We start from the raw sequence: 72089 nt of genomic DNA on the forward strand, positions 1-72089 counted from the left end.
TAAAGAAAATACAAAAGAAAAGAAAAAAGGATGACAGAGAGATGTGCTATTTTCAGAGGCACTTTCAATTTACAAAAGAAGGGAAATCTTGTACTGATTGACTCGAGACAAAGCAGAAATTGTGCTTTTCTCAGTGGCAGCACTGACACAATCTGAACTGCCCTAGGATGTACATGCCAACCAAAGACAGCAATATTTGGGGCGTTAGGGGACTCAGTGAACCAAACCGTACCGTGATTTCGTCGGGACTTAAAAGCAGCTGATAAAATATGAAGACAAGTTGCCACAGACAGGAGGAAATGAAAGACCAAAAAATTAAGTCTCATTTAGTGAATGTGTTTCATCAGCAACTGATGGCAATTAAAACCTGCTGGTAAAGGCAGGATCGAGCGCGCAGCGTGGAGGACAGCAGGGTCACACTGCCAGCCCCAGCCTTGCAAGCAGCAGCTCTGCTGTGAACCTCTCCAGCTGTGTGCTTCACAGGCACACTGAGCACTGCTGAGGATGCACGGAAGGTCGTGGAGCCACCCACACTTCTGAGCATCTGCACTTCCACACTGGCATAGAGGTGAGTATCTGAAAACCAGGGCCTGGTTCTTTTAGGGTGTTGTGAACTGAGACAAAAACGGACAGGGAAACTCATTCTGCCTCCCAAGAGCTTTCTCCAGCCTTTAAAACTGACAACTGAATGATCTTTGGACAACCAAAGCTCTGCAGAGCCATGATTCCTTAATTTTTCTTCCACAAAACCTACCTGCATTTAGCTTTCAGACCTCTGGGAGAAGGCAGTCAAATCCTTGCTTCTTCTACACCACATCCAGGAGAAGGGAACTAATGCATCCCCTGAAGAGCACAGGTACATAAACTGCCACAAAATATTAACACAGATAAGGAGCTATTAGAACAAACCTCGCTGCCAAAACAACAGACCTTCAACACGGGTGACACCGAGATAACAAAACTAAAAGGCCGCATTAAAGCTGTATCCCTTCAAAAAATTAAACAAATCAGTTTTATAATGATAGGCACTTCAGAAAGCTTGTGTTTGAAAGTCTAAGGGCAAGTCAATAAGGCATAGCTAATTGGAGAACAAATTGACATTCATAAGCTGGTGTTTAACACAACGATGGTAAACAAGGTAATAGACAGTTAATGCAGCAGACAAGGGTGGTGAACAGAAGCAATTGAGGTCGAATAATGGAAAAGGACCAATTGAGCAAATTCGAAGGGCAAACATTCAGATTTCAGCCTGCTTAGCAGGACTCAGCCACAAGCTGACCGCCCTAATAGGCTCAGTGGGGTTGTTGTCTCTAAAGAACCAGTGTGTCAACCACAAAAAAGAAAAGAAATCTACATAATGGCAAATGAATCCGGGTTACTAAGTGCACGTAGTGATAACGTTCAGGTGGGTAAATACTAATGGCTGCTGAGCACTGATAGACATCTGAAATAACAGCGAGCAATCAACATCTTGGCCAGCACATTACTTAATGCTGCGTTATCTTAATATAAAAATTACAAGGAGTCACAAACCAAAGGAGTGCTGGGAGCTCAGTTCTCACTGACACAGTCCTCTGCCCTTACAAGGTGAGCTGTGCTGTGTGGTGTGCAGACAGCACTTTTGGGAGGACTACTGGGACCTCCTTCTCACACATAGACAGATCTTTGGTCCAACAGACGTTTCCTTGATTATGGGATTTCCTCCTGATTCTGAGTTCTAGACCTAAAATTCAAAGTGTCCGTAACAGATGCCAAGGAACTCTGCTGCTAAATGTAAACCATTTTTGATGCCTTTATGTTTCAGATACGTTAAGTCTGTTTTAGGATAGAATTACTCAGCTTTTTAATTATTTTAATAATTTATTTTTTTATTCAGAATTCACTGCAGTTTTCCCAGTTTCCATCAGAATGATCAGTTCTGGTCCAGATAGAGGTAAGAAACTCAAAACCTGGTTGTTTTGGTAGTTTCTTATATTTGTTTTTTAAACCCGAGAAGCATCCTTGTCATCCTCCCTGCTACAGATCTTACAAAGCCCTTTCCCCAAAGCCTTTGCTCTCCACAAGCTTGGATCCCATCCAACCCCATTTTAGCCCTTGAAGGCTCTTAAATACACACACACCAAAAAAAATGCTGTCAAAGAAATATTTGTGCTCAGACAGTACTCTAAATAGATCTGGGAAGATTTTCAGATGTCTGTATTAGGAATGAGGAGAGCAGAATGGCTGCAATAAGCAGCGCTGTTTGGAAGGGAGTCGATCCCCCCCCAAACAGTTGGCAGCTGGATTTGGGATGTGTGATGGGCAGTGTGCAAGTGGCAGGACTAACACCAACATCCATGCAGCACTGGAGGCTGTTAGATGCGTGGAAGAGGATAGGTGGGGAAGGAAACCCACAACTGCATGCTTCTAACAGACCCTGCTGTACATTAATGACAAGCCCATTTATTCGTGCTGGTTCACCATGTGCTGGTAAGGCTAATATTGATAGTTGCCGAGTCTCTTAAAGCCCACAAATTAACTAACTACACACACCTAAATGAGGGAAACACAGTTGTGGAGGATGCTTTCTCTAAAACATTGACTCGTGTAATTGATGACAACAGTTTCCTTTTTAACTGGTTCCTGCTAGATACAGTGGGAGGCAGCATGAATTGCATATCCTCTATTGCTAAGTGACAGCTAAGATTAAGCAGATGCTCACTGGGGTATTATCCCTTATGCAAACAAATGATAATTTCCCTTATAAGCGACCTGACTCATAAGGAATTATGTATGTGTGGGCTGTGTCGTTTACCCTGAATTTCTTCCCCCCAGACAGGACACGTGGGGACTCAGAGCACAGCTCAGCAACAACCTGCTGGAGTAATGAGATGCTGCTCATGGATGAGCTGCCACGGCCTCGGCCAGGCTGTCCCAGGAGGTGCTTGCAGAGGTTTCTATGGAGGCTTTCCTCCTTTCCTCCCATCCGAGCCCAAAGGAGCAGTTCCCAAGCAGCCAACCCTCAGCACGCAAGCAAAGCACGGGGCATCACAGACCCTGAGCCCACCTTCCATGCATCTCCTGCGTCAGAGCTGCCAAAGGAAGCTGCTCCGTGCCGGGCAGTCAGTGCTCATTTGTCGCCCATTTCTGTGTCTGTGGATCCCACTTTTTCACCTGGTTGCCCTCATTTCTAATGTCCTTCTCCCACAGCTACACACAGACACAGCAGCACACAAACCGCCATCCTATTAAAAACCTCATGCAGCTGATTCAGAGTCACTTGAGTAAAAAGAGACACAAAGCAAGACGTCTCCGGCTGTCAGGGTAAGCAAGCTGAGAACATGACACAGAACACACTTCTTGCAATTAGCTCTCTCTTCATCTCATTGCAACAGCTTGGAGCCAGCTGCCCAGGTGTGTCCCCAGCTCTTGGGATGTGACAAACCCAGCGGGCAGCACTCGGGTAAAAGCCAGACCTGGATGTCCAACCACTGCCACAGCACCAGCAGTGAGCAGAGGCTTTACCACGTGTAGAGGATAACACAGCACAGCAGACACTGCGCTTGATGAGGGGCTCAGGGGCAAGAGGAGAGCAGCAACCATCGGTAAAGCGGCGAGTAGAGTGGGATAGAAAAGATGTGGGGCTTATTTCAGGCAGGGTGAATGCAAAGACTGCATAGGGGCAGCTCATTGTTCTGTTTTCATAAAGTCATTTAAGTAGCAAATGGCCCCTGAAACTGATACTACGATTTGAGTCATGTTGGAAGACATATTGAATTAATGATGCAGGTGTGGGTTGTTGTTCCAAAAAACTTTTTTATAGCAACAGTGGGAGGGGAGAAAAGGGAGGGGGGGAACTTAAATGAAAAGATTTGGTCTATGTTATGTTTTTCTAATATTTGAATTTTAGCTAAGATTACTCTTTCTCCTCTCTTTAATATATTGTTTTAAATAAAAAATGCTAATAAATCTTGAGAGAAATATGTCATAGTGGAGTTTAAAAACTGTAGTGCAATATATAACAGTTCATAAAATATTCTATTCAAATAGCCAAAATTGTAGTGCGTTTGGACCAGAAGTAGTTAACTGCAGGAACAGCATTTTATTAGCTACTAAAATTAAGAAAGAGTACTGCTGTTTCACAGCCAGATAATTAAGTACCGTTTTCTCTTTTTTAATACTATAAAATTAAACTTCCTGTTTAAATGGCCTGGTGGGGACTGTAGGCAAAGGGTCGTCTGATGAGCCCTCCGGGCAAATCCAGAAACACAACATAGCACTTATTCACACAAGACTTTAACAGGGTGGAAAACACTGTGATTGAGTAAAAAAAAATGCTGCAGTAAGCGAAAAATTGCAGGTCATAAATCAGAGATCCATTTTTTCACATCATTTTGGCTAATCCATTAAATCTCAGCGCAAAGGAATCTATCAGAAACAGAAGCCACTGCCTTCACTTCTACGTCTCCCAACGTTATTAAAACTCTACAAGAAGCAAAAGGACTCGGTGGAGCCCAGCACACTGATGGGATGTCCTGGCCCCCCCAGCCCACCAGCTTCTCCTGGCTCCTCTTCCATCAGTGACAGCTTTGCTGGGTCTGTCTCCTGGCAGGGATTGTGCTCCAGCCCTTCAGCAGGGCAAAATCTCTCTCCACGTCACTTTGCAGTGTGGTTTGTTGCTTTTGTTTCTGCTTAATTTCTCAACGGCTGCCCCAAATTAATTGCTAGCAGCAAGATGATGCCTAGGCTATCAGCCAATAGAAGGTGCACTTGTTTAACCCATCAGTCTTGCCCTGTTATGTACCCGTATGCTGTGAGAGAAAGCAACTCCTGCTTTGACTGAGCAGCACAAACACTGCAGAGAGAATCAGCCCAACTTTGCAAATACGAACACAAATTCTGACAGCCTATAATTAAAAGGTGAATTTGCACTATGCAGCACCCTAATAAATGAGATACAGCTGTACAAAGCAGGCAAGAGGCTCGCCATTAACTGACCAGCTCTTGCACGTTGCAGGCTCAGTTCTGCTGGTTCAGGTCTCATGTGCAGAAGGCACAGCCTGCAGGCACTGCACCTCCCATCTCTGCAGGCCCAGCAGATGGGCTCTGTGGCTCAGAGGTGTTGTGCACAACGGAGGACCCAACCTGCTGCAATTCATCTCTCCAGTTGCAGTTTGCTTCCTATTAAAAATTGCAAAGATTAAAATCACCCACGAAGGCTTCCAAAGTAATACAAGACTGTCTTCATTTGATTTTCATGCTGTATCTCACTTGAGAGAAGCGAGCAGAGAAAAAGCTGCCTGGTGCTCTGTTCATTCCGCCAGCAGCACGGCAGAACAATGGCATTTCAAACACAAATCCACCCCAGCAGCTCCTGCTGCAAGGAATCAATTCTCACTTGCACAAATAAATAAAGAGACAAAACAAATAATCATTTTTCCATCGCCCCATCTCACAGCACAGAAGAAGGCAGAAGTGTGCCAGTGCTGAGGACACCGCGTGTCCCAGTGATGCTCTATCACTGTCAGTACTGGAGTATCTTGAGCCATTTTCACACTTATTTTCCTGGTTTAACCATAGGTGTGTGTTTCTGGCTGCTCCCAGAGCCCTGTTTTCCAGCCCCAACTGTCCATAGGACACAGTAGCTGTGAAATTTTATTGCAGGCTTTGCTTGCAAAAATCCTTTTGTGCATTAAGGTAACGTAACACCGCATTTTCATAACGAAATACATTTCGAACCTTAAAAGAGAAAATAAAGTCTTTTATGTTGCTATTAAGTTTGAGTAAAGCCCGGTTATCAGATTTCATCCCTCTGCTCCTCTGGGGCCGCTGCATCAGATCGCTCTCCTGATAACCACTGCAGGATGTGCTCCGTGCATCCTGAGCCCAGCACCGCCAGCTCTGCGAGGGACTGAACACTTGAGCTGCACTATGGAGAAGTGCTTTGCATTATAACAATAATAAACTGCTCCTAGAAGGAAAATCACACCATGTAATGTTTAGTCTCATTAAATCTAATATGGGTTGCTAATGGGCTCTGATGTTGCTTGTACACGACCAGAATTCATTCCAACTGCTCAAGTGCTGAGGTTCACTTTTGCATTTCGTTTGGAGCAGCCAGCACTCCATACCCACCCAGACCAACACGAGTGGCTTTTAAAGCCAAATATCGAGATCTGAAAACGCAGACGTTTTAAACTGATGCTCTAATCACTTTTTCTATTCATTTCCTACTAAGTTTGAACATTAGAGCAGGCATATTAAAAAGATGGACAGATGCTTTCAACATAGGGCAACTCTTTAGGAACAAACCCTTGTTTAAATCCTCCCGGAGTATTTTCTTTCCCAGAAAGTGTCAGAACACAGCAAAGTATAAACCTGCATTAAGGTCTGAGATAGAAGGCAACAAAACCTTTCAGACTTTGTTTTGCTGAACTGTGCTCTCATAGCCAAGATGAAAATGTGACTTGAGGAAAATAAATCATTTAGCTTCCTGTGTGAGCTACAGGTGACACAATTACTGTCACCTAAGAGCGCTTCCTACCATTACCAGTGACAACCTTACCACTGAATAACTGTCTCAGATTTTATGCCTCCACAATTTTTCCAAATATTCATTTCAATCAGAAAAGTGTTTCCCAGCTTGATTCACTTGGTTCTAAGATGCATTTCGCTTTGTCAAACTGCGATTGCAATGCTGTACAACCACTGAAACTTAAAGTTGGCACTAACTGCTTTTGGATATCATACATCACATGGCAGTATGCATGGCACTGGAAGCACCACATTACCAAAGTATGGTGATTTCAGCAATAGATGATAATCAGAACTATAACAGGAGTGAAATAAAGGAATTAAAAGAGATCAGGCTATCTATCAGACTCAATTTGATTTGGATTCTCTAGAATCTGAATTTAACAATTTAGCAGCAGAAGAAAATGCCTGAGACCATTATGAACTTCACAAACATCCCAGTGTGGTCTCTTTCCTATTCCTCCCCCTTTTTCCATAATTCTAGATAAAGTTATTCTGGTGAAGTTCTCTGAACACTGTTTTCTCAACCAGCACGTACAACAGGTAGCAAAGCGCCCTTAGGAACAAGAGGCAGAGCACCAAGGAGGGTTGGGTTCTCCCAGAAGGGCCAGGATGGAGCTGGGATGGGGCCTGGGGGCTCCTGCAGCCCCGCCAGCTCCCCAGCACAGCAGCCAGGCAGGCGTGCACTGAGCCAAGATGAACTGCAGCCCCAAACCACAGACACAGACACGTTGGCTGAGTGAGTTTTGGGGTGGAATTTTAGGGTTCGTGAGCACAGCAAGAGACCTATGATAAGGGAAATCCATGCAATGTCCTAGAGATCTGGGCTGGCCTCTCCCTGCCACTGATCACTGCTCCAGCCGCTCTGCTTTGTCTTTTACCTGCCGAGGTGAAACTTATTTTTCATCTTTGTAAGCCCCACTTTATGGCACAGCCCCACTCCGTCGCCGTGCTCTGTGAGTGCCAGGAGAGCAGAGCAGTAATCTCTGCATGAGACTCCCTAATTGGCAGCAGAGCACTGGCCAGCCAACATCTGCAGCTGGTTTCGGTGATAATAAATCAGGGGTGGGGGGTTTCAGCATGGCAAGCAGCCAAGGAGCTTTCCTTTCCCCATTTAGCCCAGAACTGGGAGGACAACAGAGAGGACTGGGGCAGCTCAGTGTGGAGGTGGCTGCAGGAAGGCAGGAACCAGCCAGAGCTGCTGGGGAGCCACAGAGATGCTGAGCTACAAGCTACAACTTCAATTTATTACAGGCATAACTATGCAGTCTGGATGCTTTTGAGAAGCATTATGGGATCTGAGCCTTCCTGAGAGAGGGCTGAGCTTGGGAGCACACATTTGCCCTTCCAAAAGCAGCAGGTGCTCCTGAAGACGTTGCCCAGCATCTTGCAAAATACATCTGCAGAGGCACAGAGAGAAACAGACAGAAGCAGCCACTTCTCTCCTGGTTTTACGCAAGGCCATGAGGAGAACCTCCTCATCTTCTAAAACAGCAATAAAGAAAACGTTGGAAAATTATTTCTGCCTGTAGTCTTCCTACCAACATTTCTAGTCCTGAAGCAAGTGGTGCTCCTCTGACTGCCCCCACCACCGCTGATTGCTGTGACATAGCCAGAACGGCCTGCTGCTGCTGGAGACCCTCTGGTACCAGCATGTAAATTAGAACCGAGTTATGCAATCAGCATAAACCCCACCCTGTGATGAAAAACGACCAAAGGATGTTGAGGAATTACTCAGTCATTCAGTTTGTAAATTCAGTCATTTACAAAGCAGCAAAAACAATCAGCGTAATTGTGTCACTTACTGCAGTGCTGCCTTTGACAGCTGTAAACAGTTTGGTATTGCACAACTTGGGAGCAGTGATTCACATTTGCAGAAGTAATATCTGGCAGGAAGCATTTCTTGAACTTACTTAAACTCTAAAATCTAAGGAAGGAGCTGTACACGATATCCTGTTTGAAGGCATTTCTAATTTAAATTAATGACCTGAAGGATATCTCAAGGCAATAATGATCTTATTGTACTGAATCCCGCAATAGCTGAAATGAATTATAAATTCCTCTAACTGATTTAGTGGTTAACATTCTGAATCACAGCTAACCAAGGCAACGCTCTCTGAGTTCCAGAATCAGATTAGACAAAACCGTATAGGCTGTGCTCAGCCTCCCTGCCTGGGTTGGAACAGGCAGTGAGAAATGTTCTCCTTCTGAGTCAGTGGAAAGCAGAGCAGCCCAGAGGTGATAAGCCCCAGCTTCTGGGCAGGGAAGTGCTTTTTGCCTGGGCACCTCATTTGCACTGAGCACCAGGCTCAGCGATGCCCGCGCTGCATGGCATGGCATGGAATGGGGACTGAATGCACCCAGGTGAGCTCACAGCAGGATGGGAGCTGCTGCACCTAAGGACAGCTGGAGTTCTGTCACTGACTTCAGAGAAGGTGTGATCTGAGCAAAGAAGACATCTGAAAGCTCCCATTGCTCACAGTGCAGTTTGCAGTGCTCAGGCTGACTGTTGCTCTAGCAGCAGTTTGCACATCGCTAAGTCCATTTGCCACAGCCAAAAACAAAGTGGATAAAATTTCCTTTCAAACAGGCATCTAACCAAACTGCCCGAAAAGGTGCTTTCAGGAGATGGGAACAGTGGTGTGTTGCTGTCTGTGAGGGCTGATCTGCACATGAAGCAGTGCTCAGGGCTTCATCTCATGCTTTTTTGATGGGTGGATGGCTCTTCCTCAGCAGACTGAGGGGTTTGGTACAGACTGGAACAGGCTATGCTGTACAGCACCTACATTTCCTCACACTTTGCCATTTCAAGATGCAGTAAAGAGAGCATTTTGTCCAAACGTGGCTCTACTTGAACCTGTATAGATATTGCTACTATTCCATTAGGCTTTGTATTTTGTTGGGAACTTCGGGGACAAATCCAGCTGTAAAATGATTTACTCAAAGTATTAGCAAATCCACAACCCATTTCCAAGTGAAATCTCACCAGGTTTATTGTTGTGATGCCCGACCGGGAGGAAGTCAGTGTTTTCAACTCTGTTTCCTTTTGAACCGAGCAGATTTGTTTGAACCCCTAATTCAAAACACAGCTTTACCTTTCCCAGCCCACATGGAGGGAAAAAACCACCGGTGTGAGTGCAAGTAAATCATCAGTACTTAATAATTAGTTATTAATAAGAACCTCGCAGAGGTGGAACACTGAGCTGCATCTCAGCACAGTGCCCAAACCCCAGCCAGCAGCACGCCCTGCACTGCTCTGTGTTCCATCCTCCCCACTGGTGCCAACAGTGCTCTGAAGCACGGGGTCAGGTCAGTGCTTTGAGACACGGTGAGGCAATGTAGCAGCCACACGACATAAAAAACTTCCCACCTTGCAAATGGCTAATTTATTTTCCTTGTTCCTCTCCTTCCCACTGTATGCTTTATTATTTTAAGGCCCTTTTCTCGGGGACAAACTTTGCCTGCCATTATTTCTAGCTTGTACCCGGTGTTGAAAGGCTGAAAAAAAATGATAAATTAAATGAGAAGGAAATGTTTAAGGGTTTCTATTCATAACAAAAATACTTAAGGCAGCTTGGGCCATGAATCTTCCACGAGCAAGTTGAGATGCACATAAAGAGCCCGATTCAGAAAAGAAGTGTGGAGGACTTTCATGGATGCCTGCTGTTCGGTGGATTTATGGGGGTAGAAGCTGGTATGTGGGCAGGGTCCAGGCAAGTAATTAGTTCCTTGCAGAACTCAAATATGGAGCTCGCTTTTCCCAATTGTTCAAAGGCTTTTCACCCAAGCAGTGGGTCAGCAAAGAGCCGGGCTGCTGTCACACTGCCTGGTGCCTGCTTGCACTGCTCCTCGTGCCTGAAGATTAATGAACGATCGAGTCCTGGTTTTCAGTCGGTGCAGACACGTGCATCTAATTAAAGGATTCAGAAACCTGGCAGAGAAGTCTCGTGGTGTTTTTCAAAGCCACCCAAAGTTTTTGTTTGGTTTAATTTTCCAGTTATGCCCAGTTAATAGGGATTAGCTTACAAACCTCATTTACCTTTTTCTATGTCAACTTTTAGTTCACGTAGTGGGGAAACTGCTAGATCCATAAATCCTATGGACTTAAATCAGGTGTTTACCCACGGAACAGGAATGGGCCTGGGCTATGGCAGCGAGGTGCCCTGTCATCGTGTCTCCCTATGGCACAGACCACCTTTGAGGAAGATCCCCATCGCCCATCCTTTCCACCCCAACCATTCTGCCAACAGACCGAGCTGATGGGCACTTTCACATCCCTGGCACCACAGTCTGAACTGGGAGTGCCCATTTCACACTAACGAACAAAACCAAGCCCAACTTCTGCAAGAATGGCTCAAAGAGAGATGTTTGCAAGCTCCCTTTTACATGCTGGTGAAGACTGAGCACCTTCTTTCTACAGAACTTCCACACAACGCACAGCTCCCGGGCACACCAGGAAAGATGCACAGCAATGGTAGCCCGTCATTTTCAAGTTCATAAGGACTTCTGCGTGCAGCTTTTCACAATTTCAACCTTCCAGGCCCCTCTCCCTAGAAGCACGCAACTTAGCTCAAGCTGCACTCCCATTTTCATTTCACTTTTCCTTGCAAAATAAGGTAAAAATGCATCAATTATGGCTAGCTTACTCTCACCCACTGCAAAGTCAGCCTGAGAAGTCACACTTGTGCTCAGATGAGGGCTGCTGTGTGACAGCCTGGCTGTGCTGGATAACCAGCCCTGGAAGTGAGCTGAGTGCAGGTTGACCAGCCTGTGTCTGGGCTGCTGCTGCTGGGGAATAAAACAATCTTTAAGCCCACATAAAATGGTGAAACATTCATCCCTAATTTGAGCCACCTCAGCGTTCAGCTGTGCTGAGCACTGAGACGTCTATGTATAACATCTCCTAACATCCAAATTTGCCTGGACTTTCAATTATTCAGACAATAATGAAAACATGTTGGTGAGGCAAGCGTCAGGTTACAATCACAAATTCTTACTTCAATAACAGCCATAAAACAGAGACCTAAAGCATGTTTTTTGCTTTTTTTCCAAACATTAGCAACTCATCTGATACTTAGTCCAAGGATCCAGTTTCCTGCAAGCTGATGACATGTGAGACCACAACCCTGAGGCTGATATTAAATTATACATATATACATATATAAATATACAGAAAGAAAACCTGTGAAATTACAGACACAGATGTGTTATTGGTGTCATAATTTTTTTCCATTAAACACCGTATTAGGTTTATCCCCTTTCTATACTTGAAAATCTTCACATATAAAAGATGAATAGCGACTTCTCAAGGGGATCCTTGTGGTTTAACCTTGTTACAGGAGGTCAAATGCAACATACAAACTATATTGGCACAAAGATGACTGTAAAATAGAATTAGCCTTTCGCTCTCCATTCAGATGGAAAGGAAGCAAACCTGCACATTTCAGAGTCGCTGCTGCTTCAGAGCCCCAAAAAGCACTCATGCACACAGGGCTCAGGGCAGCTTGAGGAGCACATTTTGCAGAGAAAGAGCAATCAACACGAGGCCCAGATCCTGAGCAGGTGTCAGCAGGAGAACTCTGAGCCAGTGCTTCAGTGGTGTCCATTGCCCAGTACCCAAACTTCTAAACTTGCTCTTTTCAAGCTCTCTTTAGCAACAACCACACAACCCAAACAAAAGTGAGACAGCATGCATCACTGCTAACACCAGTCTGCGGGAGACGAGAAGGGCACCAACTCCTGGCACACCACCTAAGCACTTTCATGACACCGGTCTGAGCCCAGAATGGCACATCCATGGGCTCCCTCCCTCCCACAGCCTTCAGAGCTCCCACCTCTCTACAACAGCACGTGTGAAGGGCATGAAGCACTGCGAAGGCACAGAGGAGGCCCTCCCACACAACCTATCCCACACAGAAGCAAAATTTTTGCACCCCAACCATCTCCTTCTGCAGAGACACACAACTGCAAGACCCCAGGAGGGCCTTTAGTCCCTTTGCCTGAACACCAGGAGCTGAAATTCCCCCACCAAGGAGAGCACACCACTGGCAGTGGAGGCAGCAGCTGCTTGATGAGAGCCACCTGGAAACCTTGGTGGCTTTGTCAGCTCCAGAACTTCATTTGGGCCACCTTCAGCTGATGGGCTTTCCCATCTCCTGCTACGTTAAACTGCAGTCTGCAGCACGGAACAATAAGGCTCGTGTTGAAATTACTGATTTCTATCTTGTCTCCAGTAAAACAACACTGGGAATACTGTAAGCTACAAGGAAGGATCGTTACATAATTCAGGATATTACTGACTCTCCAAAACCCATTCTTATCCAAGTCCTCCATCTTCTCACAAGCAGCTGAACATGGGAGGCAACACCCAGCACAACCAGTACCTCCAGGTTGCTGTGATAGAGATGTCCAGTGGCATCCAAAGAGGAATGCCGACCATCGTTTCCTGATACTGCCCCTGGTAGCATATCCATTGGGATTCCATAAGGAAAAACTTCCTTCTCCTCCAGATGCTTAGCAGGCAAGACATCTGCAGGCCTTATGAATTTCACATCTGAACAGAAACACAAAGCATAAGAACCTCCAAAGGAAGACACCAGCAGCAGCACAATAAAGATCTTCATTATTTTTCCTTGACATTTTCATGACAGAATTCGTGTAGAACATCATAAAAACATAAGGCATGTTTACTGGATGTTTTATAGTTCAATAAAACATAAATAAACAGCTTTTTAGATCAAAGCTACATAAATAAGGAAGCGCTGTGGCTTCTGAGACCAAACCAATACATCACATAATATGAAGTTGAAAGAAATGCTCCTGGCACTGCTGTCGTACACTGGAGGAATCCCACCTAAAAGGCATCATACCTAACTCACATCTGACTTCTTGTTTTCCTTGTGCTTTAGCAAACAAGAACAGCTGAGGTGTGGGGTTGGGTTTTTTTTCACAGTACAACCATCTGCTTGTTAAGACTTTGGCGATGAGATTTTTAGGTTCTATAAATGAACCAATAAACAAAGGAGAGAACGGCAGCATTTCCAGGGAGTTCAGGTCTGCGTGTGCTGCACACTGCCAGAAGTGCTCAGTGGCAATCCCAATGCTCCAGCTCTCTTGAGACGTACGAGTTCTCCCTCAGTTTTCACCCTCCTGGTGGGTCTTCCTCCCTGAGCTTTTCCTTTTAGAGGATGCAAACCTGAACCTACAAGCAGAAGAATGACTGGACTCACTGATTCCTCACCTTGGTCTTGTTACGTACGTGTGCATATTTGCAGGGCTGTGATGTGTCCGTGTGATGCCACTAGCCTTCCAAAATATGCATGCAAACCAACCTCCAGTTCAGTTGCTTACAAACCCGCAGCCTCATGCAGTTTGGTTCCCATCCTGATAAACTTCTTCTGTGTCTGCTCAAAAGTACAGCACACAGTGTCAGACATGTGGACTTTTTATTAGGGCCATACTTCAGCTCGCGCCAGAGTAAACCCAGTGCATACTTGCACACATATTCCAGGATCTTGTGTGGTTTGCTTTTTCATTCCTGCCAGAAACCGTGCGGATTGTGAGTTTGAGGCATTATTGACGATCATACCTCCGTCTGTTTCCTGGTCTGCATTTTATGTTGTGTTCTTTGCGTGGCTATAGGCTTTTCCAGTTATTTTGGTCCCACGTGTCCTAATATGGGGCAGTGGGAACTGAAAATACCCCGCAGTGTTCATCTTGGTATGCAGTTATTGATCCGATGCCAGGGTGCTGCTGGCCACTCCTAAAAATAGTCGTACATCCATCATGGCCAGGGAACCTGCTAAAGGAACGAGATCAGAGCTCAGCCTTCTGCAGAGCCATGCGTGCACACACGAGGCCAATGTGCAGGGATGCTGGAGTGGCTCATGTTGGAAACATTGCTCCCTGCTAAAGGCTCTCGCCTGGGCTTGCAATTTCCCAGAGATTCCAACCTCCGTGGCCGCGCCGTAAACCCCGCTGTGGTCCAGGATCTGCTCCAGCCTCCCGGGTTCCCAGGTCACGCTCACTCAAGTGTACAAATGGAAAGAGCATTTTCCTGCCTGCCTTTGTGGTGACTGTGCCCGGCACCTGAAGGCCAGGCTGCGCTTTTTCTGCCTCACACATCATCACCCTCCGCCTGAATTAACTGGCAAGCCTGGTGATGATGCGTGAGGCCAAACAGAATCCAGCCTGAGCTGCCAGGGATGCCTTGGCTGTGCAGCGCTGACAAGGCTGGAAAAAAAACGACAGGCGGATCTTAGAAAGTTGGAACTGCATCCGTCTGCTGAGCCTGAGCCACGGGAGCACACTGCAGCCATGCACAGAGCTGCTGCCCTGGGGTGAGGGCTGGGCTTTGCCCTCGGTGCCAGGAGACAGAAGGCTTCCTACCTGCCCCCAGCCGTTCTCACTGCAAGGTCAGGGCGAGGAGAGAGCGATGCAGCAGGAGCCATCCTGCTTTTTGTGGACATTTGCTTGCCCTCAGCCCTGCTGTGCCGACCCACAGGAGGTCCGCACTCATCCCAGCCCAGGGATGAGGATGCTCACACAGCTCCTGTGGGCAGCCCAGGTTGTCCCCATGCACATGCTGGGATGGGTAACTTTATACCAAATGTGCTTGTCTAAAAATATCTCACTTCTGTGTTTTTTGACCATATGCCCAGGATCGTGAAAATTTTTCCGTAGGAAAAAAAAAGCTCAAAAAAACCCTTAAGCCCATAACATCTTGGAATGATTTGACCACTTTCTTCTTAGGACATTCTCTCCTTTTTATAACATGATGGGGTTTCTCCTGAATTTAAAACATCAATTTGGCCTAACATGAGGGGAGTATTCATTCTTCCAAACCATAAAGATCTGAGACTATAAACTGTTGTTTCTTAAATGCTTCACGGCAAAAGGCAGTCAAAGCATAACACTGACACAAAGTTTCTCTGTAAAACAATCTGGGAAGTGTAATCTCTCTAAGAGGTTTTTTATGCACCATGGCTAATTGTTCCTGACAGTATGATTTTACATCAGGCACTTTTGGTAAATTCAACACCATTCAGACTTTATAGCAGGTAATATTCCTTACAACTGCTAAAACCTTGACCACGTCTAAGTTACTGTTACTTGACCACGTCTAAGTTACCTTTACTGCTGTAGAGGTATTAGAATAACGTTACACTTTTTTGTTGGCTACACAACACTGAGACCAAGTTCTCTGTCTTGCAGCTCGGACCGCTGCAATCTGCCCTGAGCCTGAAGCAGCTTTCTGCATGAGTTGTGCACATCAAAGAGCAAGGCATACTGCAGGGGGCCAGCACCTCCTGCACGGCCTCTGCTGCTGGACAGTGGTGAGCAGCGCTGACCCACGGCCAACTCTGTGGCAGAGGGAATGGAGGAGAAGGCAGACTGTTGGACATGACTGCTAAAAACTCACATTCTGAAAGCACTCCAAGTGGCTGACTTTGAAATGCGATGAGCTTGTGGAGCCTGATTCAGGATTACTTCATGCCATGCATTCACCTGGAGTGTGCTGAGGGCATCAACGTGTTTCTTGCACGAGCAATGGCACTTTTGCCTGATGCAGAGGTATTAGATACATTCTCCAGTTTGGGAAATTCTGTAAGCTTAAATTCCTCTTTCAAGAGGAAACTCAATTTCAATTTCATTTGAATAGAGTGGTTTGCTCTGACACTGTTGTGTCAAACAGCTGCCACTTTTCTAGTAGAAATGGTTTAATTTCCATTGAGACTGCACTGTCCTTGGGAAAGTTTCTAGAGTAGATCTCAGCCAGGCAGGAAAAAGGAAAGAAAAAAAAAAAAAAGAAAAGCTTTCACGGATATCCCATATTGATCAACAATTGAATCATTTAATTTCTAGGGAGTGCAAGGATAAGGAGTTTCCAGAGGACACTCTGGTGAGAAGGCTGGGCTGTAAATGGAAAGGTTGGCTCCTGTAGAGCCCTCGAGATGAGAGCTGTGTTAATGTTTCGTGTCTTTTGTCATTTTGGAAGAAAAAATCCCTCATGTTGTTTGCTCTTTTGCACTCACATTCAACAGCAGTGCCTACACCGCCCTTCATGACTAGATGAAGGTGCAAAAACGTGATATGGAAGGACCAGTCACTTTATGGTACCACTCACTGGCAAAACTCTCATACTGCATCACACGAGGACATGGTGGCCAACACGAGGAGAGTTCTTCCTCCTGCTATGAAGGTAATTGGTTCTTATCACCTCTCTAACCATTGCCATACTATTCCCCACTGTCTTCACTTTCATCCATGCCCTAGAGGCCAGCTTACATAGAAATCAGGACTGTGGGCCAGCCTACTTTGCCAGGCTGAATTACCTGTGTATGAGCTCTGCTTCACATGCACATACAGACACATGAAAAAGCTCCTTTCGTCCAACTCACTATACCTTATAAAATATGGGTTATAAATACTTTATGGAGCCTGTTCCTCCGAGGGGCTCATTCCAAAGGCAGTACGCAAAACCCAACTCTTTTATAGCATGGCAGAAAAAGGGCTTAGTCTGTGCAGAGCACCTCTTGTGAATCAGAAACAGGATTGGGTCTCCAAGTGGACCACACAGCCGTGACCAGGTTGCTTCAAGGGCAGCAGAATGAATTTGTGTCTCAAGCCAACTGGCAAGTAAGCAAACACTAGTCCTTTCTGCTAGCAATTCCTCCTCACCCCACCTATGCTCAGCCCTACCTCACGGGTCAAACAGAGTGGCACACAGACAGCACAGGCCTTCTACAAGAACCAGAGAGCAGTGCCATTTCCAAACAGCAAACTCACATACCAAACTCACATACCCAGCCCTTATCTTTCCAGTCAGACATTTGCTCCCCTTCTAGCTCACATCCCAGATGAGAAAGGAGCTAATCGTGCCCTGCCTCCAGCAGCCTTTGCAAGAAGCAAAGGTATCTCCTGTGTCGTGATCTTGAGACCTGACTCACCTACAGCTATGAAGTAAGCCCCAGTGTACTCTTAGGAGTAGAGGAACCTCACTTAAAAGGGAGAATTGGGTCACCAGGGATAATGATGCTGACCATTAGAGGTATCACACGTCCTCCTGCCTGGAAGTTTTGGTGTCAGATTTGCTTCAGCCATTGACCATTATATCAAAGATATAACAAACAGGATGGGGCAGGTGCTTTTGCAGATGTAGCTGCTTCTAAAATGCCAACTGATTCTGAAATTCTTTTAAAATCTCGAGCGCTACTTAAATTCTGTATTAAAGACTAAGTACTGGGGTTATTCTGGGATAACTACGGCATTTATTTCTCTACAGAACAGATTTGGGCAAACCAGTTATAACTAGCAAAGCTCTCCAGCACACGATTTAATCCCACAGCTTTTCATGTGACTTCAGCTTAGCTGTGACTTTGCTGAGGGACAAAGTTTCAGACTGTGAACTGTGGCAAAACGAAGGAACTCCAGCATTGCACCAACAAAAGGCAATCCCATGGTAGAGTCTCCAGGATAACACTGTGGACAACTTTCATAGAGTTGCACAAGTTGCTGAATTCAGGAGCTGTCCTGTGTCTGTCTCTCCATGGATCTGGACCAGTTCTCCCTTGGATTTATTTTACACTTGTTCAGCAAATCAGTTGTCTTGGTGGACAGCTGCATTATTCATTATCCCTTTTTTCTAGGATGGAAAAGTTACTAAAAGGTTTCTTTCTTGTTTAAAGCATTTTCATGTTTGAGTATTAATTTTTAAAATCCACTGTAAATCCACAGTACTTTACAGTTGTTTGCCTCTCTTTTTTTAAATTTATCACTAAAGCTTGTGAGAATGCACGCATGCATTTGGATATGAACTTATACAAACAGATGCTCACATACCCAGCCCTTATCTTTCCAGTCAGACACTTGCTCGCCTTCCAGCTCACATCTCAGATGGGAAAGGAGCTAACCATGCACAGCACACCTGCCTGCCCACGTTCCTTCAGCTCCATTCTTGCTCAGAAGCACAAATGTGAGAGCGCTGAGCTGGCTGTGGCCACAAAGTCTCAGCAGTTGGGCACTGCTCAGCTCTCAGACAGCAGACAGGCTGCAAGCAAACGTCCCATATCTATCATCTGCTCATTCTCCTTTGTGTTCCCACCTCGGCTGAGAAACGGAGTATTTAAAAGTTTCAGCAGCTCCATGAGGTCACTGCAGCTACAGAAAGCTGTAAAAACTGCTTAGGTTGATGGTTCAAGCAGCCACAGGTCTTTTTCATTACCGAACAGATATAACTCTATGAAATTATTATAATAATAACATCATTTATTTCAACAGGGCTGAAGCAAAAAAGCTTTATGATGGTGTTTTATATGCAACATGTGCGCTATTAATATTTCCATAAAAACATGTATTAAAATATAAAGTTGGCAAAAAGAAATCAAAAGTCAGAAAAAAAAAATACAGTTAAACAAGCATTAAACCATAAGCCATGGAATAGCGAATAATGAGAGCCTGCCAGTCATGGCAACAGGCTTCTCTTTCTCTGGTTTCAGCTGCTTCCAAGCACAACGGCACGGCCAAGCTAGCCATGGAGAAAGCCCTTGATAACCTCACGTGCCACGCTCCTCCAAGCTGCCACTCTCCTTATTAGTGTGAAAATATTCTTTACTTTCTTCAACTGCAATTGCACTTCACACAGTGCCTCTTACAATGCTGAAAGAAATACTCCACCTTTCTGGTCTGGGTTAGGCAAAAAAATCCCTGTACCTGCAGCAGCTCTCTGTGCTCTCCCTCCCTCTTAAAAAACACTCTAAGGGTCACAGCAATGAGTCCCTTTTGGCTCCAATTACAATAAAGACATGAAAAGAAGCCGTGTACCTCTGGCTAGCTACGTACAAGGACCTCTCACGTACCCAAACCAGGGCTGAGGACTCCCAGGGTAGCTGGAGGACTTGGCATGGCGGCTGCCAAAGCCCAGCAGGCACTGTTTGCACTAACAAGCACCCTCACAACAAAATCCTGCTTCCCCAGCCAATTCTGCTGTCATACATCTTCCCCGAGCTAACTTGTCAGATCGGTTTGTCTACAAATATGTTCACACTTGGAAATATCTCCCTTCTGTGAACAGCAATCCATTAAACATGCATCTCTCTGCTTTCCCCATCTTGCTCTCCGCACATAAAATAAGTCCTTTTGTCCTCAATAAATGCCTATTCCACATTTTTGCATGTTTTTAAGAATTCACGCATATGAAAGAAGCTGTAAAAACATCGCATGGCTTATTTATTATTTAGTGTACACACTTTTTCCTGCAGAATACCAAAATAAAAAACATTTTAGTCAATTTTTTTTTTTTTCTCATTTCCTTTGTATTTCATTTCCATTAGCCTGCTTGTTAAAGTTTAAAAACTGCTTTGTTTCCTGACATTGGGATTTATGTGTCTTTCTGTCAGGGAATCTGTTGTACCTGCTGACACGATGGCAGAGGTGGGGGGAGATGCTGTGCCCAGCAGCTGTCCCACTCCAGCAGTCACACTGTCTGGGCCCTGCAGGGGCTCACTCTGAGCTCTGAGTCCAGATATCAAACCCACGGGATTAAGAGAAAGGCATCCAGACCAAAAAAATCTCTGGGGTGAATAGAGCCACACGTCAATCTTTGTACAGCAGTCACCAGATTCGTTTAAAGGCCAGCTCAGAAAAATGGCTCGGGATGATCTCTTAAAAGCACAACCCAAAGAGCACCATGTGCCATGCAGTAATTTCTCCATCAAACCCACAACCACTGTGGACTATGGCATCTCTTCTGGAAGGACATCAGTCCTGGCACTGAAAGAGACTGACCCCACCACGGCCCCCAGGAGCTGAATCCAACCTTCACCCTTACAAGCACTCTAATTTCTGTTACTTTTACACAGCTGTAAGAGCCCTCGATTATCTCTTTCACTTCAGGAATCACTTGTAGAGAAGAGCCCTGCATGGCTGGAGCTGATCTGGCATCGCACAGCAGTCCCTAACTCAGGCACTCACCCCACAGCAAGAACCTACCAACTAACCTGCCATGCCTCTCAAGCAAGTCAGGCAGTGCCACTGACACACAGGAGGAAGGGTTTATCCCTGAGTCTGTGCAGCAGAGCAAGCATTGCAAGCCACCTTGTGTCACCGGCACCAGCACACCTCAGCCTGCTTGGGGACCATGTGGGGGGTGAGGCTGAGCCCTGCCCCAAAGCATGCTCCCAGCTCAGCCTGCTGCTGGCCCTACAGCATGCTCCCAGCTCACTCTCCTGCTGCTGGCTGGGCCAGCTGCGATGCTCGTTTCGGCAGCTTGGGCATCTTTCCATTAGGAACTGGATTGAGACCAAGAACTCTTTTCATATAGGTCATTCAGCAGACATAACTACCAACCTGGTCTGGATTCAAATGACTGGCCCGGTGTGAAAAGACCTGGATCTTGTAACTGGTGCCATTAAAAAGTGACTGTTGGTGTTTTGGTTTTTTTTTTTAATAGCTCATTGCTCCTGGAATCAGATGGTTGTGTGCATGTTCCAAAGGACAGGCTTTAGCACTCCAGTGATACACGGCGAGAGGCACTTAGGAGAAAAGATAGGCAATACAACTAGTTTCTAGCATATTTATACACTATTTTATAACACAGCAGTCCCACAGCACATTGTAAAGCACCTGGTACCTTGTAGGTGCTATGCAAACACTACATCACTATGGATTGCAGCATATAATCTTGTCCTGGCAGGGAGCTGTGCTGGGTGACTTCAAGCTTTATGTTCGTTCCTCAGTTCTTTGCACCAATCCACAGAATTTTTATATCCTTCCTATGCCAGATTCTGAGGTGCACACGAATCTGTGCACCCAAAGTACACGACTGTAAATATCAAAACCTGGCCTTCCTACATAGGAGCTAATTATTTTTCCTCACCCTCCTGACATAAAGAAATACGATCATGTCATGCAGTTCACTTGTGCTGATACAAAACCAATCTGAGACAACTAATCCAAGTTTCCAGTCCTCATGGTGACTAAACTGGGACTCCCTGACTTCACCAACTTCCTAAATGCGTTCAGCTGTGCCTGAAATGAAAGAGAATTTTCCTTATCCCGTTTTCAGAGAACCACAGGCATTTTCAGGGAGATATTCCCACTTTTGACTTTCTAATTTGCTTTGAGCTATTGTGAGAGGAATTATCAGGAGTCTCCACACTAACACACCGTTTCCAAACCACAGTAGAATGCTTTCTATTGTTAAATGTTAGTGGTAGTCATGTCACCAATTACCTAGGGACCATATAATTACATATTTAACTAATGCATAGGGCTGTTTAGAAGGTGGGATGTTGGGAGCTCTGGGTTCTGCTGCTGCCAATGAACTCCTGTGTGTTCCTCAAGGACTCCAAAACCCGCTGTGCTGCTCCAGGCTCTCATCCACAGGTGGAAAAATCATCTTTTTTTCAAGACAGCCTTGTAGCTAAAGTATTCCACTGAAGCTATGGAGATCAAAGCAAGCGTAAGCACTGCAGCCTGAATCTAGCATGGCTGAAGCTCCTCTTTGGACCTTGGTTTATTAGCAAAGAAGCCTGCTGCCTGCTGTTAGCATTGTAAATTCTGGGATTGTTTCTAATTACGGGCCGGGTCAGTAAGCTTAATAATAACGAGGTGCTTCCTTGATCTCAATGCAAAAATGCTAAAATATTGCTCTGAGTGCGCACGTGTGTGTGCCCATGAGTGTGGTTTTGAGCATGAAATGCTAACCAGAGAAGGAAGGACAAGGTAATGCTGGAAGACAGAAAGAACAGAAAAACACAAAGGGCAGGATTCTGGAACGTTTCAGTATCCTGTTGACTCATAAGATTGGAGCAGACAGGTACAGCCCAAAGACAGCGTGAGCTAAATGTGGGCCAAGCTCTAACACACAGCAGGAATGTCTAATTTTAGTCTGTCCAGTTTTGGCAATGTCACCTTTAATTGCATGGCTCATTTGAATTGTAAAACACCTTTAAAAGCTAACTAGTAAAAGGAAATAGGCCATATTTTCTAGAGCAACAGTCATATTCAATTTTAACTGTGATGAAATTGGTTTTAAGCAGTTAACGCACATCAGGACTTGAGTTATCAGAGAGAAAGCGTGGCCTGCAGACACACGTGCAGATGTTTCAGCCTTTAATTGAGCCTGCATTCAGAGCCCTTCGGGGCAGCAGACTTCTTGGTGTGACCCACACCTCGCTGTACCGATTGCTCCCAGCCAACATGGCACAGATTTGTGCACTGAGCTGCATTTTGGGCTTGCACACTCCTGATGGTCGAATCAGGACCAATTCCACCTGCTCCAGCACCCGAAAGGGAGGCCAGGTTTCCAGGGCATGAGCCATAGCAGTCAGCTGTGTCCACTCTGAGCCTAATAATTGAAAAAGCCAGGCCTGTGTACATAAACAAACATGTGCTGCCAAAAGCCTGGATACTCATTAAAATCAATGGAGTGATTAGAACATTGTGCCAGTTTAGGATTTAGGAAGGAAAAAGGAAAAAAACAAAAAACAGTTTTAGTGGAAAAGAAGATTTTCCGAAACCTTGGGTTGTAGCTAATAGCCTTTTTTCCACCAGCTCCAGTGAGGCAGGATGCACTGAGCAATTTCCCAAACCTGTGATTTTGTGAATGAAGCCCAAGTGGGCACCCGGTGACATCTCTGAACATGCATGAGCAGACATTCACAGCAAACTGCTCACGGTCAGCAGAGGGAGGAAAAATGCTGGGAAGTGCATCTGAATAACACTCACATTTGTGAAATAATTAGCCGCCATCCTGGAAGCACGGACACGAGGCCTGGGCTCCTTCCTTACGACTGCCAGTCCTGATTAGGCAGCCCCCAGCTCAGAGCTGGTTCCCTGCAAGCTCCCTCTGTTTCTGCACAAGAAGAGCTCTGGTCAGAGAGCTGCAATTGCAGGAAAAGTGCTGCACAGCTTTTGCAGGAGCCAAACCCTGCTGAGCCAGTGATGGAGGTGAATATGTAAGGACTTTGCCACTAGCATAACCCGTGCTGCCACCTGAAACACACTTGACAAAGAGTGCTTTTCTGTTGCTCCTGATTGTGCAGCACACATAAACTATCAAGCCTTCCTGCAGAAATAGCTCTCTGCTCCCCTCTAGAGAGATTTGTGTGGTATTCACTGCCGTAAAACTATTTTTCTGCTTTGTTAGCATGCAGTCCGTGGGCTCATAACTTGTGCTTTGGGCTTGCCTCCAACAATTAAACCCCCTGCACCTGAGTGAGGGGGCTGTGAGCCCAGCACAGCCCTCCTCCATTGCAATGGGGTCCGTGCAGCTCAGCGTGCCATAGGATGGACCATTTTCACAATGCTGTCCAAGTAAAGAGAGAAAGAAGTGAGCTTCCTGAGCTTCCCAGATCAGCCCTGCCACAGTTTCAGCAGCTGGTGCTCACACATGTATGAGGAAGGCAGGAGGATCCCTGCCATGGTCCATCCACATGGGCAGGGTCTCCAGGGCCGCTTGGAAGACAGGACTTTGTGCCGCTGGAATTGGTGGGTGATGTTTTCCTCTGGGGCTCACATCTCTCTGAAATCAAGGCCAGGCATGCGAGACATGGCTATTCGAGTTAAGGAAGGAAAACCATTCTGCAGTGGCATTTGGAAAAGCATTTTGGGGCCTGATTTGCTTACACAGGTACCATGGTAGCATGCTTCTGACAGGCTGTGTCAGTGCTGGAACGGGCCGGGGGCTCAGCAAACTCAAAGCTGCTTTTCTTCCCCCTTTTATTCCAGAAGAGGGACCCAAGAGGTGCTGTGCCCACTGGCTGCTGTCTGCCCTCATCTGAGCTCAGTCCATAAACACAACATGCAACCAAAAGTGTCACCTCAGGCTGTGTGTGCTCCTGGCTCCGCAGTGATGATGGAGCTGCCTGATTTCAGTCTTCAGAACTCCCAAATGATCCCAGTACACCTACTTACACATTAAGGTTACGTCTGTATTTATGCCTTACAAAATCATGCACATTTTAAACGCGTTTCTTATCAGAAATAATTGTTCAAATAACTTCAGTAATCGATTCCTGGGCTGGGGCTTCCTTCAGTGTTTCTATTTTGTTTGGTTTTGAGGATCTTTCACACCTAAAACCCGAAGTCTTCTCCCCAGACACACATGTCACATTTTTACTCCCTGTCATACATCAATTCCCTTCTGAGGCACACAGAACTGAATGCAAAATCTTAGGTGGACTAAATTCTATTCTTTCCCCTTAAGCCTAATGAGTCATTAAAAAAGGCAGTGGGAAATAGCAAGGCAATTAAAATACAGAATATGGAGGGAAAAAAAATAAAGTAATGCATCCTTGGACTGTAATTTAGAGAATTTATTAGTCATAAAACCCTGATGAGTTATTCTTATGACAAACCCTGTAATAATAAGAAAAAAATGATAAAAATAATGAACACATTTGTATGACAGCAATTGTAACAAGTATGGGGAATGACAGCACCCTCCTTTGGAAGGATTTATCTCCATAATTACAATCATATGGATATCTTTTAATGTCGCTGTTTGGGTAATTTATTGTTAATTTTGTCTTGGAACCTTTCTTACTGAAACTACTTGCATTTTTATCTTTCAAAAATAAACACAGCTCATGTCTTCTCTGAAGGGAATTGCTGGGAGTTGTGCAAAAAGTTCCATCCCCAAAGCAGAGCTCGATGAAATGAGGCTGCGGCTCAGCTCTGCAGCCGTCCCTGTCCGTGCACGAGGGTTGCAGAGGTCTACAAATATGATTTATGTCTTTGGGTGGGACTCAGCAAAATTAAGCAGCTTCATGCACGCGGGAAGGGCACTGCAAGGGTGTCTAAACAAAAGCAGGCAGATGGCTGGCCTGAGTCGCTATGAAAATAAATAACTGGGGTTCATCCAGCAAGTGAAAACTCTCCTGTTCAATTACAGTCCCATAGGGAGCAGCAAGGGCTGCGGGATCAGACCTGTGAGTGCAGAAGACAGATTCACACATCAGCAGCAAAGCCAGGCCTTCAGCACACAGCGTGCCACCTCGGTCCTCAGCCAGAGCCGGGGCTGCAAACGCCGACACTGCAGCCCACTCCAGGGGCTTCCTTTCAGCCCCACGATGGCGGTGCCCATGCAGGCTTGGGTGTTGTGTTACGGGTCTGCAGGGCTGAGGAGGGACCCCGGGTGGGTGGGGAGCAGCGCCAGCCCTTGGGAGACTCACGGCTCTTTGTGCTGCATCTGGGGCGACTCCGTCTGAAGTGCCGCCGGAAGCAGGAAAAGAAAGATTTGAATTAGAGCCTGCAGATTGCGTTTCAGAATTAGAAACCAGATCCTCCTGAAACCCCACCTGCAAACAAACCCCGAGCACCGCCAGTTCTGGGACCAAGATTTAATGGACCGCTTCTACCCAAACCAATGCCCCGTCTGCACTTCCTCCCCATTACGTTTCGTTATGCGTCTCCCCAGGAGACACAGTCGGTGTCCGATCCGTGTTTCAGCAGCCAACAGTCCACCAGCAAACAAAAAATAACAAGCAATAAAGAGAGGGACCTGCAGCAGCACATAGTCAATAATACATGCTGCCGCTTCGCCCAGCTAAGTGACAGTGCCTCTCCATTGCATGTGTCAAGGCTCATTTAATTTCCCAAGCAGGCAGTGTCCTGACAGGCGGGTGAGTAACACCTATGTGGTACTCGATGTATTTAATGGGTGTCTATGAGCTGGTGGGAGCTGAGGTCCTCCCAGAACCATATGATCTCTGCCAGAAATAAACATCAGTTGGAATGGAAGGGCTCTGATAGGCACAATCTGTTAGCAGCAAATTGAACTGTCACCCTTGTATGTCATGTTCATTTGGCTGATTAAGGAGATATTAATCTACTGTCATTATTACAGTATCTGTCATCCTGGGGAAAAAAAGAACAACCACAAGGATATGCAGGCAGCCTCACTGGATGTACATACACAGAGAGGGGAGAGCAGAGGTGTGCAGAATACAAATGAAACTCTGAACTGCTACAAATACTGAACCAACCAAACTGACTCCTGGTGCATGTACCTGGCCTGCCCCATACATAGTGCATGATTTTGGCTGGTTACCCCTCAAAGGCAGTGAGATGAAATCTGTACAGTAAAATTTTGCCTTCTCGGGGCACAACCATTTTTAGCCATCTGTGAAATGGGTGCAGAAAGGTGTAGTGAGATGGAGTTCCTGATACCACCCTGCACTACTTCAGGAGGCATCCTGCTCCCAGTATTGCCCCTTCCATCCTTTTATCTGAAGAGAACAACACTGACTACTCAGCGACTCACAGACCAAGACTGCCACGAGCACCAATACCAGCACTGCAGTAGCACTGAAGGAATGCCCGTGTCCACATCACCAGCTGGAGAGAGAAGCACAAGAGCTAGACTACTGCTTTGGAAGTAAAGGCTGGACTCCAAAATATGTGAAGATGCAGTATCTGCTATGCAATAACAGTGCACTGAACGTGGTCTGCAGGATTAAGCACGAGATTCCTCCAGTTTAGGGAACTTAGAAATACAACTGTTGTCTTAGCACAGCACAGAGCTAATAGCAGTAAACACTGACTACAGATCTCCCCTAAAAAAAAATGGAAAGAAGCTAATTGAGGTCTAGCATCTGTAGGTACAATTCCCACTGTCCTCCACATGCAAATTCCAGTAAAGAAATTAAAACTTTGGGGCAGTTTCAGATGGAGACAGTTCAGGATATCGATGTCAGTGCTGGTTAGCAGAGTCCTTTAACGAGAGGCAGATGGCCACTGCTTTTCTTTAAGGACATAGGTGCCACTAAACCAAAATTTTAATGAATATGCACACACACAGAATGCTGTCTGCATAGGTTCTTACTCGGTTTTGTTCTGGGAGCACTAAAAGGACCTGAAAGGCTCGAGAATACATGACTCAAAATAAGCTGCTAATTCTACATTTTCTCGGGTGAGAAAATTGATGCTGAGCCCCCCAGCCCCCCGTACTTTTCCAGCAGTCTTCATAGTTTACATTTGAATCAATAACTATTTTAATACGGGGAGTTTAGAAAAGTTTGATTCAAATTCCTTTGACACAGTTCCATCAACATCCAGTTATAGAGCCATTCTGCATATGACTCATTAAATATTTAAAAGATTCCTATTATTGAATTAACTATTTATTGATTTATAATTTAAAAGATTTATGCTTGGCCATTAAAAAAAATTCCGAGCTGACTTTCACTTAAAGAGATGTCAGGTGCCATTTGCAGCTAGTGAATGTCTAATGTACCCTTTTCACCCCCAGAGTGAAGAAAGGACAATTACTCAAGGACCTCTGGTTCAATATTCAGACTGTTTAGATGCTGAGGTCTGTGGTTGCTTTTTGTTCCTGCGGCATTAGGTCATGCTCAGCAGCCTCTATCCATCCCACAAACCTCAGCCTCCGTGGAAATGCACAGCTTGTAGTTTCTCTCCCGTTACATTTATTGATTTACATCCTGGATGAATTTTGCTACCTTGAAGAGGCTTGCTGATTGTATTCTGGCTGCAGTGAGGCCTCGCTGAGGTCATGAACACACATGGGCACACGTATGCACATAGATGCACAGCTGATCCTTCTTGTCCAGCACTGCTCTTAAAGGAACTAATGCAACAAAGCATTCCAGGCTGGGAGCCATTCCTCTGGAAATTAATGGGCCTTTCTAAAATTAAGGATGGAATTAAGAGCTCTGCTGAATCAGAACCACAGAAATTAAAATTTCCTCTGAGCACGGTAACATTAACTCCCAGCTATAAATCCAGGAGTTATCGGGCTATCACTTTGCTCTTTCTATAAAGAGTTGGAGTAAAAAATATTTATATATTGCCTTTATTTAGCACCTTTAATCTGAGGCTCACAAACCGCTTTACCAGTATTAATTATTTAAATCTGGAAGAGCCCCTAAGGGGTGCCTATTATTATAATACTCCTTTTACAAATGAGTAAACTGATGCACAGGAAGGTTAAGTGACTCTCTGAAGGCCACACAAAGAGTCCACCCAGAGCCAGCTATAGGCTTTCAAAGAGAAGAGAAAAGGGACAAAGCAGAATAAATGCACCGTCTGCCCAACTGTACAAACTCAAGACATTCCCAAATACAGACAGCAATACTACTTGGTCTAAAGGAAAAAAAAATAAAAGAAAAACAAAACATAGTAATGACTTTTGTCTGTACACAGCTAGTAAAGGTCTGCTTCAGATAATGATCTCTCACTGTTTGTTTTACTTTTGACTTTGGGGACCTAAGTTTTAGTGATATACATTTTTCTACAACCCATTCTTGGCTTTATATCAAAACCACGCCGAGTTCTTAGCACGGGTCTGTCAGACAAATAGTAGAGCAATGCACCATCCTGTAGAAATGTTGCTTCAGTTTCTACAATCCCTGAATTATAAATAAAGGTTTCTATGAATTGAGAAGACTGCTCGCTCCAAGTAGTAACCATTTCAAGTCAATCTGCAATATAACTTTCCTTGTGGTGTTGCTGGAGGATAGGGATCAACCCTAGGAAAATAATTTTTTGAATATCAGACACGAGTTTTGTCTCCTATTCCCTCTCATGGGCGATGGCCCTGCAGCAAAGCTGTCTGCTGGGCACCTCTTTGCCAAGCTGTGGGTTGGAGCTGCTCACAGAGCAGTTCTTTCTTCTGGCTCAATCAGAAAATGACAGAGCGTTCATTTACGCACTGACATTGCCAGTGGAGAAGAGGTTTGCTCTGGAGCTGCCACGGCCCACTCAGAGCTAAGAGGTGTGTGGCACAGGATCTGGCAGTGCTTCCAGCACAGAAGCCCTCGCCTGGTGCCCAGCGTGATCTCAAAAGCTACGTGCAGGCAGCTGTGGTTTGAGTGCAGGGAGGGATGAAGATTCGCCCCTCCAGGGGCAGTGCTGACAGACAGGCTCCTTATCAGCTGTGTCACCTGTAATGGACTGGAAACTGAAAAGCCCACAACAAGGAATAAAAATGAGCATCCACCTCTCTCAGCAGAGCAGGACCTCTCAGGCAAAGATAAACCATCTGCCAGCCCCCATTAGGAGCTGTGTGCTCACACCTTGTTGTCTGTCTGAGGCAGGAGGACGCACAGCCCATTCCATTGGGAACAGCCCCAGGCCTCGGCCATTCCATCAGGAAATCAGCTCCTTCCCTCTGCTTTTCAGATGAAGGCTCCTGAGCTGCAGGCAGGTATCAGTGACGCACAGGCCATTTCAGTGCTATCCATACCCCTCCAGGAACCCCACCTCCAAAGCCAAGTGCTTCCTCCTGCTCATAGGCTGTGCTTGACCTAGAAGGACCCATTAGCTGCTGCCAGGGTAAAAGTAAGGTACCTTTGACAACATACACCACAGCTGAAAACTTGCATCTGAACACAGAAGAGCCCAAAAGATTTATTCTGTAATCCACTGGCAGGCCAAAAAGATCTGCCTGCATTTGAAGGTTTTTCAGTATTAATCTTAGCCAACACAGCAGCAAATGTGATGTGTCATGTTTCGTACGGTACAATATATAATGCTGACTTTTACATATGCAACTGCACAGAATAGTCAGGAACATATGCACCAAGTAACAGCTATCTGATATTTGAGTACCTGAGAATTACAACATTGCTATGTAAATACATGCATGCACAGAGACAGGCAGACTGGAAAGGATACATACATGAATAGACTAATTCAAACTGATTGGAGGCAAAATGAATTATTCACTTAAGGTTTTTATCTGCATTATTCACAGGATGCATTGGAACACAATTATCCACTTGGTCAGTAGACCTGTATCCAAAATTTACCATGCTGGACTTAGAGAAAACAGAGAAAAGGTTATTTCACAAATTGAGGTTCAACCCAGCTCTGCATTTAATAGTAATCACTGCACACCAGGATTAATAGAACATCATTCAGAGACTGAGAAAGCAAGTTATGATAAAGAAGCTGTTGGAACAGGAAACATTTGATTTCCCTGGAGTCCTGTAAATCCATTTCTGATGTCCTTTCAAATTTTCTGTTATTTGCTGCAAAAATTTTAAACACCAGTAAGAGAGCAAAGCAGCTGACATTCCCATTTACCATGAGAAGGATTGTGTTTTGGCCTCGCATGTGCAAGCTGGCTCAATGTGCTTAGCAGATACATCAGAATGAGAGACCTGCTCGGAGTGGCTGGCATTGCTGTGGCACGCTGGATCAGCACCTCCTTGCCTTTGCTTTGCCTCCCTGTTCCCATTGAGCCCTTTCTTGCTCTCCCACAGCATCTTCCCCTCCAGCATCTTATCATGGAGCACCTCCAAACCTCCCCATGCCTGTGCTGCTGGGTGCTCCCTGGAGCAGACCTTGCAGGGTTCTCGTGCACGGCACAGTCTTGTCAAAGTTCTACCAACAGCAGGCCATAAATCTGTGCTAGGCATGCAGCAGTCCAGCCAAGAGGGCTTTAATACCATAGGATTTATTTTATTTTATTCTGTTTACTTTAAGTCAACTAATTTTATACTAAATTAATTCTGATGCTGTTCTGGGTATTCTGCCAACTTTTAAACGGAGCCACCCAAGCAGAGAGGGCCAGGTACCATCTCCCAGGGAGATGCCAGCTTCATTTAGCAGCTCGTCACTTAAAGGCAGATTCCGAAGCAGGAGATAACGCCATCCACCATGGGTGCACCTCTACAAACTCTCCTGACTCTCCACGTTTTGTGATCCGTCATCCAGGAGTGCTGCCCCTGCTTTCAGAGCACTCCAGTGTGACTTTGGCAGTTCAGACAGTGCAGGCAATGTGGGTTCAGTTTCCAGCTGTTGCAGATGCACCATCGTGCTGCAGACAGCTCGCTCCGTGACGTCCTTCACTGCTCACCAGCACCGTGTTCACAGCGTTCTTTGTCGGCCCTCTAACCTATTTAGACTGCAAGATAACACCAAGAAAACTATTTTCCACAATAAGAATCTCTTGACATGAATGCTTCCCCATGACATTAAAAATGACAGCGTTGAGAAGCTGATAACCAGCGCGTGATTCCTGCAGGAGCCGCAGGAATTGGAGCTCGCAGTCACACACGTGGGCTCCGCTGTGCTGAGGAATGAATTCTTCAGAATCTAAATTTTTCTCTTCTTCACAAGTGTGGAAGCATTATTCATTTTTCATTCTTTATTTTTCCACTAAATAAAGGGGAAAAAAAAAAAAAAAGATTTAAATCCCCAGATGCTTCAACAGTTTTATTTACACACTTTCCTCCACTTTTGTCACTTACACTGAAATATTGTTGCTTGTGTAACAAAGTGCATTCTGCTGCTTTCCATAGAAGTATCAGCACATTAAAAGCACGAGGGATCCAGGAGTAAACTCCCTTTCCTCTCATCAGACTAATACGCTCCCCAGAAGGATGAAAAACATCTCCTCCATTTCCATGATTGGCAGAGACAACTTTAAAGCCAGCTTTCAAAGCCAGTGCTTTAGATTCAGCAAATTTGAGTGAGCAAGAAAAATGCTTTTTGTCATTTTTGCTTTACTGTCATTTGACAGAGATGCCATCAGTTCCCAGTGCTCCTTAAGAGCAGCAGGAATTCTGGTGCTGGAGCCATCTGCTCGGCCACAGAGCGCAGCCAGGCTTCATCCACACTGCTGAAGTCTAAGAACGCAAAACACATTTTGAGCAGCAGGTCACATTTACCAAATCCTAGCCATGCATGACTTTACTATGTGAACAGCCGATTCTTATGTTTCTTCATCAAGGAGTTTTTCTTCCTGCTTTCTCAGCTGTACAGTGTCTCTGCTTTTTTTTTTTGGCTTGAGGTCTCTGCCTAATTATCTGTAACCTTCTGTTCGAAGATCGCTGTCCTGCCCTGATAAAAACCAGTAACTTTGAAAACAAACTGGGTCTTAATTTTCCTTGACAGCCCTTCTTTAAACATGTGGGCAAAGCCCCAGCTTAATTAAATGCACATTCGTATTCCAAACAAATTAAGTACAATTAAGGACTCTGAGTTATGGGTATCTATCACTCGGCGATGTTTTTGTAAAAATTACCACATTTAGATCAAACACAGAGGACCCTTTGCTTAATTGCTTCATTAGGGCCCGATGCAATAGGCTTCATAAATACAGGGTCTGATGTCTCTTTGGGAATTGCCCAAAAGACGGCTCTTAAAGTAATTGCTTCCACATTTCTCCCCGCGCAGCGTTCAGACGCTCACTGATCAACATGGGATGGCTCTCAGACACACCAGTGGCTGTGGGTCCCTTTCCTCTCCCAGCCCACAGCTCTGCCCAGCTCCAGGGCAGCTGCCAGGAGTCACAGAGCTCAGCAGGGCTGCCTGCAGCACAAGGGGAGCGCAGCGCCTGTCCAGCTCTCCCATACAGAGCCCCCAGACGGAGGCACGCACAGTGCACTAGGAGTTGTTCTTCCAAAGGTTGCCCTGAAACAATAATGAACCCCCAGAATGCATCACATAGATGTCTTCATATCTTTCCCTGTTTTATTCTTTTAATAAACGCTGATATTATGACTTTTTATTAAGCAAATTATTTACAATGATTGCATCAGCTGAGTGCAGACTTCATTGACGAACTAAACCTTCCTTTGATCACACCTGTAGTCAGGAAGACACTTAGAGGGATTTCACAATGGCGTTTCTTTTTTTCCTGTTGAGATGCAGAAGGAGCAGCAAAAGAAGACATGCAGTTCTTTCCCTTTCTGCATTCGTTTCCTGGCTCAGTGGACGCTCAGTTCTGCAGTTTCCCTGCGGTGCACCAGAAGCAGCAGTAATGATTGCAGCAGAGCCAAGAGGCAGCGAGAGCCACCTCAGCAGAGCAGTGAGGAATGGTGTGTCACTCTCAAATGGAGTGTTTGCACAACTGGTGATGATGGTTTGTTTTTTTTTAATCAGATATTCCTATTTTTTAGCAGGAACAAAGCGTAACCAAAAGATTTTCCTCTCCAACCCTCTCTCCCAGCTCCTTTTTATCTATTTTTTCATTTGCTTTTGAATGAAGGCAGAGAACAGAAACATGGAAAGAAAGTAAAAGGAAAAAAAGAAATAGGTCTCCCACAGAACACATGATTCCAAGTTTCGGGTGCGTGCTAAAAACGAGCAAAATACATTCTTTCTGTGATGAAACTTTCTGCTTTCTAGAAAAGTGCAATTTTTTCATTGAGGCAATCATTTAAAATCATACAGAACAGACTTTTCCATGGCCCATTCTCTCCAGCTCTATCAGCTGCTGCCCTTTGGGGCTGGAAATGCCTCCTCTCCCCATGCAGGGCAGGGATACCCTTTCCCCTGGGGCTCACAGTGCCTGCCCAGCAGTTCCTTGAGCAACCTGAGCCTATAGAAGCCTCAGCTTTGCAGATCTGCAGATTTTTTCCTGCAGATACCATCGGGATAAAGCACACAGCAGTCACAAAGAACGCGCTAACATCTCTTCTGTAAAACAGAAGTCAGCCCGATTTCCACAAGCCATAAAAGTCCATCAACCTCCAGTGGCCAAGGAAACACAGCTACTTATTTTCTGACTGCTTTATTCTCCAGACCAATTTTCCTCAATGCTGAAGAAAAAAAATGAGCGGCAGATTGTCCAGTTTATGACTAGATGGCTGGCAACAGAAATCCTATTTCCAAACTGACCCCTGCTTTCCAGCATGGCATTCATTAATTCCACAGTCTCACATTTCTAGGAAGATGTCAGTCATGTATGTGATTTTTCTATCAGCTATTAATGCCAGATCACAAGGTGAGAAAGCAGGGGTTTTAATCTCAAGACCCTCAGGAGATGGAGCTGCATACATTTGGTGTGAGCCATGTGTCTGGAAATGTCAAGGACAAATATTTTTAAAGTAAGGAGTGTTCATATCCATGTGTAATCTTAAGTACTACAGAAGTGATCCAAAACATAGCCCTTTCCTCCTTGTTATGATTGTTCAGCTGTAGCCAGCATATAGCTGCAGCTTCCCAGGAATTAGCTAGGCATCTCTGCACTTAGGAACTTGCATATTTATACTGAGCAACATTTTAAGGCTCTCCTAAAGGCTTTGCCCGTGACAGGATGTTTAGTTTTCTATTTGCAGAAAGGAAAAGTTTTATTGTAAAAGTTCCCTGTCTGTCTCCAGGAACTGTCTGTTCCTCCGTTCTGAATGCATGAGCAGTTCCTCACCCCAGTATTTTGTGTTGTTCCTCATCAGGTTCTATTCCTGTGGTCTGCAAAAAGGCACCAAATTTATGACAAGCAGACTGGAGAAACAACAGGCACTTCCAGCAGCAGAAACCTGCTTTGCCAGCCCGCAGCATCAGCGGGACAACTATTTCATGTACCAAGGGATGATACCTAACTAACAAAGTACAGTCAGTGGTCACTCATTTGCCCTTCACGTTCTGTGAGCCTACTGACAATTCTTCAAGTTCAAACTACAGGGTGTACAAATTGTCAGTCTTCCAACTGATGCGTAACCATTTCTGTGTTACCACTTGGAAAAGTGAGAAAGAAAAATTTCTGAAGAAACAGTGATGGTGTGAAACCCTTTTGAATTCTTTTCCTGATAGCCTGCTCTACTGCTTGAAATACAGACCCGAGCCTGTTTTTAGCCGCTAACTGCCATATAACGTATTATCCTACTTACTGCATACAGTTCCAAACATCTTGTATCTGGAAGCAACAAGGGAGAAGGCTCCTTTATCAAGTCAATCTCAAATCTCATTATGTTCCCCTACAACAGTTTCCGTAAACATTCAGCAATTTTCAGTGTCTGAGTTGCGCAGCTGAAGAGGTGCATAAACAGGCTCCACTGAAATGTGAAGATGACTGATAATGTACTAACATTGAGACCCCTTGCTGTGATTATTACCCCCTGAGTGCTCCTTACAGAATGTGCCTCTTATCTCACACTGACAACGCTAATAGAATATGCATAGCCCTATTAGCATACAAGATAATAGCACCCTGGAGGGGACAGAGCCATAAAACTTTAAGTAGAAATCAAAACAGAAGGAGGAAGAAAAAGGGAACATTGTCACAAGGAAAAAAAAAAAGAAAAGAGCCCGAGGGCAAATCTTGCAGCAGAAAACACACGTAGTCATAATTCTTGTTCTAGTCACCATGCGAATGGTAATAGTCCTTAGTCCCATGAATACTATCAGTGCCACGTTCGCTGTGAAACATTAATTGAGATAATGTGCCCCTTTCGGATGCAGCGGGGAGTCGTACGTCAAATTGTACCACAACAAAATTATGGCAACATCTGCAAGGAGCACACAGCAGCGACTGGGGCACCCTGCTCTGGGAGAGCCCAAGTGGGCCTTTGCAGATGGCATCTGCAGGAGCTGCAAGGAGAGCCGGGCAGCTGCTCCCGCAGGCGGCACGCAGACATAGACATACCTGCAGCAGAAAACCCTGCAGGTTGGCCGTGTTATCTCTTGACCCTCCCTCAGTCACTGGATGAAGCCTCACGCAGCTCTTTGAACGCCAGGGCCTTTCTTTAGTCACGTCTGCCCGGTGCATTCACATTTGTTCCATGTAACCGGCCATTGTGGCAGACCTTTCACTGCTCACCCATGGCTGGCAGACAGCCACGCATTCATATGCTTTCCATCTTACAGCAATAGCCAAAGTAAATCTTTCAGTGCTTGGCACAAGAGTGTGAATTCAATAAAAAAGGCTTCAAACAAGTTTGAGATGGCTTGTCTCTAAACAAACGAGGAACAGTGAGCTTTTCTAATGCTCATTGTGGTTCAGTTCCTGCCTGCAGCTAAATGCAGATAACCCCCAGCAGCACTGACAGCCCCGTCTGGTACACCAGTCACCTGTCAAGTGGGCACACCAGTGCCCACACATCCAGCTCAGAGGGCTGGAGAGAAGTGACCTGCTCCTTACCGGGAGCTTCAGCGGGGACAATCAAAGGTCCTTGTTGGCTTCTTTGTGAGATGTGAAACGTTGCAATAGTAGCACTGAATGCGCAGAGCCCGGGGTAATCGCTCTGTGCTTTTTCCCTTACAGAAAGATGGTGTCAGGAGGTAACAAGCACTGGATCCCTGTGGTGCATTTTGAAGCATCGTGCAAAGTTTTCTGGGATTCTTCATAGCATTCACTGTGGTTTCTATAGAGCTAAACTCTTTGTGAAGTGGCTTTGTGTTGCAAAGTTTTTGCAGCTTGTGGGAGTCTGCTGCACTTCATTTTGGTTGATGGTATTTTATGCTGCTGGTTTCAGCAATTAGAACTCAGTTGGAAAAGACTCCAGTAAAGAAAATCCAGCCATTTTAGAAAAGGAAAGTGGAGAGGAGGTTATAGGAAAGACTCCTGAATGCACCTCTATAGTGTCTGTGTTTAAGCAAGCATGCATCCTCTCCACCCATCTTATCACAGGGAAAAGAGGTCATCTCAGAAACACACGTGCTTCTCTGGGATACTGAGTGGTGGTTCCTATCACTCAACCACAGCTGAGAAGTGCTTGCAAATGTGGGAGTAATATTTTGTGCATTAGGTGATTAGCAATTACCTGCTTTAAATTGTTCTTTGTATTAAAAAAAAAGAAAGAAGAAAAAAAGAAAAAAAGAATCTAAAGATGCTAAAAGCTTGGTGATAAAAGACGTATTATAATATGACAATGGAACAGAAAAACAGAGAAAAGTTTGTGCTTTCTAGAGGAAAGCGAGTTCCCCCCATGTCAGCTTTGATCTTTTTACTGTATCTCCTTACTTTCATATCTTTCTGTAGTGAGGCCCAGCCCCCGTGTTTGGATCTTGCCACACTCACATACTGAATTGCTCCTCAGTTCAGCACTGCACCCAAACACAGACTTCTTTCTAAAAGTTTAACCTACAGATGTCAGGGTTTTGCTTGTGGACATTTCCTGGCTAGAACAGTGGAAAATCTCTGGGTAAAAATGTGTTAGTTGTGCATTGCTTACGTATTCATCCAGAGAAGAATAGATGCTCAGCACAGCAAGGCTCTGTGCATGCGAGGGAGAAACACAGCGCATGTGTGCACTTCAGAAAGACAGACTGGGAAAGCCAGGAATACCAGGCAGCTCATTTCAACAGCAGAGGCAGTCATTTAATGCATAAGTAATTATCAAGAATAAATAAGTATATTTTTTCCCCGTGCTAAGGCATAACTTTTATTTAGCTGACATTATCTCCAAGGATCCTTAGCAGCCCAGGACACAGCAATGTAATACAGTGCAGTCTGGATGCTGTTATGTATTTATTAAGTTGTATCAGGGCCCATTTAGTAGCAGCTCTGCAGTTTATCAAGTAAATATCGAATGCCAAATACAAAAGAGAAGAAAATAGCAACATAAAAAATTTATCTTTGGGGGGAGGAGAGGGAGAAAGAGAGAGAGAATGGTGCTGATAATGTCGATTGTGCCTTCAGCAATAGTGGCTAATATCCTTTTGCAAGGGGTGCGGTGTAAAAATATTCCAGAGCTGGGGGAGGAGAAGCAAAGAGAGGGGAGCAGAGCTGTTGTTTGTTTGTTTTAAAGTGTATTCTGGTTGCAGGCTAGGTCAGCGGGTGGCCAGACTGAGAAAATGAGTCCCCCGGGCTGTAATAATTGTAACTGTCAGGGAAAAAAAGTCAAGGTCTTACATAGCAGTGGTCTGCTCTGACTTCTGACCATGGAGAAATATATATGAAAACTACTGCCTGGGGCACCATGGGAAGAAACCAAGAGGTTTTAACTCCTGGTGGCTTGTGCTTATGAATTGGAAACCTCATTTTGCACCTTGGTGGTTTGTATCTTTCTGATTGTTTTCATTTGCAGTATAAATGAAGCTAGAGATCCTCCTTTCCTTATATCTGTGATGCAATGAGCACATATTATTAAGCCAGCTTTGTATTTCTGAGTATCAAACAGCATGGAGACTGGTAACTGATAACTGATCTTTTAACAGTGAATATTCACAACGAGAATTTGAATCTAATTATATCTGCAGCGCGCTCATTACTCACCAGAGAGCTCCACAGCTGCCTGCAGTGGATCACTCCAGAGTTGCACATAGGTAACTTCACTGACATCACCAGAAATATCCCTAATATAAAAAAAATGCAAGTGAAAGGCTGAAAAAGTTAAACCATGAAAGAACAAATCGTGTAAACAGGAGGGAAAAAAAAGAAGCCATAGATTTGTCTTTTTTTTTCCTTTTTTTTTGGTGTTTGGTTTTGTTTTTAATTATGCAGCCCTGGACTAGCAAGTGAAACTGGTCAGGCTCCTCATGAATCATCAATCTGATCCTTTATTTAAGAAAGTGTGGGAGCTTTCATGTAAAGTTTGCTAACAAACCTGAGCCCAGAGCATTTTGGTTACTCATTATTAAATGGAATAGAAAATATTTATATATGTAGCGAGACCCCAAATAAACCATACAAACACCAAGCACCAATTATTCTCACTTTGATCATGACAGCAGCATCCAAGGTGTTGCTGGTAAATGAGGATAACTAATGCTGGGAAGCGATTTACTCGTTGGAAGCCACCCCAGTAGTGCACTGGGTAACTTTTATGGGCCCCATCTGCACTTTCCCCACTTTCCTTACAGCCTGCCTATGCCTTGTGAAGGAAGTACAGCACACAGAGTGGAGACAGAGAGAGCAGTAAATGTTTGTAGTAAGGGACTGAGTCCTGCAGAGCAGACAGGCACAAGTATGAGGAGAGAACACAGCCATGGCACTCGTGCCTTTTGGGGTTACACAAACAGCTCCCCTGCTTTGCCTCCCAGTAGCCCCAACTCTCAGTAATTCACACTTCGTTGCATTTTACAGAGGCAGCAGAAAGAAGGGGGATAAAAAAGAGGACACAAATTTCAGAGCCTCAGTAGAGTCCTTTCCCTCCGCAAGGAGCAGTGCTGGGAAGAGCACGGCAGAGACTCAAAGCCCAGCACAAAATACAGACCACAACAAGAGCACATTTACACCTTTTATCCTACACTAAACTTCATCACATTATGCTTGGGAAGAGTATAGTTACCAGAGTAGCATCCAGTCTCTCTATTTAGAGATTTCAAGCACAGAAAAACTCCCGCTTCCCTTTGGTGGTCATTCCAGCAGCTAAGGACATCCAGTGCTAAGAACTTCTTTGAGTTTGTCTCCTCCCCAGCAGTCTTTTTTCCTGCTAATGAGGTCTCAGTGTTCCCTCTATGCGAAGACCCCCAAGTTGGCAGTGAGGTCAGTGCTAAGCAAAGTGCACCGAAGCACCTGCAGTGCCTCCAGGTTGCTGCTTTAAAGACAGGAGCAGGAGTGGGAGGCTCAGCTCCCACGGGATGCAGGCGATGCTGAGCCCTGCAGAGCCTCTCTCCCTTGCTGATGCTCTCAGCCTGGAACAGGTGCAGGGCTCCCTGTGCCCCTGCATCCCCAGAGCATCCCCAGTGCCCAGCAGGGACAGCCTCAGCCCCGTGCTCAGCCCTCACTGCCCGGCCAAGCAAATGATTGCTCACACGGTTTTCTACTTTAAGGTGAAGGTGGTAGGTGTGGAAGATCTCAATGTCACCACAAAGCAGGGAGGGAGCCTGCGAGGAAGAGGAAGGCAGAAACCTTCACAACTAATGTCAATTTTCTGCATCAAATATTTTGATAATTAAACAAAGCTGATCAAGAGAGGAAAACAGCATGTCTCCAGAGCTCCGGAAGCAGAGGCCCATTAAATAGAAGAGTCAGAAAGTGCCAGAGGCGGCAGCCTCAGATTAATGGCACTCCAGTAATAGATTTTCCCAGGCACAGTCACACAGGAGACAACTACTGTGTAGCCAGAGCAGCGAGGAGGCCGTTAAAGCCACAGTAACATTAAATCACCTGGTACCAGGGGCGAGGGATGGATGGGAGAGCATGGGCTGGAAGGAGCAGGGAGCAGCCTGCTTGCAGACAGCAGGACCAGGACCTTACAGCAGGGGAAGCAGCAGCTCGGAGGTACGATACACACACAGACAGACTGACAGCAGTGCCAGCAGGGAGGCAAATATCTTTTCCCCAGATGCCCAATATCTGAGCAAATGTCTCTTCCCAAAGTGACGCAGCACGCACTGAGCGCTGCAGTGCTGGGTTTTGCTGAGCCTGGCCATGTGTTGCTTCGGTTGCTCTTCTTAATGGAGCCCTGGCTTTATCTCTAGTAGTTCTCCATTACTTTCAGGCTGTTAAAACCACCGGTTTGAATTTGATTAAATGCATCTACACTTCAGGAAAGGAAGGGGAAGGCGAGTAACGAGGTGGGGAGGCAGCCCTGCTTCCTTGTTATCCCGTCGGCTTTATCTCAGCAGTTTTGAACTGATCCTCCTTGAAATGGCCATCTTGTCTAAATCATTTCTATCCACTTTTATAATACAATAACAACAGAAACAAGGGCTTCTTCCAAGTCAGGCTGGCATGGATTAGAGTCCACTAGGAGAGCACTTTGCTCCCAGCTGGGATGGATGGAAACCAGATGAAGTGGCTGAAAATCGGAAACAACTTTTTAGACGTACTCGAATCCCGATACGATCACATCACAGGGATGGGTTAAATTTATGATCTTATCTAGGATTTTTGTTTGTAATCAATCCCAGGCCCACTGGCTATCACTCACTACGAGCTTATGATTTCTCTGTGCTAACAAGGAAAAGTTGGGACTCAAACTCTGATATTAGCAGATAGGATCAGAACTGGAACGCCTCACAAAGAAAGAAAAAGTAACACCCAAAACCAAAGGACAGCTCTGCAGGATGTGGATTTCAGCCTTCACCCATTTTGGCCCATGCTGCACACATGGACTACAGTGTGTGCAGAAAACTCCAGTTTCCAGGCAGAAAGATTTTGGGATAAAAGCTAACAAAACAAATTAAAAGGGAATACCCTGAGATCAAAGTACAGCTTCAGCATGGAAGTTATGTATCTTTAGTCATGCATATGCAGTGGGGTATGCTCCAAAATGCACTGATTTCCCTGTTTTTTCCTCGTTATAACATCTAGACACAGTATATGTCCTTAACTTTTCAGTAGCAAATAAGCACCACAGGACTGGGAAGGCACAAGAACACCATTGCTGAGCATTCTGCACAGCCTGCAGACAGCGAGGAGTTCCAACTGCACACAGAATCGCTTTCTTCTCATCTTTGTAGGGCTCTGAGTCTAACAGTGTGACAAATCTGTTAATGTTTCAGCAGGCAATCTTACATTTGTACATCCCCTTCAGTCATTTTCCATATGGAATTGGAAGTGTTTTTTTTCACAAGCAGTCTGTTGATTTCTTTCAATAGAAGCATAAAAACATTGTTCAAAATGGAAAAGTTTCAACCAAGACATTTGCATTGTTCCAAAAATCAGAATTACTGGGCAATCGCTGTGAGTTTTGTAAAGACAAAAATTGTATCTGTTGCAGAAATGGAATAGATAGGTTCAGCAGTTTGCCTATGATCAGTCCAGGTAGGAAGGTGAACTATGAGCCCCATGCTCCAAGCCCAATCCTTTCTCATAAATACTTGGATACCTTCAGGTGTGCATTTGGTCCATGAGCTCACAGTCAACCCTACGCAAGCAGCAGCCTGTGGTGTAATGAGCCCCCCAAAGCAAACACCACTGCAGCAGGGAAATAGCCAGGGCCAGGCTCTTTTATTGTGTACAAATCATATCCATAAATCAAGAATGACTCATCTGAAGTTATTGGTGTTGCTGTGCTTTAGAATGAATGGATCAGAATCTGGTCCACACATTTCACACATTTCTGAGAATCAACATTTGTAACTGTATCAGTAGCCTGGAATGTCTCCTAATTGGCACCAAATGTGAAACAGCTCATTACCTGGGTAGGCAAATAGCTCTAGAGAGATGTCAGAAACTGAATGTAAAGTACGCATAGGAACATAAAGAGCAAACAAGTTCCATGCGCAGATAGGAACTGAGGTGTAACAAGCATTAAATAATAGCTATAAAATTTTATGTATGTACACGAATTCCAATATTACTTCATCCAAATTGATGCTTACATTTAAGGTGTGTGCTGTTTTCCTCTCTGCGTGATAAAAATATTACTCATAAAATTTGTATTTGTGTTGTACAAATATCTTGCAAATTTGTACCACTGTACATTGATGGCATGGAGATTTATGGGCGTGTGGAATCTTTTGAACCTATGAGACAGTGAGCAGCCACAAACCAGCTGTGGAAATACTGCGTTACCCACGAGCTTTGTCACTCAGCAATACAGGTGTGCACTTTGGGGCTGGTGTCCTTTGTGGGACCCAATAGATGATCTGGGTTGAGATGTGTAAAGGAACTTGAGAATGGTGCCCACAGGATGCTGAAAGCCCAGCGTCAGGCAATCATCTTCTTTGTTAATCTTCAGAATTAAAAGTGCTTGAGGATCCCAATGTTTATTCAAGCAAATAAAGTTAATAAATCCTGTTAAAATGTTACTAGAGTTTTGCTGCTCTGTTTGAGATTTGTACCCTCCAGTCCCAATGCTGGCTGGGGAAAGGAAGTGCCATTAACTAATGCAGGAAATAAATCCTGCTTTGTCTGCAGCAAATGTGGCTCCTGGACATTCCTGCCAACAACAAACCGTGAGTCTGAATGATGCTGAGATGTTCCCTTCCTGCTGATAGTAGCAGCAGAACGGCAGAACCCCATGCTGCTGGATGGACACAGCCCAGGGGCTGGGATGGAGGAGCTGTGCCCCAGCTGAGGAAGGCAATGCTCCAGGTGGGTACCTCACCTTTGGAGATGGGCAGTGCTGCTGCAAGAGAAACCCACTCCTGAATTGGCCCTAAAATTTCATTTGTTCTTTGAAAAAAAACTCCGTCTTGGCATTTTAGGCAGGGCCTTGGTGATTTACAACACAGAGTGACATTTCGAAAAAGATAATGTGGGTAATGAATTATTTGCTGATCCAAACCAACAATTGGACATACTTACTTTTCATGGATTTAATCTTTGCCGAGGCGTTAGCTAGCAAGCATGAAATATCACTTTTTGAAGGCATTCTGTTGCATTTATGCAGTGTACAATTACATTAGGCAGCTTTATGACACATTGACTCGGTCGAGTGTGATGCAATGTAATACAACCAAAGTAATACGAGCTTTTAAATGCAACATGATGGCAAAAATCCATCTCAGATCTGATCTTTGTTTCATATCAGATGCCAACTGTCATAATTCACAGGGACTCAAATCCTTCTGGTTTCGCTCACGTGGGCTCTATCAGAGCCAGAGGGATGTGCCCGCATCAGCACGGAAGCGGCGTTCACTCAAACTGAACGTGCAAACAAATGGGTTGTGCTCACCAGCACGCATCCCTTAAGCTGGAGCTCAAAGAGCTCCACATTAGCTGCAATTCCTTTTCAAGCAAAGATACGCACAGGAGGCAAAGCTGGCAAGTAAGAGCACAGAATCTCTGAATTCTATTTTGCTGGCCAGGAGTTTGGCCCACTGAGTGTCTCTGCTTGCACAGAGGATGCGGCTGTGAGCAGGCTGGCTGCTGTAAGGATCCCATCGGCATCCCCTGATCAACTGCTGCACAAGAAGTATCCAAATCTTGAGAACAAGTTACACACGATGAGGAGTTTCAGTGATTTCCTACGAGCAGTGCCCTGTACCTGAATGGCAGCGGTCACAGCAGGCAGACAGGGGCAGGGTTAGGGCTGGGTCCTTTCCTCACACGAAGCATTTCAGCCTGCTCCTGCACGGCTCGGATCGGACAGTAGACAGCAATGTGTCCATTCCAATTTCGGTTCTGATCCTGGGATATTTCTAACTCTCTCCATATCCTTGATAGATAATGGTTTAATAAGCGATCTGTTTTTTATTTAAAGGGTCGGTAGTAAAACCCAGATCACATTTCTCACTTGGTGGGTTAAAAAACCGCTTACGCTCATTTCTGCAATGTAAAACGACACTATATCAAATCAAACATTTCCAGATGTGGCCAGCTTGTGCATGTAAGTGCAAGAGCAGCGAGCGTTTATAGACAAGCTTCCCAGGTTTTTTTAATAGGATTGGAACCCCACCTACTGGCAAAGACTGTTATAGGGATGTCAGGACAAGAACACATACAGGGTTCATTCCTGGACTGGGAGGACAAACCTGCAGAGGGGCTCCTAACCATCTGCTCTCACTTCCACGCAAGCTGAGTGCCACTGAAGCCAGTATGGGCAACTCGGTGCTCAGCTCCTGTAAAATCCTAAGGGCCCCAAATGTTGATTGCACTGAAAGACACGAGGGAAAGCACAGAGATACTTAAGAGCTGACTGGTGTTTCCAGCACATATTGTGCTTAAAAAGTGTCAACATGATTGAAGTGATTTTGCTCTTAATTTTGATACTTGAGGTCAGATCAGCCATCCACAGCCTTTATTGAGGTAACGGTCCCACAAGTCTGAGGTATCACACTCCTGTAATGCATAGTGAAGATGTGAATTACAAGTGATGCCATGACGCTTATGGAAAATGAAAAATCAAGACAGAATGGATAAGTATTCCAAATGTCTGCACCTGAATTAGACAAGCTTGAAAGTCGTTCTTATATTTTATTTAAAATTCACTTAAAAAAAAAGTCCCCACACTTTCCATGTTACAGCTTTCATTTAGAAATGAAAATAAAAAAAGACCACTTATGCAACATTATGTTTTTTAAGATTAATAAACTAAAGAAGGAGACAAAGCAGTATCAGACACTGGCAATCAACGTTTTAACATCCCTGGGTGAGATACTTTCCATCTGCAGGTAGAGCACCGAAGACCATTCCAAGGATGCAGAACCCACATATTGTTTTGCTCCATCTCTTTCATTATTTCAGCATCGACCCAGAAGGTCCCAGGCACTGCTTCCACTGCAGCACAAGGTGCTGGTTCTGGGGGCAGACAGATGGTGGGGGGTGTTTGACATCAATCTGTGGCTCAATGTGGGAATCTGCTGTTAGGGGGAAGGTTCTCTTCTGCTCCTCAGAACTACCAGTCCCACTACTTACATCATCACTATGGGCTTAGGTCTTGAAATAAAGAGTTCCTTAATGCTAGCCCTTAAATTCCCATTGCAAAACACAAGACAGCATCCAGCCCTGAAACAAGCTGCACGGTGGGACTGGCTCCCTGACACTCCTTTCTTTTGCTCTTACCCATTATGCAGCAGAGTCCAGCCAATGTCTACATGGCAATGACACAGAAGGAAAAAGTCCAGATGCTAGCTGACAAAGGGGAGAGAGATTGGGCTATTTGTAGTATCTGGCATATGCACCAGGCATGTCCAAATATGAAGAAAAAAAAATTTCTCTATCTTGGGCCAAAGTTCTAAGAAGAAAAAAAAAAGGTTTTCAGGATGTGAGTCAGAAAGTCCTGGAAGGGTTTGCCTTGACGAAGTAATGATAACGGAAGGATAAGTGAAAGCATGGAGCTAGCTGGTGAGATAAGGCTGAGGTGGACACACATGCTTCCTGCCCACGAGAAGGGAAACAAGGCAAACTGAGTCTAAACATGCCAGCTTCCAAGAGCTTCTTCTGGGTACGGAGCAGCTCACTCCTAAGAAGTGCACTCCTTGCACTCCTGGGCACTGGCATGAAACAGCAAAAGGAGGACGGGACCCACCTGGCCAGGAGGTTTGTGAGCATACCTGCTGCAGGCACTGCCAGCGGCTGCCAGCCCTCCCCTGCCACCTCCAGGGAGCCCAGCAGCTGCACCGAGGGGCTTTCAAATAAAAAGCAGTTTGCATCAGCGCTGGGTTTGCTTGCTCTGCTATCTTCCGTGATCAAAGAATTGAAACAGCTGCATGTCTCAGCTCGCTGGCAATAAAACCTGCAGTTGATTGGCTTTGTCCTAACCCCACAGCTACAAGGAAAGTGCAACCACAGATCTGATGAGAAAAAAGAAGGTGAACACCCAAGCTGCATTGCAACACGTTCTGCATCTTCCTAACCTGCAGTCTCCTAAGTGCCACTTACCCAATTAATCCAAGCTCTTCTACTTTATAAGCAAAGCTATAACATATTTAAACAGCTTAGAAACTGCCCACCAAGCCATGCTCTCTATCTTACTCATCAGCTGCAGGACTGACTGTGCATTAACTAAGAAAGCACATGGCTTGATTAACACTCCCCCTGCCACTTCTCTGCTGCTCTTGATTTCTGCTGAAATTTTGCTAAGGCTGACATTTCCCAGCTTTTTTAGTGGAGTGGATCTCATCTCAGTAGGGACTGTCTTTTGGACCAGCTCCTAGAACATCCCTGCAGCAGCTATAGTAACTATTTTTATAGGCAAGTTTTATTAGGAAAGTATTTTAAATGGCCTTTGAATGCAATTTAGCAGCTGGAAATAAGGCAGTATGCCAGCACCATGTGATCAGACAATCCATGGAGCACCAACAAGTGCTACCAGAGGTCTCTGGTGCTCTTTAGACCGTGCATGATAGAATACACTGGGGACATTCAGTGAGCCAGGAGGTGCCCTGACACTGCGAATGCCTGAAAGGCTGTGCTGTTCCTGGATCCCTTACTAGAAAAGCCCCTATTTTCAGAGTCCTAAATGGCATGCTTGGAGCTAAAATGGCTGCAGAAATGGTGGGTTTTGTTACACAGTGGATGTCAGTTCATCATAAACGTGTGTGAGGACAGAAGCAGTACAAGTGTGCTTCTGTGGCCATCAGTGAGTGTGCAAGAGGAGTGTGAGTGCTTATGGGGCTGGTTCTGACCAAACGATGTGGGATATAAGGCAATGTAGCCCAAGCACACTGAGCCCAACGTGTTCATCTTCTGCATCGTTCCCACGAGGCAGGAAAAGACCCGCTTCCTTCTCCATTCTGACCACAGCTAAGTTTGATTCCAAACAAAGACCTTTTTATCCTCAGCACCCTTTAAACAGCCCTCTGCACAGCACTCACATCATCAGACCTAGCGGGATCTCTCTTCTCGAATGTTTTTCATCCTCCCCGAGAACTGCAATAGAGTTTGCAACAAAAGCCTGATGGACAGACTGGGGAATGGAAGGTCCCTTCCAACCCAAGCCATGCTATGACATGTGCTGGGAACCTGAGATGTAAGAGCTCTGTGGTGCAGCAGCAGGCTCCAGCCCTGTGACACGGGGCTCCGTGTGGAAAACGGGTTCCATCATCTGAGGAGCCAAAGAAGATGCCTTCACCAGATGGTTCGAAAGTCCCCACAAGACTGAACTGCCCATAGGCAAAGGGCTGCCACAGGCTCCTTACGCTACAGGGAAACGTTTCTCAAGGGACGCAGAGATCTCCGTGTGGAGCACAGGTGTGGACTGTGAAAGTGCTGAGCACACACCAGGCCCTGCTGCTGGGGCCAGACTCTTCTGAGTGGCCAAGGCAAGAAACCAGACTGGCATACTTGTAATCAATCACAGGTCTAAGAAAGTAAAAACAAAGCTAGAAATAGCTGAGGACCCAGTTCTAATCCCAAGCAACACTGGCGCAGCCACATGCAGAGTTATGCGGTTTAAACTCATGCAGATGAGAGTGGAAACTGGCCTCCAGTTCAAGTGCATGCTGAGGGAAAAGACAGCTTTCCTTTTAGACATGACTCCAATTGTACAGTCTGAGATTCAATTAAGCTTTGCTTTCCTGACATCTCCTTCCAAATAAAGGCTCAGTCTTTGTGCTAAGCATTTTTAAAAATAAAATAAAACAAAATCATACATTTGGCAGGACCTGGACATTCCAGCTACTAAATTGTACTGTACTTTATGCAAAATTTCAATGCATTAAAGGGAAGGGGGAGGGTAGCCTCTTTGACCAGTGTCCAACTGTTTAGAACTGTTAAATATGAGTTTTTGCCCATGTTTACATGTGGAATGGAACACAGCCATTCAACCACAAAATGTTCCCAAAGCAAACATCCAAAACCTGGCTGCTGGCAAGGTATATTGACAGGATCGCCTGAAACCAGTCATTCACAGAATGCCAAAACAACAGATTACCATTGGTAAAAAATACACAAGGTTATTTTCTTACGTCCTGGGAAGAGGCCATCGCAAGTGACAGGAAACAGCGACTGGCAAGGCCGAGCGTAGGCTCAGGGTTTTTTTCATCAGAAGGGAGAAAAAAGATCGGTGTTATTTCAGATCTGCAGAGAAGCATGCGAGTAACACAATAAAGCTAGCACATGTTGCCAATAGCACATATGGGCAACTTGAACTAGAGCATGCATATTCTGCTAAGTCAGGACTTGCAGCATGCTAAATAAAGCAGAGGGAAGGTTGGACAAAGCAGCCAAAGTGGGACATAGCAGCTCCAGATGTGTCAGTGGGGAAGGAAAGATCAGGAGGTGCCCTGTGACCCTTCAGGCAGAGCCAACGCTCTGTGACAGTCCACCACATCCTAACCCTGCAGGGAAGGCTGAACCAGGAGGTTGTTCCCAGCTCTGTGGCCACGATGGCCAACCATGAGATGTGTCCAAGATGTAGGCCATCCACTGAGCCTCCTAAGAACAAGGGAATCAAGTACCCAGATCCCTTTGCCAACTCTTGGGTTGGTTCTTGTGCTCGCCGTGCCTGTTTTTAAAACCATTTGCATTTAGACTTTCACAATCTCCACACAATCGCAATCCTTCTGCTTCACAAAGGGCCACAGCTGCACCTGCCTGCTGCCTCCCCCATCCTGCCCCCATCTCTCACATCGCTGACAGTCACTCGGGTGCTGACCAACCAACAAATAGAAATGTTTCGCCATAATGTTTTCTTTTCTCCTACATGTTCACACCTCCCCACGAGCTGAGTGATCCCTGTACACACCGGATACGTGTTATTATTCCTCCTGTGCATCGACACCTTGTTGCATGAGCCGCGTTGATCGATTGCAGGTGCCCCTCTCTATGGAACTGGCCAACGACCCACTCACAAACTTGCTGTGCTTGTTAATATTAAAATCATATGGCCAATACCCTCCTAAATTGGTTCAGGCTTGAGGTACTGCTGCTTCCCAGTAGGAACAGGGCTGCAACAGGCTTTCTGCAGGCCCCACTATTTATGGTAAACACTCTCCTTTGTTGAAATAACATAAAATTTTGAGATAAATCTATTCTAGCAAAGGAAATGTTAAAGTGCCACCACCATCTCTACTTCAGAATACTAACATGAGCCGCAGTGCAGCTGCACCAGGCGGTACTCACTGCACAGGGCTGCTGGAGACATAAGGACCACGTGTGCTCTTCTTTGATCAGAAGAGAGAGGGAAACTGTCCTGAAACTCTCAGTCAGAAATGTCGGGCTGGATTCCCATAGGGATTGCCCAGAGCAGAAGCAGAGCTGCTTTTCACCTTCCCGCACCATTTACCTCAATCTGCAGCATTTGTTTGCAGGTCCCAGGATCATCTCCAGGGAGTTCAGCCACCACCAAAACAAAATCAAAGCCCCTTAATGGCTTTCAAATATGAGGCATATTCCCAAATATTTATGATGTGTGTGTGCTGCCTTCATACTTTGTTATCTGAAAAATATTTTAACAGGCGGATGGGCAACGATAGCTAATGGCGATTCGACTGATAAGTATTGGTACTTCAGTAGGTAAGTGCCAGGCTGTGCACCATCGCTGGCAGTGAGATGGAAACTAACAGAGCAGCAGGCAGGAACGCAGGGCCTGTGCAGTGCCAGAGCCTGCAGCCAGAGCAGAGGAATTTGCCTATTTTCTGCCAGTTCTGCTCATGGAACAGAAAAACAAAGCAGCACGAAGCGTGTCAGTGCGTGTCACTGCAAGCAGAGTCCCCTGCCAGCTGAGGTTGCTTCCTTCCTTTGAAACGATGAGCACCCAACTTCTTATCACTAAAACCCATCGTTTCACTGTACAGACTGATGAGCAAATTCTTAGTTGTGTGCTCAGATGATGCAGTGAGAAAAGGATTAAAGAGACCGTGCAGAATGAGAGACACTGTACTGAGTGGTGAACAAAGTAGTTGGGCTATGGTAAATCATCCCTCCTCGCTCTGAAGTTGAGCTCATGAGTTCATCTGTTCAGTGTAAGAATGAAATGCTGTGCTGCAAATAGAAGTGGTGCAAATGCCATTGTTCTCATGCACCATTAATTCACCTGAGCAAAATCTGGGTGAATAATCCACAGAATGGCATCAGCTGGCCAGGAAACACTGCTTGTGGTCTGCCATGGCTACTGGAAATCCAGCCAGGAGCACGTTCTGGTTGTGAAAGTAGTGAGAGACACCAACAGCCTGTGAGATTTTCCTGGAAATCCCATCAATATGAGTAGAAAAACTAGGAAGAGTGTGTGATTCTGCAACCAGGAGTTACTGAAAGACAGGAGTTCATGTACCATCAGTGCAGATATATTTAAGAAGAGAATCCCAAGGAATGTGATTCAAAAAGTGAATAACATTGCTTGCTTCTGGCCATCCTGTTCATCCTTTGCAGAAAAAAAATGGCTTTCTTTCACACTTACATACTTCAAAGTTTTGACTGAGGTTCCTCCAGCCTGCTTTTCACTGTTCAGTTTACAAGCAGGTACATTTAAGCAGATTTGAGTAGTCTGAATTTACTCTGCAGGGCACATTCTGACCTGGCTGCAGTTGGTTTTTTGAACTCTGGACACCAGACAGAAAAACAAAGGGAGAATTTGAGGAGGCATGCAGATACAGAGTCATTGTGAGAACACATCAGCTGAATGCTGAGAGCTGCTAACAAAGTTGTGAAAGAAATGCACGCATCTTCCAGGAGGATTTTCCCAGAACGATTGCATGCTCTCTCCTAGCACTGCTTGGGAAGGCCACCCCAGAAGCTGATGGTTTAAGGTAGTTGAAGTGGGATTAGCCTCCATGAAAGACTCAGGAATACTTTTTCTCAGTGAAAGTTTACAATAATATTTTAAAGACTCTCAACCAACACCCATACTTAAGCTTTGAAAACAGATAATGCATTTTTAATGGGATTGCACATCTGACAAGGAATTTGACTAATTCCTCTGATAGCAGACAGCTTCCTCCCCATAATTCATCTCAAAAGGATCAAAAACCAAAACACTCCCTGCCATCTCTGGAATGGCCCCCCCTGCCCAGTGCCTGGAGAGGCTCAGCTCGGCTCCGCACGCGGTGGCAGGGAGCAGGGCAGGTCCACAACCCCACAGCCCTTCTGCCACAGGAAGGGATGGAGTGAAGATGAAGAGGCCGAAGGCTTCAAACCAGAGGCTGGGATGCTGACTGAACCCAACGTCTCACGGGTTAATTTGGAACTTGGAGCTATCTGTGGCCACCAACGTCTTCGAAGTTGCTCAAGTCAGATAATTTCTCTGCACTGGTGCACTAACAGTAGTGAAACACTGCGAGATGTTGGAATTTGAGGTGTTTGAGAAGGAAAAGCATGAGGATTTTCATTAGCTTTTTCTATTATTTGCCCTAATGAAGATTTCCAGCTCATAATTGTATGCTTTGCCACGGATTAATGTCCTGCTCCAAAGGAGGACACAAGTCAGTGCTCTTCTGAGCCACTTGGCTGTGCCTTTAAAACTATTCCCAGCATAATCCTTCATAGAAGATCCACAGCACAAAACCTAGCAAGGTCTGTCAAGGCATTTTTAGCATTTGTTCTGTTAAAAAAAACAAGAAAAAAACCCTGAGGTATTAGGGTGCACTAATCTTTAAAAAGGTTAATTTATTCATAGAGATTTTGACAGAGATGTATGGCTAGGCTGGAGTCCCAGGCACCTCTTCCCAAGGGGAGCTGCCAGTGCGGAGTCGGCTTCCCTGATACACAGAGGGCTCCAGGATGGGCCCACGCAGCACAGCCAGCAGGTTCTGTGCATCCTGGGCACTTCTGCTTCTGTGAGCTGCCCTGGAGCTGCCTCTGCTCCCAGCACAGCCTCCTGCACTGTAGTCCCATGCAAAGTGTGGGCACTGAAGCATCACACTGTCATGGAACCCAGTGGGTAACCAACCCAATAATGCAAGGAGACTGGGAGTGTGTGGCTGAACTTCTCAGCATTGTGCTGACTGCTGGCAGCAGGGGTGGGATGGTATGGTATGGTATGGTATGGTATGGTATGGGATGGGATGGGATGGGATGGGATGGGATGGGATGGGATGGGATGGAATGGGATGGCATGGCATGGCATGGCATGGCATGGGCAGCATATGGTGCTGTCTCAATGAAAGCTTTCAGACACGTCTCTCCAGGCACATTGTGCTTCTGCTGGGTTTTACAGAATAGCATTCTGGGTTTCTCATATACTTGTTCTCAGACAAAATTTAGTAATTCTCTAGATATTCTGAGCTAATTGATGCTCCAACAAGAGACAATGTGTTAAATAAACTGTATCCTTGAAATAAAACAGATTGGGAAAAGTGGACCATAGTTTCTAATATTTGATCGTGCCCTATTTTCTCCACTGGGAACAGAGCTTGATCCGTAACTGCACAAAGACCACTTGCAGATTAAAATTGTCCTTACTTCTTGCAGCTGAAGCAGGGGGTGATGCAGAGCCTCCGGACCCTGCAGAGGCCTCTGGGGCCTCCAGCTGTCAGGATACTGTAGGAACTCAGCCTGATAACTGATTTGGTTGCTTCTTTTTAATTTGCTTGGAGTCTGTGCAATTAAAACTAAAGTTTCCACAGGGTGCAGAAGGATAGAGCTAATTTGTGAGTGCCCTCTCGTTTCAGCAGCAATTGCTCAATGTCAGGAATACCTGCACTGTTTCTTTCCAGCTCTTTCCCAACAGAGGAACGTATTCCTACTGATACAGATGGCCCTTGCTCGGCCTCCTGCATCTCAGCTGCATCTCACCTGCATCTCTGGCACTGCAGAGGACAAGAGAGAAGCTCAGTCAGCATGAGCCAAAAGCAATAATGCTCCGCTGACCAGAGCTAGTTAACTGCTAGTTTAGATTATTAACCTCTCGTGTGTAATGAGAGTCCTGAGGCTGCTTAAGCCACAAGACCAAATTTCTCCTAAACCACAAACATGGAATCCTCATTAATACGAATCTGAGACACTTTCCCAGGAAGAAATAATTTGTAGAATGTAGAATCCACCCAGAAGCAAAGGATGCTGGATTTAGAGCTATGCCTGAAACTTCAGCAGCTCAGTTTAATTTGTCCCCAAGGAAAGGGAGGAAGGTCTGCAATGAGAAATTGATTTTTATTTTTAATTGCCAGGTGTCACCAGGCCTTAAAGAGAAAGTTTTCTGATGATTTCCCCAATGCCTCCAAATACTTGTAATTATTTTCTGGGGAATTTTACTTGAAAAATGATCTATTTCTAACTGAATTTAAGCCTGCTTTATGCAAACAGTAAACCAGCTTGTTTGAAAGTAATCTTTACCCAAGGGCTAGCAGAGGAATAAAAATAAATAAAGCATGAGAAGTTTTTACAAAACCACAGACACCGCCAGGCTTTCCAGGTCCAAAGGAAGAAAATTGCATTCTGTGGAGTCCCCTTTACATTTGTGTAACTTGTGTTTTTTAAGATGCGCTTCAATTGATATTTGGATTGAGTTACCCAACCATCAGCACCTGCTGCCTCTGCAACGGAATGCAGCCTTATCCAGCGGCATGCAGCAAATGGCTGGGGACAGAGAGCTCCCTTATTGCATGCATCCGAAGAGAAGGTAAGGGTTTAGCAACGTGACAACTCATTTTCAACGAAATCGTTGGTTTTACCGCTGCATAACCCTAAGCCAACATGCTGGAGCTCCCTACATGGCCACAAGCGACCCAGTGTCCCCACTTGCAGGACCAGGGTGATGCCCTGCCTGCAGAGCAGCTGCCTGCTCCCATACCAAGCCCCGGCACAGCCCTGCGTGTGATCCGTGCAGCAGCAGCTCCCTTCCGAGGGGCTTCTGACCTGATGGGCTTTGAAGTAGAAGCGAGCAGTTCTCCCAGGTGGGATTATGCTGTAACAGAAACAGGGGGTGGCTTTCCCAATTGTTCTGCCCGCTCCTTGAAACACGAATCCCCTCCTTTATCCTCAAAGAGCGGCAGTGCTGGCTGAAACCTGAAGACTGCAGGAAGGTGGAGGCATTTCTCTGAAGTACGACGGGAAGGACCTTAACCTTGTACTGCCAAGATAACACCCTGTGGGAAAGTGTGCTTCAGAAACTCACATCCTCTGATAGCAACAGCCCAGCAGAACTGCTTCAGAATCGATGTCCTGGAAAGCATCAGCAGGTAGCACGCCACCCCCGCTGCCTGAGCTACTATGCTGGCAGGAGCTCTCCGTAACGACAATCGCATCCCCCCTGCACACACTGGTTTGCATTACAGAAAACATGGTCCAACAGAAAGCCAATTTCTCTGCGCTGCAATTGGGTTTGGACTAATTCCAAGCAGTCACTATCTAGCAATCTCTTTCCAGGAGTTCCCACTCACTTCTCCTGTATCAATCTATTTTTATGTTGGTATCTTGTTTTAATCTTTCCTTTCACATGGATGTGAGTGCAATACCAAGAGCAGATGTGGCTCATTTCTGTGTACAACAAGTCTCAGTCGTAATACATTTAAAGAGCTTGCTCAGGTGTGTTTGTTTGGCTTCTGTAACGTGTGGACAATGTTTTTCATTAGGTTTATTTCTGGCAGGTTTCGTTGAAATCAGAAGGTTCAATTGGGCAGGTTTTTCTCTCCCACTCCAATATGAACCCATTTTGCAGTTTTAGCAACAAAGGGATATTAACAACGATTTCACTGTTGCTTGGCTCAAGGGAGTGCTGGACATCCCAGATGTAGGGACATTGCATTTCTGCCAGCTTTACCCACAGGGCACAGCTGGGGCAGCCCTAGCAGCTCACAGCTGAACTGGGAGGCACAGGGCAGCTCCTGCCATGCACATCACGCCTGCTCTGTGCACACAGCAAATGTTATTCTGCAGCCTGTTGATAAGGAGTATTCCACCAGCATGAAATTCCCTTCAAACCACACACTGTGCAGGAGTGAATTTAAACAAGAACTCACAACACAATGGCAAGTAATAATGGACTACACAGGTTTCATTCCTGATGGTCATCGCCAGCTCAAGTGACAAATAAATTCCACAGGCTTCCACCTCTTCCTGAAATACAAGAGCTTGTGGGATCAGTGAGGATCAAGACGAGCCATCAAGTGCTGCCAAAGCATCTGAGCAATGGGAGCTGCTCAGCTTTCCTCTGTCTGTGGGCCACAAAGGGCCGTCACACTCACAGCCACTTATCTCACTCACACTGCTGCAGGATTTCTAATGTTGTGCTACAATTGTCATTTTGGTGTAAGTGAACCTCTTACAGTGGAACCATATCAGACTTTCCCTGGTTTGTTGGATAACAAAAGTACTTCACATTTTCATTTCAAATAAATAGGTCTTCAGGAGCAAGGTGTAAAATCCCCCCAGTGCAGTTCAAGAAATGTGTGCAGCTTAATATCCAAATAATGATGAGTGCGACACAACCCCCCTCTGAGTCTCAAGATCCTGAATTTTGCAGCATTTTTTTTGTTTTCTTTTAACCTTCTGCTGATGTATCTGATCAGTTACATCAGGAACTGACAGCCTGCTGTGGCCCGCTAGCAAGCATTTCATCCACAGGTTCTTCAACCTGTGCATGGTTTAAAATCGTCTGCTACAGCACTCCATTTTGTGCAGAAGACGTGCATGTTTTCCAAAGTAATATATCATCAACCTAAAACCTACCAACAAACTGCACAAGAGAAAGACAAAAGCCACAGCACTGTGCTCAGCAATGCCACATCCCACCACCAGCTCTACCACCTCCTGCCAGGGATCTGTAGGTACCTATAGGCAGGTCCCAAATTGCACTGAGCATATTGCAGCCTGCCAAAGACCTTCGTGGCCCCAGTACCTCCTTGTGACCTTTCATCTTCACTGGGTATGCGGTGATGCTGGAAGCTCGTTTTGGTGTGTGCATCTGAACAACAATTCTGATAGCTTTATGATTTTTACTTTTTTTGACATTTTACACAGGACAGATGTTGTCACCAAGGCTTCTCTTGTAAACTAGATATGGAGATGACTTGGATTGGGTTACCTTGGTAAAATAGTTTAAAATAAATAAAAGGATGGTTGGTCTCTCTCGGATGAATTAGCTTGATTGGAACTGTCAGGTTAAAAAGGTCTAAATAAACAGTTGTGCATCTACCCTTAATGGAGTTAAGCACCCAGGACAAACAGTAAGGACACCCAGAATGAAAGCCCAGATGAAGGAATTCATCCCTGCACAGTTGTGGGTGATGTGTGTGTAAGCACCTCCTAAACTCCAGTCTGAAGAGGGCCTTGGGCTTCTGGAGACCACAGATTTGATTCCCAACAGCCACTGGAAGTCGTAAGAATGTGCTGATTCCTTTTTCATGCTAATAAATAGTGCCATGGAAATATAAAGGTGGAGTTGAGTATGTCTGGAAATGAGAGAGGTCACTTCTGCTTCCTGGAGCCTCTGAGCTCCCTGCAGAGGAGGGACGGGACATTGCTCCAAATCTGTGCTTCAAATTGTTGATGTCCCTAAAAATCAAAGTAATTCCACTCCTCTGTCTCCTCCCAAAGGACTAAACACATCCCAGTCTGTTTACAGTGGTGGTGCACAGACCCTCCCTTCCACTTCTGTGCCCTAAGTAAATCAATTCTTCACTGGCTGTAATAATGTGCAGGGCAGATTTTTGCATTGTGCATTCAACACATCTGTGCAGTCCTGCCACGGAGGTGTACGAACACCATCAAGGGGTGATTCATCCTGTGAAAGGGAATTTGATGGTATCTCAGAGTAGGTACTTGCACCAACTCAGGAGGAAGTGCTGTAAAATTCAACAAGGCATCATCCTCCAGCCTGTCAGTGCATTTACAGGCTCACAATAGAGGGAACACCGCTAATCAGAGACCCCTTACTGTAGGACCTTCTTCTACATTTGCCACTTTGAGCTGTTCAGACTGAAGTTTTCATCCAAAAACATCATCTAAATAGCTCATCTCTGGTTTGGGCTCCTTTGTACACAAATAAAGACCCTGCAAATAAAGAAGTACCTCGCTAAATATCACCTATGGCCAACACAGTCCCAAACAACCAGGAGGTTTGAATTCCAGCTTTTCAGAAATCACTGGTTGCTGTGAGGCCTTCCCAGCTAACAGCTATGAATAAAGCACAGAAACAGAGGTACCTACACAAAGAATTTGGCCCATAGCAAACATACGTTATTGTAAAATTGTCCAGAAAATAGATGCTGTTCAGACCAGAAATTACCTTAAATGACTGTTGAGTTGACTGGGTTACAATATTTTAAGGATCATAAAAATAAATATAGTTGTCCAAACAGAGAGATGCAGTGTGTTGCCAAGTAAAACAGCCCGCACGAAGGGGTGCTCGCCCCGCGCAGCGCTGGGCTGCCTGTAAACTGCAAGCGCTGGGATGAAGTGACTCTTTGTTCAGTCTGTGTGTTTAAAAATTGACGAGTGCTCCGTGGTATCAATCATGCCTGTCAGACAGCACAAGTGCAGATCTGTTACACTTAAAGGGTTGTCAAACGAGACATGATTTAATTTGTCATTTTTTTTCTCTCTCTCTTAGTGCGGCATGCACGTGCTCTTCATTACTCTTCATCATCGGGGAAAATGAATACATTTTTTGTATAATTTTTTTTCCTCGGGAGGGTGGAGGGATGGTTGTTTACCAATGACCCAGCACTTGTGAAGAGATCATAAGCAGCTGTTCCCTACATGCCCTCACGATCTGAGAATTTAACGAAGCCGCGGGAGGGGTGGGATGGGAGCAGGGCGCTCAATGGACAAAGGCCTCGCGATGCACGGCCCTGCAAGCACTGCCCCGAGCCTCCACAAAGCTTCCCTCCCCACCAAACTCGTGTGAAAGTGATTTGTTCCTGGGATCCTCGTGTTGTTCAGGGAACGGAGCCCACGGGAATTTTGCCCACTTTAGGACTGCAAGATGGAACTCCAAAACCTTCTGATTTCTGCAGCTCTGTGAGCTGGGTCTGATTCCTGGGAGAAGCTTTACCTGTTGTTACAATCCAGAAGTAAAGCAGATGTGTGTAATATCAGAGTGCTGTGAAAGGAAAGGATTAACTCATTGGTTTCACAGTTAATGTTGTTGAACTTTTTTTGGGGGGCGACATCCAGCTGCATTCTTCAATTCGTATGGCATACATTGCAAGAAGCTGGATTGAAGAACGTGAAACCTGCCTCGTTACTGGTGATGCACTAAATGATGTCTGCAGCCAGGCTCACACCAGCACAGCAGATGTCACCAGAACGTCCCTGCAGAGCCAGCAACCAGGCCGGTCCATGGGGAAGAAGCTGAGCTGAGCTGCTGTTCATTCCTGCAACTCCTGGGGAAACATTTCACAGGTCCCCGGTGACAATGGGCATTAATTAAGCACAGTGCTAACCTGGCAGGTCTCGGCCATGTTCCATCATGGTAGAGGTCATATCTGCAGTGCTCCCTGGACGTGAACCTAGAGACACAGCACTGGGAACTGGAGATCAGTGACAGCCAACAGGACCCACCCAACACCTCCAGGCCGTGAACAGAGAGAACTGGAGCCCTGCAGGATGGAAACACTCATTTTCTTCTCTACACCTCCTAGCTACTTTTCTGCTACAGCTCCTTGGGCGCCTGTCTCTAGCCAGACTTTATTTCAGTGCTGATAAATATAGCCAGGATGTGAGGAAAACTATCAGGATAATTTTATCCCTCACAGTAAAGGAACCCACATAATGGACATTAAACCCACACAAGGTGAACAGCAGCAGTCCCAAGCCTTCACCTATAGCACAAGCCCCAAAGCAGCCTCAGTGCCCAACAATGAGCTATTTCCCAAGGACTGCTGCTCAAAGGGAGCAGGAAAACGCCAGCGCACTGCTAACATCTGCACACCCCACAATAGCAGGGAATTTATGTGATAATGAATTATTACAGAGCCTTAGAGAAGGTCAGAAACCAAATATAAGGACAAACCAGTTGGCTGCAGCTCTACCTTCAGCCTGAACAACACCATTGCAAGCACCGCATCTGCAGGAGACCGGGAATATCCCATCCCTGGAGGTGCTCAAAGCCACACTGGATGGGGCTCTGGGCAACCTGGTCTAGTGCCTGATCTAGCAGTTGGCAACCCTGCCCCAGCAAAGGGCTTGGAACTGGAGATCCTTCCAGCCCAAGCCATTCTGCAGTTCTATGAACATGAGCAGCTAACAGAGCTGATGCCCCTGGAGCAGCCAGCAGCAAAAGGGAACCAGGGGGACAGCAAGCCCTAAGCTCGTGCTTGATGGCTTTTCTGAACTGTGTCCCAAATCCTGCTTTACCTATTAATGTGAATAGCCCTATTGAATTCAGTCGGGCAGCTCATGGGAATACAGATAGAAAACCTTGGCTCTACTTTGGTAAACTAAATTTCAAGAACAGTCTGAGTATACCATAACAAAGACCCCAAAGCCAGTGAGAACCATGAAAGGAGCTCATTTCATTACTAAATCAATTTATAAGTATAAACATGGAGTTATCTGACTAAATTATGGGTTTTCCCTATTTGAAATACTGCACCTCCAACTTACTTGATGTCACCAATAGGCACCCCTTAAGGAAGCAGGCAGCGTGCTGCCTTTGGATACCCAACCATAAATCAAGAGATTTCCTGAAGTCTGCCTGGAATAGTGGAGAGTAGCCAAAATTACATGAAGTGCTATTTGTGTGCTATTAGTTGTGGGGTGTGTGGGGGGAGTGTGGGAAGGAAAAAGGGGAAGAAGGAAAACCACTTTCTTAATAGTTCCTACGATATTTGGAAAACATTCATTCATTGCATCCATTTATCAGGCTCCCATGTAATAACTCCAGGTCAAAAAAAAACAAAAAAACAAAAAAAAAACAACCCTGAAGGGGTGGTGGGGAGAGGAAATCAGGGATACTGGGTTTTGCCTGGGAAAAACTGGAATGTTGTCAATGTTTCCATTTAAAAGAAATATAATTACAAAGCGATGGTTGTGTCTAGGTGCCATGCAGTGGTAGCAGATGAGGTCAATTTGTTCTGCTCAGCAGTTTCACATCTGAACAACAGCTCAGTCTTACAACTTTTAAGATTGTGTATTCAGACAGTGCAGCACTCCACAGATCCACTGCCATGCCTCCAGTAGCTGGAAGAGCCTGGCTGAGGTCCCACAGCAAAGCCCTGAACCTCGTGTCCCCCAGCCGTGCCTGCAGTGCTCAGGGCCGGGTTCTGCAGCACTGCAGGGCTGCGATGCTGCGATGTATGGCAGCGATACGTTGTGTTAAAGGGATCCCTATGAGAGAACACATCATCACCGTAGACACGAGCTGGGCTCCTCTCGGCCTCAGCTCCAGGGCCGTTCCCTGCCTTCACTGGTGACCAAAACATCACAGAGTCATCTAGTGGCCAAGGGAGATCCTACAGGGAGCGCTTCCATTTCTGAACATGACAAATGGAAAGGTAGCGAGCAATTAGCTCCTGGTATCTGATTTCATTGCGAATTTGAAAAATGCAACAGAAATCAAGAAACCGAAATGAAGTAAGGTGCCCATGTGAAGGCAGAGCCCGAGGATGGGAGCGAGTGCTATTACAGCACTTGAGTTGTCACGAGTGACCTCCCCTGCTGAGTATTGATCCTAGCTTAAATGCAAAAATTTGGTGTCAGCTGGCATCTGCAAGGAAGACAGATCTCACTGCAGCGAGATCACAAATCCTTTCTCTCATGCTTTAGCAGATCACATCCGTGGTTGTCTTTTGATGTTTCTCGCTGAGAGAACACTTTTATAAAACAAAACAAAACAAAAAACCTCTTTGGGAATCCCTGTTGGTGCGATGTTTTTGATTAGTGCTAATGTTTTTCTGGCCGGCTGTGAAAATGCATTTAACTATAATTGAGTAGGCATTGTAATTCCAAAGCTTTATGAAACAAAAATCCACACAGTGACAATCTGATACAGAAATCTGGCAAAAGATGATGTATCTTGCTCCTCAGAGACAAGCTTAATGGAATAAAAATATTGATCTAATATAGAAAGATTGGATATATGTTTTCCTATAGCTTCCACTATTATCAAGGGGGCAAGGGAGAAAATTCTTAACATGAAAACCCATTCATATTTGGAATAGTTTCCTCTTAAAGGAAATGGTGTAATTGTAATGTCAGTGCTCACTGTGCTGCAAACCAGACAAAGCACCGAGGAGCGCAGTGCAGAGAGCAGAGCTGCAGGGTGATGGCAGGGACCCATCTTCACCACTGCTGACTCCTGTGATTCCACTATTTCTGATTTCACTCAGATTGGAAGCAGAGGAGAGGGAGGAAGGAGGAGAAAAGCAATTCCTTTCCCTCACTAGCACCACAGTTATCCTACGCTTTATTCTCTCAGCCAGAGATGGACTGAAATACCTCGCTGGCCACATCCTGAAGAGCTCCTTATTATGGTGGCCAGGAGGAAATCATGTGTCATCTCCACTCAACCCCAGAGCTGGAATAAGCAAAGCCTGCTTGACTTCCATACAGCACATTTTGGAGAGTACTTTTAATTAATGCTCTAAATTAGACTGTCTTGCAGGAAAAACAAATCTGTTGATGGAGCAGACTTTTTAATTTGTGAAACAAGGCGCTCAGCTGTGCAGCAGGAATGGTGACACCGCCAATTTGGCTCTGCTGGCTGATGCTAAGCTGAGCAGGGCTGCAGGATGGAGAGCCATCAGGACCCGTCCTCCGCCGGCCCTCCTGCCGCCTTCATCCACACGGAGCTCTGGGCACGGTCTCTCCCTCTTTGCATTTTGAAAGGGGGAAAAAAAAAAGACTGAAAAAAAGAACAACCCAAAAGAACACTGCGGATAAAGAAAAAATCACAGCATCGAATCAATTAATGCGAGTTCTTCCTAACTTCCATGCAAGCTTTGCCTTCAATTAGCATGATCTCACTGAACCCTCTTGTGTAGGCCTGGAGCAAAAGCAATGGAAACTTTCTCCCTTCTTGTTTTAATCTTTCACCAAGTCCTGACTTTCGCCTCCAGCCCGTCTAATTGAAACTAATCTTCGCGGGCGAGGCCTGTCTCTTTCCCTTAATCCCTCTCTAAGGAAGCTCACATGGTCCCAATTACAGCCACACCGGCCCCTTTTATTCCCCTCCTCGTCTCTTTCTGCCAGTTTCATTTTTTGAAAGTTTGCATTATTAACTCCATGCTTGCGAGTTCCTGTCTGTCACGGGGGCCTAGAGATGTTATCACTGGTTGCCGATGTATAAGGTTACCATGAAAGCATTTTATGGATTACATTTTGCAAAAAGGCGATAGAGGGCATGATAGCTAGCACAGTGGCGAGCTTTATAGGAGTTTATATCTGCAATAAATGAGAGGCCAAGGAAGTGTTTATCTTGGACTTAAGTGTATACCTGCTTAGCTATCTGAAGGCAGAGACAATAACAGCTAAGAGGGGATCGCTGCCATTCACTGCAGGGCTCTCACAGAGGTCCTGTGCAATGGGCTGCGGTGCTGCGAGGGAGGCAGCAGAGCCACGACCAGCAAACCCGGCCGGGAATGTGTTTAACATTATGGAGTTAATGAGGTTATGAGAAGGCAAAGATAGCGCTCGCCGGTTCCCAAGGTGGCTCCTAATCCCAAGGCAAAGCCTAGCCCATTAATGCCGGAGCTCAAACAATTTATTAAAAATAGACAATTCTCTTTCTCTTCCTTTTTTTTTCTATTTTTTTTCTATTTCCTTCTCATAACTTGCCTAGTCGCAGGCAATAGCTTCTGTGTTCCTCCAGTGCCATGATTTATTGCTTGCTTATATAGTTTCTGGTTCAAAGCTAGCGCATAAATCAATCATGGTGGTTGCTCCCCTGAATACATTCATTTGAACTCCTGCTGGAGCCCTGAGAAGCACAGCTCAGCACCCACAGCCACTTCCCTCCTCCCCATCCCCAGCAAAGCTCACTGGGTTTCACTGAGCATGAGCACACGCATCCCCAGATTTCACCTCCTCTCTGAAGCAGGACAGCAGCAGTACAGGATAAACCTCCTCCTGCACTGGCACTATAGCTGCATGCAGCTCTGGAACCACAGATCTGCCCACTCTTATTCCAGGTGGATGGCAGTCTGGCCTTTCTGTAACTAAGTAAGGGAGCGTAGCAACCATCTGGGTTATTCAAGTTGCCAAAAAAAAAAAAGAGTTGTATTTGCTCATATCGACTCCGTTTGGAGAGAAAGTAAAAATGAGGGAAAGAAGCACACGTGAATGACATCCCTTGTAGGTGAATTTATATCTCAGTGTTAAGTACCCAGCTTCACCAGCTATCCCGGCTGACCCAGCCCCAGGGGCAGGAAGGACAGGCTCCTTTTCCACCTGCTGAGCCAAGCTCAGCTCCAGCTCGGGATGCTGCCTGCAGTAGGGCTGCTCAGTGGCCAGCTGCAAACCTTGTGCTCCTCATCTATCTCATCTCTCACCATCAGGGTACCTCAGGGTATTTCTCATGGGCCTGGAAGTGGTGAGTGCTGCAAGTTAGCTCTACAGGCAGGACTTCAGTAATATTTTGCAAGAAAAAAACTCAAAATATGGAAAAAAAACAACCAAACACGATCAGACTAAATGCACCAAAACTAGAAATGTAGAAATTCCTGAAGAAAATATTTGAAAAAAAAAAATCATTTCTGTCAGCCAAAACATCTTTTCTATAATTTCAAATCATTTCATTTTTTGAACGTTTTGCACATTTTTAAGTATGTTCAATTCACTAGCTTCAAAGCAACAAGTAATTTAAGCTACAAAGAAAAAAAGACTATTTCTTTTTTAAAATATCAAAATAACATATTTTGACAAACTCAAAGCATTTTTCCAAAACACAATCCAAGTCAAGAATGTCAGAAACCCTTCCCGCAAGGAAAACTGGCATTTTAAAGACGAAATAATATCTTGCACATCTGGACAAGGAATTCCTGGCCAACGCTAACTCCTATTTTGCAGTGGTTCCACCTGTAGAACTGCAGCAGACCCGCAGTGAGGTCCTGTAGGAGTCAGGCACGGCTCAGGCACTGCAGCTATTTCAGGTACTTCGGCTTTATGTCTTCCTCGTCTTTCTTTCTAATGGCAATACAACATGTGCTTTTCTCCCATTGTTTTATGTTATTTTTTTCCCAGTATGGAAGTCTACACGACTCATTTGTCGTTACTTCACTGTCTTTCACAAGACACTTTTCATAAACTCCTGATAATCTTTATAGAATAATAAAACAGCCAAGTCTGTTCTAAGTCTTCTAAGCTGGAGAGGTGCTGATGCAGAGGAGTATGGCCCCATACTTTTAAAATTTGTATTACTGCTACAGACTTTACAAAACCAGAAGAGAAAATACATCAACACACATGTACGTATGTGATTCTTGATGTCTTTTTTTCTGGAAGATTAGATCTGCTTGGAATCAATTTGTGCTTGCCTCCTTTTCTGGCCTGGGAAGCGCAGTCAGCAAGAAACTTCACATTGCAGCCTCTGGTTTGCTGCTGAAAGTTTCACGTGTGAGCTGAGAAGTAAAAACTCATGGCATAACATCACACGTTTTATGGCATAGCAAGAAGAGGTCGTTCTTTCCCTTTGCCTTTGATATTTATGAGGACTTATAGAATGATTAACTGAGGAGGATGGTGGAAATGAATCCTAAACAGTGAAGCTTTGGATTCTCCAACCAAACGAATGGCTTTTATTCCAGATTTATGACCTTTTCACAGGCTGGTGATGATGAGTAATGACCTATCTTCACACTATTGAAGAATTTATTATGACTATTTATCACTAAAGTAACATAACAAGATTTGAAGAGGCACAAAATAATGCTAGGAGAGCAACCAACATTGTCTTAGCTGTGAATTTTCCCAGATACCATATGGCTGAAGAGGGGTAGCATGGGAGGGTGTCTGCTTCTGAGCACATGCCCTGAAGGGAAAGAATTAAGGGAGAGTGTGCAGCTGGGTGGGGGAGAGCCCAGAGCCCCAGGAGGTAAGTAGGCAAGGGAATTCCCCCAAGGGGAAGAGAGAGAACAAATTTATGTTTGCATACACAGCTCTTTTTCTCTCTTTTTCCGGGATCTGAGGGATGCTCTCCAAGGATGTCCAAAGAGCCACACAGGATTCTTCACAACATTCAATTCATACCATTATTTTGAATTCTCCAGTTTTCAGTTGTAGAACTCTGACCAGAATGACAGCTGCCTTCGATGCTTTTCAGGCCCATGAAGCGGCCTGAACCCAACCCCTCCATCAGCTTCGAGCTAAGCACAAAAATTCTACTTGACTTCCATGCCAGTTACCAGAAATTCTCATAGAGCTAAATTAAGCTATATGCTGAAAATACTGCTCCTGAAAGTCACGCAGTCCAGCAGAATAATCCATCTTTCTGGGAGAGACTACAGCCATGCCTGCTGCCCGAGCTCCCGTCGCTGTTCTTATGCACTGGGGCAGTTCTTCCCAGGGAAGTGGGAGCAAGAGAGGATTTCCTCCAGTCTCTACACATAAGAGAGATCAGGCCTTCCCACTTTTGAAGCAGGCTGTCAGTAAATGTCATATTTTATTTTGCTTCCGAAAGACAAACATGGCAACACAGACTTTGTTAGCAGGCCAAAAGAATTATAACTGTATTTTGCTGAAAGCAGTGTTGATTTCGATTTAGCCTAGCACTTCTTGTAAAACTGAATTACACTGAATTCACTCTAAGCAGCTGTGACATTGGCATCTTTATAACATGCGTGCGCTGCTCGCTATCGTAAGAGTGCAGTTGGTGCTCGGGGGAAGGCAGCTCCTCTCAACAGCACAGAAACGACAACTCAGGCCAGGACACAAGAGTCAGCAGAGCAAATGAGAAGAGAGAACTCATAGAGGAGCGTGGCTTCTGGATAGCTGCAGCTGGTCCTCTGCCAGGTGACTCACAGGGACAAGGAGCAGAATCCACGTGGGTCCTTGAAGTCTCATCCAGAAGCAAAGCAGGACATTGAGCTTCACACTTCTGCTCCCATGCCACAAGAACTTGGTATTAACGGTCAACGTGCGTAGAACTCAAAGACAGTGGGCACCACTGAAGTGAACAGAGCAGCTGAAGTCTAATTTAATGGAGTTTAGATTTGGCATAACCTTTCTGAGGCAGTGGCTCCTCTCTTTCCATGAGGTATTTTTATTCCACAATTCAGGGAGTTCCAGGAAACTCCGCAGGGTCAAACCCAGGTCTGAGCCAGTCGCTGCTCTCAGGCTCAGTCTTGGGCGTCCTTGGTCACAGCTCAGCCCCTCACACAGAGCTGCTGTGCTGACCTCTGATACTTTCTCATTTCTTTAGGAAAATGTGCCACATTAGCAGGCAGAGCCTAACTGCGGCAGCTGGGTCTGCTGTAACCATGTAGGTGGAAGTCACTAATACAACAGCGATGGTTTCTGTGTCCTCAGAACTGAATCTCAGACCCAATATGCCAATGCCAGGCTCCAAGTTCCCAAAGCCCATCTGTAGCAATCGTTAAATAAACTCTTAACGGTGTCTTCTGCAGCTTTTAATAGACTGGAGTACTTACACTGTCAGCTTTTAGTGGGCAAGATGTAATTTTCCAATAAACACCACCTCTTCCAAAAAGCAGCACTTTCTGAACTTTTTCCAGAATCCAAAGGTTTTGGCTGCAGCTGCAGCAATGGGAATCAAATTATAAAAACAAAATCCCTCCTTTCACTCCATGCTTTCAAATGTTTTTCCAGGGCTGAAATGAGAGGCGTGCTCACTATTTGTTTCTGCTTCTGTTGGCTTTTAAAAGCACAAGAGGGTAAAGGAGCTGGATGGCTGTAACTTTCACAGCTTGCTTATGTACACAGTGCCATAACCTTTGTGTCTTGCTGTGAGCAGCTGCACTGCAATTGTATTAGTCTGACTGACTGTAAACTGTGTGGTAATATGTAAAACATATTGTGAGTGATGATGACTAATTGGAGAACATCTTGTGAGACACTCTAAACGTGTGTAAAATGTCATCCAGCTGTAAGCAGCATTCTGTCGTGGACTGGCTGTATTACTTACCAGAGCTTCAGGGCTCAGCAGCAACTTCAGAGAGAACAGATGAATGGCATAAGATGAAGCATCCCATGTTTCAGCCCCTTCCACTTTCAGTAACTGATGGCTGAAACTAAGGTACCAAGTTCTGATAACTTGCAGAGATTCAGAGCATCCTGGCTAGAGGACTCTGATTGCCAGTGGGAAAGTCAAACAAGTCAGCTGCATTTCAAAAATCTGTATAAAACGTTAGTCGTATTCTGAACTCTTGTTCCTATTTCCAGTGCTCTCATGAAGGGACTGAGCACTACTAGCAAACCGTCACGCTTCTGACACTCTGCAGATGCCAGAGATATGGGGTAGCAGCCAGAATTGAAAAGCCATCAGAAGAGAGATGATCCCTATTGGAAGGCATGTTGGGCAGCAAGGCTTGCACTGGCTGAGCGCTAGGCTGCCTCGGGTGCCCGTCACACTGCCCTACACAAAGCGTTCCTTCCAGCTCACGTGGCAGGGAAGGCATCAACCTACTGCAGAAAGCAAGTCAGAACCATCTGTAAGAGTCTCTCTGTGGGTGCTTAAGCAGAGCAGTTTTGCAAGGAACTTCAAACCAAATTTCTAAACTTTCTTTAAAAATTACAGATCTCATGCGTAGAGGACCAAGTGATGCATATTGATGAAATGATCCCTGTTAGTGTACATAGAAGGTGAATCAGCTCTTACCTTAAGTACCATTATGCATTGTATTTTGGAAGCAAGGAAGATCTTACACTCATTTCTAAGGGATGAACGCGACTGACCCAGAAAAGGTACGGCAGTCTTAAATAGAATATGGTTTATGCAAGCATAGCTGTCCTGTTTGCTAACATTCCTTGCCTATGGGATACGCAAACAGCAATTTCAGTGCAGCACAATCATGACGGGAGTACAGTAGATAAAATATAACAAATAATTACCATTAGACTCTTGCAGCTTTTGTCTAGAGGAGCCCAAACTTACAGCAATGGAAGCTGGAAGTCCTCATTAGAACAGAGTGATTTATGTGTAAAGGAGACTCCTCGAGACTGTGCAGCAACGTCTCCAGACAGTTACACTGCAGATGCCCTATGCCTTCGCAGCATAACATGCATTTAAAAACCCTCAGCAGCAGACCCTCAACAATGTCTCCCATTGTTCACTTCAGCTCACACTGGACCAAAACAATAGGTTGGTTGTAGTCCCAATAAGCTGGAACATATCTGCTATCTGGTGCGCGGGCAACAGTGAGGTTAGCTAAGGGTAAAAATAATTCTGTCCTCCTTGGTGCTGAAAACCCTTTCATTTGTACAGATATTCGAGGGCCTAATTTAAACAGGGACCATCTCTTTCCGAACACATCTGACTGGCAGCGCAGGGTAGAATTACAGCTGTATGGTCTAGCTTGTCCATCACGCATTTAAACACAATCGAGACGATGCCAATAAACCCCACTGCGACCGCTGCTCCCTGCGGATCAGAACTGGCCGCCTGCAGGCCCAGGAGCTGGGAGATGGCTCCCAGCAGAGCAAGGTGCCCCGCAGCAGCCATGGCAGCGCTGGCAGAGCTGGGTGTGCGCGGCCGCCTGCGCTGACCCGGCGGTCACCTCGCACTGGTGCTCCAACAGAGCCGTTTGTTCCGCCCGCGGTGGAGGGCGTCCAAACAGCGAACGTTCAGTGAGGGCAGGAAGAGCGTTTGAAGCAAATTCTTGCAGAAATAAATGTGAATTTACTTAACTTACCATGTCTCCTGCTTTTCCCCTCGGCCCCCCTTTTCCTTCCTACTGCTGTTCCTCAATAGCATCCCTCTACTTTCCAAGTCATCCTTCACACTCACCGCTGTGTACCTCTCTCCCTTTTGCCACCCACTGCCTATTTCTTTATTTTCTTTTTCTAATTTCTTTCCCCTCCCTCCACCTCAGCACAGACTTCTTTCCAGGTGAGAATATTTTACTCGGTGATTCCAGTTAAAAAAAACATTGTAAAAGAAGCAGCTCCTGCTGCTTTTCACTCCTTGGAACACACTCACGTAAGCCCAAGGAGCAAAGGGCTGGGGCACCACCAGCAGCAGACCTGCACGGAAATATTTGTTTCCCGTGTTCTTGCCTCTAAGTGGATCTGAGGTTTGAGGGCTTTGTCAACCACTCCGATTTTGTTGAGGGTTTCAGCATTCTGCACAGAGCTGCTGCATGTTGGTATTTACACGGTAATGTTGTGGTCAAATCTTGAACACTAGAAATGCATAGCTTCAAAATCCAAAGTGTACAACAATAACTTTCAACAAGAATCCTGCATTTTTAAGCTATCATTTCTGCGGGGCTCAGTCCTGCTCCAAGGGCTGGGGATAAAAACAGGAGAAGTCAGGTGAAGGAAAATCACGACCACTGAGTTGAGCACAGCTATGTGCTCTGGGAAGGATGAGCAGCACAAATCCCAGACATCTGCTCTCTGGAGCATTTGCTTGCGACCTGCCAACACGCTTCCAGCACTGAGGATTGCTCTGTGTGGCAGCAGACACCAGGTGCTTCTGGTACCCACTGCCTGGGAAGCATTAAATCCTCTCCTGCTCTTCTGCGAGGCAGCAAAGCTCAGAATAATATCCAGTTTGCCATCAAATATGTTACATTAATACTTGGTATTAAATTTTAATATAGTGCTTATACAGGAGAAAAATTGTACTTCAGATTAGGAAGGTATTGAAAAATTTGGAAAACATCTTTGGAAGAAGCATTTATCAGGTAGTTCAAAGGATGCTGATTACTTGTCAGAGCACTCAGGCAGGATGTTCAGAGAGGGAGAAGTCTCTCATTAATATGAACAAGAGATTCAGCAACTTCTTCTCTTTCCTTTTGTTCATCTCCCTAAATTGGGCTGAAAGCATGTTTCAGTGGCCCCTAAATACAGGGCCTGGTCAGCCCTCCTTACCACAGCAGTGACTCAGGAAAGAACAGAACCCATTGAGCAGGGATTCCCTTTAACTAAGCCCATCAGTGCAGACACTGACTAAAAATAAATAAACTAAAAACCTCAACAACTTCTTCTGGCAAAGCATCTGCAAACCCAGCACAAGGCAGGGTTCAGTTGAGTCCCAGAGTCACAGCTCACTCGCCTCCAAGGGGATTTTATGGTGTCCAGCTTTCCAGACAACCTGGAACACCTTGGATTTTCCAAAGGAGGAACTGATACGGCCGTGCTGGGACAGCACTGGAACTGCTGACCCCCGGGCCCAGGTTCTCCAGCAGCAGGAGGAAACAAAGAAGCCAGTGTTTGCTGGGAACGAGAGGAAAGAAAAATAATTTTGGCTGAACCAACATTTTCCAGTGAAAACCCTTTTTGTCAGAAAATTCTCAAGTAAGTCTACTGATGGGAAAACACAGGTATCTTGTCCTGTGCTCCAAACGGTCCCACGGCACAGCTAACCAAGAGGTGTTACCAGGAAAGGTCCTTCCCTTGCACGCATCAGCAGCAGAACAGCCGGTAAGAAGCTCTTCTCAGGTCCAGCTGGTCACAAAAGCTTTTTCCAGAAGTACTCAGTAGAAGCAGATGAGAAGCTTCCAATGTACTTTTGAAATGTCTTCTTTACGTTGCTATTATGCAACATTAAGAAATAAATATGAAGCTGGAACGACACAGACAGGCTCACAGAACCACAGACATGTCTGGATGGCCTCAAAATCCTTTTTGTTTCACTGAAAGGTTTCACTGCCTTTTTCTTTATTTTCAAACAAAAGATGAAGATTCAAACAGATTTCCTGAGGTGAAAGCCCAAGCCCTGCTTTAGCTTCCCTACATACACAGACACTCAAAAAAGCTGACAATCATAGTTACTGTCGCTGCCAACGGCAGCCTTGCTGCTTTAAATTCTTGTTTCCTTCAGGTGCACCTTGAAGATATAGTAAACAAGCACAGAGGCAGCAGAGAGCCCGAACAAGCTAGTGTCTCTGGACTTTCATTAGCAGAAAAGCCACAATTAATTTCCTAAAGAAAAAAAGGAAATTGAAGGGTTGGTTTTAATCTTGTCCTGGGCTGAGTGAATCCAAGAGTCGGAGCAAATGGGATCCCCGTAAATCTAACAGCAGCCACAGTGAAACATTATCCTGTGCCTTTTTAAGGAAGTACTTAGTGTAAGAAGTAGCAGAAATGGTTAGTGGAAACAGACCCTTGCCTCGGCGCTGCAGCCATCGCTTGATGCTGTGACCCGACCAGATGTGTCCATTCAGAGGCAGCACAGGGCCAGATAAGAACCCTGGCCGTGGAATTAATCAGTTCCCGTTCTCTTAACCCCTCACATGCCTGTGCAGCACCTAAAGTTTTCTGGGGCACTTGGGGTTGAAAAAAAAAAACCGGTCAAGCCTCACCTGCCCACTGCAGCCCTAGTGAGAGAGCAGAAAGCCAGCCAGCCCAGGGACAGCGAAGCAGCACATCTGCAAAGCACCCATAGGAGCTCAGAGCCCCAGCCCTGCTCGGATGGCTGCTGGCACCCCCTGCCCAGGCCCACGTCCTTGGACATGCCTTATCTCCCACAGACAGGCAGGGGAAGTCTGACCCTGCAGGAGGTGATTTAAGTGGTTTGGCAGTGAATGACACGAAGGGCTACCCCTGAATGGGGGAAGCTGGAAGCAAAGCCTGGGGAGGGCCAGAGAGCAGAAACGCACCTCTGAGGGCAAAGAGGAAGGTCTTACGTGGCAGGAAAACTACTGTGCTCCTCCTGCCCACCTGTGCC

The sequence above is a fragment of the Meleagris gallopavo genome, chromosome 23 (assembly GCF_000146605.3).
Source record: "Meleagris gallopavo isolate NT-WF06-2002-E0010 breed Aviagen turkey brand Nicholas breeding stock chromosome 23, Turkey_5.1, whole genome shotgun sequence".
Lineage (NCBI taxonomy): Eukaryota > Metazoa > Chordata > Aves > Galliformes > Phasianidae > Meleagris > Meleagris gallopavo.